This window comes from Scleropages formosus, chromosome 22 (assembly GCF_900964775.1).
Source record: "Scleropages formosus chromosome 22, fSclFor1.1, whole genome shotgun sequence".
NCBI lineage: Eukaryota > Metazoa > Chordata > Actinopteri > Osteoglossiformes > Osteoglossidae > Scleropages > Scleropages formosus.
In genome coordinates, this window is record NC_041827.1 from 1587121 (window position 1) to 1644780 (window position 57660).

The following is a 57660-nucleotide window of genomic DNA, read 5'->3' on the forward strand; positions in this document are numbered from 1 at the left end:
ACCATACCCTTGCATTCCACGTACTGGAGTGAACGTTCCCCAGTGAACACATTTACACCATCCGGACCCTGTTTACCACATCACACTAACACAGACCAGAGTAAGAGTTTGAACTCTGTCATTTTGTAGTATCTGGAGTGGACACGACTTGGGGAGGGCAGGAGAAAGGCCTGGAGATGGATGGTGTCCCTTAGTGCAAGTGTGAAGGTGAGCAGGTGAGAAGAGATGACAGAAGCTCAGAAGCTTGGCAGATGATCCCACAAGCCTGGTGGTGTCTCTCTGGTGGAGATCTTACAAAGAACACAGTGACTCCCGCTGGCACAGGTAAAGGTGTGTAGTGTTACAGGGAGGCGGGGGTGTCCAGCATCCAGTCATTTTTTTCCGCACAGAGAACAGAGGGTCGAGTGCAAGGAGAGATTCCAAATTCCGTCCATAGTTCTGAACATGACGCTACGTGTGTATTTGCTGTAGACGTTCCATCCCACAGCTCTGTTTCAGCAAAATTGCTCTTCACGTTGGTATGATTCACAGCTACAGCTCGTCCGGGACAGAGGTTCGGGGGATGGGGGGCCAAGTGCAAGAAAGAGAGGGAGGAGAGAGCACACCCCATGGAGAAGGGATTCGGGTGCAACCCGAGGATGGGATTTCGCAAGTGTGTTCAGCACTGACAGGCCGCTCTCATTCTTCTTTAAAAAAAAAAAAAAAACGAGAAAAAAGACGTTTGCTGATATGTGGGCGGTTTCTTATTAGCGCTGCCGGGGAGACATTCCTCGTCACTCTCTGTCCGGCTTCCCACCCCCCCCTCCCCGCTTCACTCCTCCGCCTCTTTTCCTGTCTTTTCCACACAATGTTCTGCTCGACCAGGACCAAAGGGACCAGGAACCCACAGCTACTTTCGGACAGACTGTGAAGACCCACAGCCACGGTGGGACGGACTCTGCTTACAACACGTAGGACCGAGTGGTCAGCGTTGTCCAGTCACGGCCATGTCGGCCCCCTTCTCAGACCACGACCCCAGGGCTGTGTGCCCCAGCGTGCTGCACTCAAAGTCCCAGCGCTGGGATTCACCTGGAGCCGTGACTGCAGACAAAGTGAGGATAACAGGAGACCTGAGGCTCTCCAGAAACCTCTCCAGGTCAGACTCCGACTTGCTGGCCTCACCAGCAATTGGGGAAGAGGTGGGTTTTGGTGGACACGATAAGTCAGTGTATAGCTGCAGCACTGAAGAGAAGCAACTGGAGAGGACCCCTTCGTATGCCTCTGAATGGGACGAGGTAAGAGCGTTGCTCCTTGGAACCCGGGATAAGGCAATGGGACACAGAGAGGAATGGGGGCACAGTGTGGGGTGATCATATGCAGTCATACTTCCACATGTGTTCAGTGCTGCAGAGAGACAGACAGGCAGACAGACAGAGAGAGACAGAAAGACAGACATAGAGAGTCACAATGAGGTACATTAGACAAGAGAGGCAGAGCAGAAAGAAAACAGGGAAACGGTGAAAAAGAACCAGGAGCGGAAAACAGAGTGGAAGTGAAAACTATGTAAGAGGAAATATGACATTCCAAAGGACAGAATTCCGTGGGGGGGCCAGGTGGTGCAGTAGGTTAGACCGGGTCCTGCTCTCCGGTGGGTCTGGAGCTTGAGTCCCTCTTGGGGTGCCTTGTGACGGACTGGCGTCCCGTCCTGGGTGTGTCCCCTCCCCCTCCAGCCTTACGCCCTGTGTTGCCGGGTTAGGCTCCGGTTCCCCGCGACCCCGTATGGGACAAGCGGTTCAGACAGTGTGTGTGTGTGTGTGTGTGTGTGTGTGTGTGTGTGTGTGTGTGTGAGAATTCCATAGGTTCTCGGTTTTGTATCTGATGTGGTTGAATGACCTCCCCTTCCCCCTCAGAACTGCTAAGTCCCCTTCAGAATTCAAGAATGGTCTCAAAACACATCCGCTTCCCTTGTAATGTGCAAGCTGCTGCACAAACAGACACTGCATCATGTGTCAGGATCGCCTCTGTGTTCCCTGTGAGTTCTGTATGCAGCTACTCGTATAATATGCGTTGCAAAAGCAGTGCCACTGGACAGACTGCCTGTGCTACGACAGCTGTGTGTGCATTTGTGACTTTCCTGTTGTGTGTAAGGCACTTTTGTTTGCTCTGTGTTGTGCGTCACTTTCTGGAAAAGCATAAGCTAAACATATAAATTTAAACGTAGGAGAAGACTTTCTGTAGGGGATGTGGTGGCATGATGGCGTGGTGGTGTAGTGGCGTGGTTGGTTCAGCAGGTGCCTGCTCTGTGGTGGGTCTGGGATTCGAGCCCTGTTTGGGGTGCCTGTGATGGACTGGCGTCCCATCCTGTGTGTGCCCCCCCCTTTGGTCTGGTGCCCTGTGTTGCTGGGTGAGGCTCCAGCTTGCCACAACCCTGCTCGGGACAAGCAGTTGTTGACAATGGATGGAGCAGAGTTTTTCAAGGAAGAGGATTTATGTTGATCAAAATAAAAATAGTGCTCAGAATGGGAGAACAGTTACCGATCTTCTGCAGTCACTTAGTCCAGGCTGATCTTCTCCTCTGGTGCACAGTGCAGCTCTGTATGAAATCCGAAGTTGCCAATATTGACACATGCTGGTATCTGGTCTTTGACTGTGGAACCTGATGTGGTCATGGACCCAACAGTTGTCTCGTCTATCTCCAGTCCCTGTGGATCACCTGTTGTTGATGAATCCAGTTATTAACATGGGGTCCAAATGCAGAACCTCTTCTAGCTGCTATGTTCCCATGGATTTTTTTTTCAGAAGATTTTTTTGTTTTAAGAGTCCTTACTGAAGCTTGATTAACTGTGCTTTGCAAAAGTCCAAAATCTGAAGCAATCAGCTCAGACTTTTTTTATTCATTCAATTATGGGTTGGTGAGTCTCCCCAAGTTCTCCAGAAGCTGGTAACTGGTAGCGCAGGGGTTTGTGCTGCTTCCATTTGGAACCGGTCACAGATTTAAATCCCACCTCCAGCTATAGTACCCTTGAACAAGGTAGTTATACTAAATCAGTGGTTCTCAACCTTTTGGAACTAAATCCCCCCCCCCCCAAAACCTCTCCTATTATGTGGCACGCCCTCCCCCCATGACTAGATAGATAGATAGATAGATAGATAATTTTTTTTAGATTTTTTGCTTTTTGTACTTTTTTTTAACTTTTTTAACTTTTCTGTTTTTTTTTTTTCTTTTAAAACTATAAAAAGGACAATAGTGGAACACGCCCTTAATTTATCAAAAATGTTTTTGAACAATATAGAACTAATTTGTAACATTACGTGTAATGTAATGTGATATGCAAACTGGGACGTAGGGTGCCTTTCGCTAGCCATGCCATTATAAATTAGTGGGAAACCTGCGCTTGCTTCTTTTTACAAAGAAGCACAATGCATGGTTCAATGTTGGACAGCGCAAGCCTGATGTCATCCTCCACCTGCAGGCGATTTCGGTATTTTGTTTTCAACGCAGTCAATTTTGAAAACCTGGCCTCGCACAAATAAGTTGAGGCGAATGGAAGCAGCAATTTAACGGCAGCGTCAGACAACTGAGGATATTCAGTCATCACAGTCAACCAAAACGAAGGCAGAGAGCAAGAGCTATAGACTTTTTAGCTGGAGGTGCTGACGACAGACCGTCGCCACAACTCCTTTGAGCACGTGTGATGAACTTATCCAACTTATCACCATGGATTAGTTCGACTGGTATCCCTGACGTTCTGACTCGTGTCTACACTGCCAGGTATACACAAAAGGCAAGCTTAAGCTCCGCCTCTCCAACTCAGAAAGAAAATGCAGAGGGAGAAGGAATGCGTTTTTAAAATATTTTTAATTAGAATTATTTTTAAATATTTTTTAAATTATATTTTTTAAATAATGAAGAGATTTTTACATAGATTTTTATAGGTTTTTCATTTTTATGCACTTTAGAATTGAAAAGCAGTAAAATACACTGAGTACCCAAATGATGAACTGTCTCTGTGCTTTTTTCTTGGAAACAATTTGCGCCCCCCCTCCGATCTCTCGGGCGCGCCCCCCCCGTTGAGAACCAATGTCCTAAATCACTCCAGGAAAAATTAACCAGCTGTTTAAATGGGAAAATAATAGTAACTTAAGATCGTAAGTCACTTTGCAGAAAAGTGTGAGATAAATGTAAATGAAGGGTACATTGAAAGTAGATCTAGAGATGTAAGGTAGAACACACACACACTTTCCAGAACATAGCATTGGTTCTCTCAGTGATACCGTTACAGTTTTGGGAAGGAAATTCCCACCGCCCACCTTCCTCTCTCTATGATTATTTGGGTGTGTTGCTTTCTTATCTTCTTCTGCAGAAGCGACTGCTGTCAGTCCTGAGGAACTTGACATGGAGCAACGTGGTGACCTTGTAGCCGCCGTTCCTCACTCAGAACTTCCTGGGAAGAGTGGCTTTCTTGCCCTGTATTCCATAATCAATGGCAGATGGGGGTATGAGTGTGTATCTTTGTGGTTGTGTGCAGAGGAAACTGTTGAATCAACTCTTCATTCGTCATCTTTCATCCTGAGGGTCATCACCTCATGTTCTGGAACACAAGTGGGTGGGGCAGTACTGTCATGCCTGTTTCTGGCAGAGTTCATCATTTTGAGGGCTTTTGCAGTTTTGAGCGTTGACAGAGAGTACAATCAATTTAACTGTAACTTTCTTTTACTCTGGATGAGGCATCTGGGAGAAGGGATTCAGAGCTGTAGGCAGAAATCCAGACTCTGAAACTGGGATCCATATTTGCCTCCTTGCTCCAGGTGTAGTGTCTAACGGTCACTGCTGACAATTTCGACTGTAACAAGTCAGATGTGCCCCTGTTAAACTTTACATTATGAAAAATTGCACAATCAAAATAACAGGGCTTGAGAAATAGAATTGGGACAGAGCACTGAAAATCTCACATTTTTGGAGATGAAACTGTATGAGCCAAAGGGAGTCTGGCACCACTCTGACACCTTTCCCCTATTTAGCCGTCGCATACTAGTCAATTCACATTTTGAAACTCATGCAGAAACAGAAATGAATGTATTGTTCTTCAGCCTTTCAGTAAATATTTAACACAATTAAAGACTTTAAAGGGGAAAAAAACTTCCCAAAACTGTAACGGTATCACTGAGAGAACCAGTGCTATGTTCTGGAAAGTGTGTGTGTGTTCTACCTTACATCTCTAGATCTACTTTCAATGTACCCTTCATTTACATTTATCTCACACTTTTCTCCAAAGTGACTTACGATCTTAAGTTACTATTATTTTCCCTATTATTTTTTTCTTCTTTTTTTTCTTCTTTTCTCCAATCTGACCAGTTGTTTTGTGAGTCAGTTCCCACAAAAAGGCAAAGAACAGAGAGAACATACAGTATTGTACCAAGGCCAGTATTTTACACTATTGTACACCATTGGGACCCTGATACTGTACATGAACAAGGTTTTTTTGATCTTTTAATGTATTTGTGAGGAACTGTTGCTGGGGGGTTATACTAGCTACGCGAAGCAGTGATAGAGCTCTCTGTCCCCTCCACACCCCCTCCCCCAGAGCTCGTTTAACTGGGGGGGCAATGTTTACTGCCGCAGTGCTGGGTGGGGTGTCCTGTTCTCAAGGGCATCCTGTTTTCCAGCAGACCACGTCTCTGTTTTGCAGCCAGATTTTGAGGGATTTCTAAAGCATCCTCTGTCCCTGTCTGCATTCTAATACTAAGCCCCTGCCCCCAAGCTCACACCCCCTGCACTATGTCCTCTGCTGTCCACATGTCCAACTGTGGCCTGTTGTCCTGCATCAGCAGACTGCAATGTGTTGAAAGAGCACATCTGAACCGGGAACCAAGCTCTACACCTCTAGGGTCATGAGCATGTAGGTGTTTCTGTCCACAACCTTCATTGTTCATTTTTCAGGTTGTCTAAATTGCCTTTGATGTCAGTTTAGCATTTTTCATTTTTATACCAAACATGAAGACCTGAAATACTGTACCACCCATTCATATATGTATATATACTATGTGGGCAATTAACTACTTGAGCTGGGCCAGTGGATCATGTTAAAAAAAAATCATATCAGTCTGAAAATCAGGGTTGAGGGATGAGTGAAAATGAATCTTTGGTTCTTAAAGCTTCAGTCAAACCTGTTCAAGTGACTGAGGAGGCATGTTTACATCTTTACCCTATTTAAAGTCATTCTGCATTGTACTCTTTGTCCTGTATTATACTGTACAGTATTATACTATTTGTACTGTATTGTCCTCTTTTCAAGTGCCACTCGCTTACTTCTTTCACTATGATAATTTATAGAATTTCACAGAACTGTGATGCAGCTAAACTTTTATTTTTAGGCAAATTTTGGTCTTTTACTTTTTTGCTGGACAGGGAGTACAGAACACTTTGTATTTAATGTTTAATACAAATATATGAAGGATATCAGTCACTTCATGCCTCGGAGGTGTCGAAAACTGCAGCAGTTTTTTCTTGTTCCCTTTCACATTAGGGCCAACAAATTACATTTGCTGTTATATTTAATTTTTTTTTTTGGCTACTTGGAAATACAAAGCAGCATATTACATGTGGAATACAGTTACGTCACATGTGTAACACTCTGGTCATTTGAAATGACTGTCATTCCAGGAAGGCTAAAGGAGGATTTCCTACTCCTATTAGATGAAATAATGAACTGTGTATCTATTAAGATCCCAAAAAGAAAGAGCAATTTAAAGTTGACTTGAACTTGAAGAGTAATTCTGTATATTTGTTTTTTTTTTCTCTCTTAAGACTTACATTTACTAAGGTTAAACTGAGTTTCCAGGAATTTCAACACGGTGCTGTAATTAATTTCAAGAAAGTTGATAACATTTTAAGGCTTTTATCACTAATTCTAAATTCAGTGAATGGTCTTTTATGACAGGAGCTATCCAGCGGTGGGGAAAAATCGTACATTTCTTTCCTTTTCTAGTGTGGTATTGACACAGTAACCAGATAACTCTTAAAGATATTACAAGTCAGAACGATCTTGCTCATAAATAATTCAGCTCATGTGTCCATTCTTTTACGATGGAATTAAAATAGCTGCAGCTCTAGGCAAGGTGGCTGCTGATGGAGCAGATTATCGTGGAAACTTCTGGGTGAGTGAACAGCAGGACCTTGACAGTGATCTGCTGCACTCATTTAATGACGATGATGGTGGAAATTTGTTCATGCTTCACCTCTTAATGTTCAACAACTCTCAAGCACTGGCCTTTTTTCTTTTCCCCTTGTCAGGTGGATGGGGACGGAGAGCGGAATGCATTTATAAAGAACAAGACCCCGTTTTACAGAACGCAGTGTTCATGGAGAGCAGAAGGTTTTCATCCAGAGAGGAGCAGATTTATCAAGAGTAGAGCCCATCCATTCATCAAGTGCAGAAAGTGTTCATCGAGTGTGTAGTGCATTTATCAAACACAGAAGCATTTTTCAAAGGTGGAATACTAGTATTGCGAACAAAGCGCAGCAGTGGAGAAATGTGATTAAATGCTTTAGAGGTTTCCTGTGGCAGGAATGGGGTGCAAATGTGAAGTGTGACGTACACATAGAGATGGTTTCCTTTTCTCCTTCTGCATCTTCTGCCATGATGTTATTTCAGCTAAACTTTAACCCTTTTTGGATGAGTTACAATAATCGAGGCCTGTTTGGCACTATGGTTTTTTTCCCACCTTCAGAATTAACAGCATGTAACTCAGCATTTGTGATTGGATAGGAAAGTAATGTTGATGTTTCCCTTGGAAAAAGACCACGTTGCTCTAATGTGCAGGCTCAGTAGCACTTTGGAATTAATATCTTTGCTGCACACTGATGCCATTCTCTTCCATTCATTCAGTTTTGTTCTGTCTCTCAATCGTAGTATTGGCGTATTACTCCCTCAGTCTATTAATCTTGATTATGAGACTGTAGTCTTGTCATTGGTGGCATATCGCATGGCGCTCACAGCTCTGCACCACTATGAATTATGAAAGGTTGGCGTGATGACCAGCTCTCTGTGTTCAGCTTCAGAGCGCCTTTGCAGGCACTTGAACACGCATACAAAGTAAGAGGGGAAAGACAGTTATGCACCACTATGTCCCCCCTGCCTGGGCTGCCTGGCTGGTGCGCAGACCCAGGAAAATGCACAACTGGTATGTTGACAGGGCCCAGACTGCTCATTTCGCAAACACAGTGGCAATATAATAACACGAATGCCAAACGATAGGTGTAGACCAACAGGTGGCTGATTGGTTAAATAAAAGGTTGTACCATTTTAAAGGAGTCTAGGGAAGCTGTGTTTTCTTTGTTTGTTGCTCTTTTGAGACAATCCATATATGTCCAGTTCAGGGTTTGCAATGAATTATACTAAGGAATTGTTGTCCTAGATTTCCCAAGTTTCCCTTAGTCCTTACATCTTAAATCAATGCCAGTTTGAAAACCTCACCCCCCCGGATGGATTTGGGCAGAGCGTTATTACTCAGCTTACTGTGTTTTTGCCTTCCGCAAATTTGTAAAGTTCAGCAAACAAATCTGGTGGTTTAAAATCCATTGTTTTCTTGCAACAGGGAGAGGAAGGGATGGAGATGTCATAAAAAGGTGTCGTGAAAGGGAAATGAACTGCCTGGTGCCCTGGGGGGGTTTGTCTAGAGAAACTCCCCACTGCCTCTTGTAATGGCTGCCTGAAATCATACCATCAGCAGATCTGGAGGGAGGCTGTTTCTTTGCTTCTCTCCAAGGCCGCTTTGCCCCCCTTTATTGGTCACAGCTGGACGCCCAGGTTTCTCTGCAGATAGCTGGTGCACAGGAGGTCCGAAGGGGCCAGAGGCCGCTGTCTTTAGATATCTAGACTTGCTGCATCCTTGGCTTGTGCTACAACCCCCTTCCCTCTCTCTTTTTCTCTCTCACACACACAGAGCTACGTCCACATGCACGTACACATACTCATGGGGTACTTTGCAGTATGTGGCTGTGGAGAACAAAGACGGTTCGTGACTTGCGAATGCAAATGCAGCTGCCTCCCTCGCCTGCAGCTGAGGCTGGACATGACGATAAATGGACTGCTTTGTGGGGGTCGCCGGGGTTGGCCGTGCAAGTGTTCGTGCCTGTGTGTGAGAAAGGACATAGCTAAAGGAGAATAGAATACAGCAATGTCAATGTGTCTTGCAGGACACAGCGAAACTGACTACTTTCAGCTGCAGAGGGAAGTCTGTCATACTTCATGTGTTACTTCAGAAATCACCATGTTACATGCTGTCCTTTCCTTCAAACTCCAGTTTTCATCCTTTTGTCCCATTGTTCTGAAACTTTGTTTGGAGAATGAGTAAAACATAGTGTAAATTGTGAATGAAGAGCTAACCAAAGAGGTGTGTTCATCCTAACCGCACATGCCGGCCACCTCATTCATATCTTCCTGCTCCAAGCTGACAAATTTAGTTTTTAAGTCACTTGTGCAGGACTGCGAGTGAAGAAGTGCCATTAGATCTCATACTTGAGAAGCAGCCCATTCCAGGGGCTGTGGAGAATGGCTCCACAGCGGGAAGTTAAGTGGAACAGGTTCTCTGTTCATCCCCTGCTGATGTGGAGAGTTTTGGGCAGAGATGATCACAGGGATACAGTGTTGGAGCTCTCCAGCTGGCTGCTGGCTGTCCTTGTCCTCTTGTTTTAGGGTTCAGTTCATGCCAGAAGCCAGTGAGGCAGGAAGCCAAGGGATGTGTACAGAATGGGTTCAATGTTTAAAAACATAAAAAGATAGTTAGGTTATGATTTAAAATTCCTTCAGCTCTGAATCAGACAAATTCTTGAGATCCTGCAGAAGTTTTGTTACTCCAACAAATATCATTTCACATTTATTCATTTAGCTGATGCTTTTCTCTAAAGCAACTTATAATGTTAAGGTTGCAATTGTTTGTTACAGTCAGGGGTGGGGATCGAACCTGTGCCCTTTAGATCCAAAAGCAGCTGTTTGAACCACTGCGCTGAAGACAAACATTAAAAAAACCAGATTCCAATCGAATTTTAGGGATTTAATTTTCACGTCTCATTAACAGTTTATCGGAAGTTATGGGCTTCCAGAATTGAATCAAGGGAGACACATATTGTGAGAGAGGAAGATGACTGTCGGGTCCTGTGCAGGAACCTTTGTTCACAATAACTCACTGTCACTGAGCTGGTTGTCGTGAGATGTTGAAAAGATCCATTTATTGCAGCACATAATTTAACAGCAGTGACCCTCCAGTTCTGAATGGAACATGTGAGGTCCTATGTTGCAAGAGGAGTCTTCCCTTAGTCATAATGAAGGGTCCAGACCTGGATGTGATCACCATATTTCTCACCACATGATCAGCAAATTTATTCCCTTCTTTTGGAGAAAGAATGTGGAGAAAACATGTAGGATTTAGTCCTAAGGAAGCTCTGATGTTGAGAGAAGTTCTGATTCTCAGCGAAAACCGGGCAAAGAGCTCTCAGAGAAAATGTGATCCTCCTCAAACATGACATGTAAACGTGTAAAGCCACAAAATGAGAATTTGGGAAGAACAATGAAGCCAATGTAGCAGGTGAAGCTGTTGTACGAGAACATAAGGAGTGTGAGGAGTGAAGGACCACACAAGCAATCTGGTCATCACAGTGACACAGATTTTTAAAGTTACTAAAGATGTTTTGATACTGAAGCTGCTCACTGCAAAGCATCAAAATTCAGCTCTATACAGTCATGCAGTAAAACCACAGAATGAAATGGATTGCTCCCGGTCTTAGAAATGATGCAGAGGCTCACTCTGGCCACAGAGCCAACGGCGTTCGATCAGCTGAACACATTCATTGCTGATTCTGCTCATTAGTATTCCACCCCATGCTTCCCCAGCCAACACAGCAAGCGGCATGTATACCAAGCACCTGGGTGGAAGCCTTCTTTGCATCTCTGCAGAACCCTAAATAACATCTTAAAATCCCTGAGAATAATGTACCTGTGTGTGTGTGTGTGTGTGTGTGTGTGGTAACTGATGGACAGCTGTATGTCCACTTGATTTAAGATGCATCAGATGAAAATGTAGAGCAAACTCAGTGGTTGAAAAATCTGATTAGAAACTGTTCAGTTAAGGGCTCCCGGGCCCCAGCATCTGTTTGTGTTCAGGACCAAAATTAGCAGTGAGTCAATTTTGGGTTCCCAACTGATCTGGGTTATTGGTCAGATGGTACAGCAAGGAGGAGGAAGGTTCCAGTAACTGACACCCACTTTGAGATGTGCCCCTCCGTGAACACAGTTGTTGGATTTAGACACTCTGACCCAGAGATGGACTTTCTGACTTTGAGGGAAACTGTAACTTCACATTCTGCCCTCAAGGCTTTGTCTGTAATTCAGTGAAAGGAGACACTGACTAGTGATGGACAGCTGGGTCTAGATTCCCTTTGGACTTCTTGACTTTAATCACTATTCTTGTGTCCATGTGGATTCACGGGACTGTAAAATAAATAAATAAGAAGCAGTTGGTAGTGCAGTAGTTAGATCTTCTGCTTTTAGAACCACAGGTTTGAATTCCACTTCTGGCTAAACCTAAATTTTGTTTTTACCCTAAATTGCTCCAGTAAAATTGCCCACCTTTATAAAAAGGTAAATAATATTAAGTTGCTTTGGAGAAACGTGTCAAATAAATGTAAATCGTTGTCCAGCTGTCCAACCCCACACTGTGACACATGTTGTTGCTGAGATATTAATCGATGTACATGAGGAATCAGTATAAACCAATTAAAGCCTATCCTCACGTACAAATGAGCTTGGGGGGGGGGGGGGGGGGGGGGGATATGTTGTGTTTTCCTAGACAAGAACATTATCTTGTGTTCCAGCTTGTGCACTTTCGTCTCTATCAATGAACACCAGTGAGTTTTTCTTACGTTAATATTAAAACACATTTCTGCTATATCATGCCACCTGCTATGGGAGCCAGTTGAGTTGCTGCTAATTTGGTCACAAAACAAAGTTGAACCAGATTTAAATGAAGTGTTGAAAATAACGGACCACAGTCCTGTCTCTTGTCCATATTCAGGTTTAAATCACACCAATACATGTACTTTACTGTTCCCCTAAAGGGGGGCACAGTGGTGCAGTGGTGTGGTGGCACAGTGGGTTGGGCTGGGTCCTACTCTTGGGTGGATCTGCGGTTTGAGTCCCACTTAGAGTGCCCTGCAATGGACTAGTGTCCTGTCCTGGGTGTGTCTCCTCCCCCTCCAGCCTTTCGCCCTGTGTTGCTGGGTTAGGCTCCGGTTCCCCATGACCCTATATGGGACAAGTGGTTTCAGGTGGTGTGTTCCCCTAAATAACTTCCATTGTTCTTTGATGGCTTTTTCACCTCAACAATTTACTTCTTGTTTAACAATTCTACAACATTGAACACAGAAGAACAGGACAGAGTAATTCCAGTTCAGTCCAATTTAGTATAAAATGCCTTCTGTTGATGTAATGCACTCACTGTGCTTTTCTCTGAGATTTGCATAGCTTTGGAGAAAAGTGTCCGCTAAATAAAATGTATAAATAAATGATGGAAAATAAATGTAATTTACCATATTAGCCACTGGCAAGTTTGTGACCGACCATAGGCTAGTAGAGTTATGACGGACTTTTCTTTTTTTTTTTTGTGGGGGTGCGGTGGCGCAGTGGGTTAGACCTTGGTCCTGCTGTCCGGTGGGTCTGGGGTTCGAGTCCCGCTTGGGGTGCCTTGCGACGGACTGGCGTCCCGTCCTGGGTGTGTCCCCTCCCCCTCCGGCCTTACGCCCTGTGTTACCGGGTAGGCTCCGGTTCCCCGTGACCCCGTATGGGACAAGCGGTTCTGAAAATGTGTGTGTGTGTGTGTGTTTTCTTTTTTGTGTATCACTTCAGAGTATGAATATTAGCGGACGTTTTGTCTATCTTGGAGCAAATGAGTCCTGTGTCACTAATTCTCTGCATTCCTCTTCTTCTCAGATAGACAAAATCATGGATCTGATTGGAGCCGGGATTGAATTCTCCAGAGACGAGTCTCTCAGGGCCACAGGTATGTCTCAGCAGCACTACAGGCGCTGGGTGGCATTACATCTTCCCAGTACTTTTATATACTGTCAGCATATAGTACACACACACACACACACACACACACACACACACACACACACACACACACTGCAGAGTGAGATTGACATGTCCTACATGGTGTCATATGCAAAGTAGTATCATCCTCACAGTCAAACAACCAAGGTTCAAATCTCAGGTCCTGCTGTGGTACCCTTGAGAAAGTTCTTGCCCTTAATAGCTCTGGTAAAATGGTTCTGCTATGAAAAGGGGTGGTACAGCAAGTAGTGTTTCTGTCTCACAGCATCTGGGTGGTGTGAGAGGACATGGGTTCCATCCCCGCTCAGTCTGTGTAGAGTTTGTATGTTCTCCCTGTGTTTGCGTGGGTTTCCTCACACAGTCCAAAGACATGCTGTTCAGGTGGATTGATGACTCACCCATAGTGTGAGAGTGACAGCGAGGGTGTGTGTGTTCCACTGATGTATGGATGAGTGTCCCATTGTAAGTAGTGTATCTGGCAGTGTAAGTCACCTTGGTAAATAAGGTGTCTGGGCTGATAACACTATACAGAGTTCACTGAAAATTGCTTTGGAGAAAGTTTCTGATTAATAAATTAATGTAAAAGTGGGTTAAGCATTACAGTACTAATGATAATGCTGATGACATATTTATAATAGGCGAACAAAGTCTGAAAGTCACAAAAAAGGAAGGAAAACTTCTGAAGCAATGTACTGTGAAAAGTACTAATGTACTGTATATCAGCTGATCTATCATGTTTGTTGACACATGTTGTTTGCTTTTTTTAATCATGGCACTGGGAGAACAAGAACAAGTACTAGCAGTGTAAGTCACCTTGGTGAATAAGGTGTGTGGGCTGATAACACTACATACAGTTCACTGAAAGTTGCTTTGGAGAATAGTAAACACACACACACATTTTCAGAACCGCTTGTCCCATACGGGGTCGCAGGGAACCAGAGCCTACCCGGCAACACAGGGAGTAAGGCCGGAGGGGGAGGGGACACACCCAGGACGGGGCGCCAGTCCGTCGCAAGGCACCCCAAGCGAGACTTGAACCCCAGACCCACTGGAAAGCAGGACCTGGTCCAACCCACTGCGCCACCGCACCCCCTCGTGGAGAATAGTAGTGTCTGCAAAATAAATGTAAATGTAAGAAGCAGACTAAGTAAAACTAAGTTGTATATTTATTTTTACATAAAAAATAATACATAAAAGAATTAAATATACAACATAGTCTTGCTGAGTCTGCTTCTTGTTCTACCAGTTCTTCCAATTTCCATCTTCTTGGACCAGTTCGTTTTCTTTAATTTGCAATAAGTGCTGCACAACGATTAACTGATTGTATTGTACATAAATCACATCTCTGCAAAATCACACATTAATACACACCAATGATGTTCAATTCATATTACTCTAAAATATAAAGTGTAACTGTCTCACTTCATAACCTTCAGTTAACTTCATCTTCTCTGAATTTATTTCAATGTGCTGCTATCCACAGAGTTCTGTCTGACTTCCTTTCAGTTCGTGCTGTGTTCATTTAGCACTGTTTCTTGTGTACATTGTCACTGTTTCTTGTGTTTGTCACTGGTTTTAGCGAGTAACTAACTGTTTTCGCTCAGTGATACATGTCTGTAACTGTATGTAGAAAGTGTGCATTCACATACCGTAGTACACTCATTTCACATGGGGTTTTATGACTTCACAGTTTTAATGCAGGAATATTCAGTGTTCTTTATCACAGTTTTTGGTTCTTTTGCTGTTTTGGTGTCTGTACGCTGTGTGTACACTCTGCTCTGTTACACATACAGTCAAGGTACTGAAGCACAAGGCTACAGGCATTCCTTCCAACACCAGTATACACAGTCAGCTGTACGTATGATGTATAGGAGCACAGACACAGCATTCACAGTCATCAATTTGGTTGATCCAGTGAACTTCTTACTGGTAACACCATACACACCACAGGGAAGAGCCTGCAGACAGACCACATCAGCTGTGATACATTAACCCTAAAACATATCCGCCTTCAGTGAAGGAATATTTCATTCTGCAGGAAACTTTTTGTGAAATGTAAACGACTACTTGGCACAGAATTTACTTCATTCAGTTAATTTCTCTATGTAGCCAAGATGTGGGTATGGAGTAAGAAATCATTCTGTTTTTTTTCAGCACCATGCCTTCCCTATTCCTTGATTTTGTGCTCTGCTTCTTAAAGTTGATCATCCCTGACTGTGGAGAAAGGAGGCCACAGGGAAGGACTGACTTCAGCTCAGCTCCGCTTCGATGTATCAGCCTATCCTGTCCAATTTGATTCCATCGTTCTCACTTCTGTCTCATTCGCTCATGTCCCGGTTCGCGTTGCATCAGCCGCCAAGCGCAAGTGACCTGTTGGGTTTCATTGGTGCATCAATTAGCCTAGTGGAATTTCAGTGGCACTTCATTGTCATACAGAACAAAGGAGGACTGATGGAGGAGTTCAGAGTGTGTTTACACCACACACTCCATCATTTACAATGAGCAGTGGTATCAAGCACACAAAAAACTCCAGTTTGACAGCTGTTTGGGAGGTTCAGCACGTTTCCTCCCTGAATAACTGCCTAAAAAACATTTGAGTGGGTGAACATGGTAATACTTAGTAATAATGAATGAACTGTTGGGTACTTTTGGATGTATTTTCCTGTAAATGCCCGTAATGCTCAATGTTTCATTTGATCACTAAAAACATTATGCCAGTTTACTTTATTTAAATTATGTGGCTCATGAGCAGACAAGATCTGTTAAAAAAAAACACGAAAAACCTGAGGTGACAACACTCACAATGTATTATTAATATATTTTAGTGTATTATGATACATATACGGGGGTGCGGTGGCGCAGCAGGTTTGGCGGGGGCCTCTTCTCTGGTGGGTCTGGGGTTTGAGTCCTGCTTGGGGTGCCTTGCAACAGACTGACATGCCATCCTGGGAGTGTCCCCTCCAGCATTGTACCCCATATTGCCAGATTAGGCTCTGGTTTTCTGCAACCTGCTCGGGACAAGCAGCTTCAGCCAGTATGTGTGAGATACTATATGTTGCACACATTTCATAAAATGTATTAAGTAGCCATTTATGACTTAACCCAAAATTTTCTGAAGTGCCATGGACATTTCAGTCTTCTTTATTTATTTGTATTACGAAACTGATAATTCAATAACTTCTTAGTTTTTCTTTGGCTTTTTGCTGAAAAAACATAAACTTACAATGTAAGCTATTAAGATTAGTTGCTGGTTTTGTCTTGTTACTGGACCTTGATATTCCAAGTTTTGAAGTAACATTTGTTTTGCTTTTTCTGATGAAACCTTTGGTACATGGATTAGGATCACTAGAGCACTTTTTCTGCCTTTTGTCAAAGTGCTGCAGAGATCCCAGAACTAATATAAAAACTGCAATGGCCACAGAACATCAGAAAATTTTTTGTTGCTCAAGCAGTGGGTAGCATAGTGGTTAGAGCAGCTATCTTTTGACCTGAAGGTCACAGGTTTGATTTTTACCCCGTGCTCTAGTACCCTTGAGCAAGGTACTTTCCCCAAAATTCTCCAGTAAAAAATTACTCAGCTGTATAAATGGGTAGATAGTTGTAAGTTACTTTGTAGAAAAGTGTCAGCTAAATGAATAAATGTAAATTATTAAATGTTAAAAGATGGTAAGACTCAGAGGACAGACCAGGTCTATTCTGAAATGACAGTGTTGGTTTACCTAGTTACCCCTGTGATCAAGTCAGGAATCAAGCTGATAACCACCAAAAACTGTTACTCCCATTGTAGTAGCTCCTGTTCCTTTGCTCTGCATTTTTGTGCTTTCACTCTCAGTCTTCTACTTTGTTGAACAGAATTAAATGAAATTAGGTTTAATGTAATTTCATAACTAGAGTAACAAGGAAAAATTGAAGGCCTTGTCTGAATGACCCACAAATGTCCATCCCTCTATGTCTGGAGGCATGTACCCCACTGGTGTCTGAGTCCTGCCTTCAACTGCCAATGGGCTACAGAGTGATGTAGTTCCATACCGCAGTAACCAGTTCTGCGCCAGGTGCTCAGGAGGACACTGCTCCACTGTTCTCTTGTTGTTCACCTTCAGGTGGTTGCAGTCAGATGTGTGAAAACACAAACACAATAATCTCTGTTTGGACCCCATCGGTGATGTTTGACAGGTTACGCTTAGACAGTGGTGACTGGCTGTTTAAAGACAACTTATTTATAATGGAGTTGCCCTTTTGCATAATGTATAATTTGGAGTTGAAAATTGTGGCAGTCTTGTCAGGAGAAACAGACTTTATGTATTCTACTTGACAGGAACACAATTTGTTATATCAGCATAATAATCTAAAGCTTTTTTGCCCTCTTTCCAATGACCATGTGATGAGGAAGAGAAAGAGTTGCTTTCCGTTGTGTTCAGCGCTGCCGGGAAGCTGGAGATTATAAAGAGATTATAAGGACTGTTCCTCCGTGTGTGTTGACAACTCTGACTCATTTTGTTCATGAAGCTGACAGCAGCACCCGTTGCTTCCGGAGGATAAGGAGACGATCACCCCTGAGTGTTGCAGTGCAGTGCATGATGCTGCTTGGGCTTCAGCACCCCCTATCCCCCAGACACACCCACAGCTCATGGCCAACAGCATCAACCCTTGGTGCCATGGTATTACAGACCTTTCCTGTCATTGATAGACTTTAAGAAGCCTCCTTAATCCCCCAGAGCTCCAAGAAGCTGTGGCAAAGCCCTTCCCACCCGTTTGATTGCAGGGATGAACGCTTCTGTGGCCTCCCATCCCCCACTCCATATCTTTTTTTTAATGCATGAAGTTCAGCTGTTAAGGCTCGCCCGAAGCTGAGCTCCACTCGCTAACCTAGAGTTATCAAAGCAGAGCTCTGCTTCTGCCGTATCCTGCACTCAACGGTCTGCAACCCATGTAACACACCCCATGTAAACAACCTTGGTACAATTCTTAAAGGGACAGTTCAGCTCTTGAGTCCAGCTTTGACTTTAATTTCTGTGGAATCAGCAGATCGGACTTACACGGGGGTTGGATAATGAGCTTATGATGAATTACAGAGTAATCATATGCGAGAAACTGAAACACTTCGGTCTGAACACTTTGAACCAGGAATACATGTCAGAGAGATTCAGTGAATTAATGAGCTGAGTTTCCAGCTCTTTTGTAAGTGTTTCGATGCTGCCGTATGTTGGGTAATATGGCTTATTGAAATCCGGAACCAGCGTCAAAGCTTCTGGCCTGAAAACTGGGCTTGTCTGAGTCCGCTCCGGTCGTGGCAGTCTGCAGGGTCCTGTTTGGACCTGGTTCTGCCCAGCAGCTGTCCACCAGCACCGACCAGGCACCTTGACCCAGTTAAACAGCTGCCAAACTGGGCCAGTCCCACCCCCATCCACACCCAGGAGCACAGAGCCCTCTCACACAGTAATTAGGTGCTGATTTCCTGTGTGATACCGGCGTCCCAGTTGGATGGGAGGGCTGTGTCTATCTGGTACTTAGATATTGACGCAGCAGTAAGGAAGTGTCACATCTCAAAGCCCCACCCATACCTTCTCCATCTTTGCCTTTTCTGTCTTTTCCAGTCCTTTTCTCTTTCGCTCCGACATTTTCCCCTATGTGTACAATATTTCACAGCCACTCAACTATTATATAAAAACATAAATAGTAGTGCAGATGAGTGAAGTCATGGAGTTAAGAAGCGGTGCTGTCAGCTCAGCACAATTGTCACAACAAAAGGTCATTTCAAGTCCCAGGGCCTGAGGAGTCATTGGAGTCATTGGACAGTCTAATAATGGCCGTTTCTACGAATGAATTCAGGTGGCACTCCTTCCAACAGCACAGCTGGACCAATCTTTTACTACAGGTGCTCCTCTGGTTAAACAGGGTAATCTTCAGAGGGTGTTCCATGATGTCTAATAGTTTGTTCAGAGCCCCTGTCTTTACCACAACCCTCAGTGAATACAGAATAGCTTCCAGCATGGAGCCCACCCTCCTGATTCATTTATTTAATCTGTCAGCATCACATGTGGCAAAGCCGCTGGCCCAGCCTACACCTGCATCCAAAATACACCAGCTGCAATAGGCTGGTATAATATTTGCAGAAGTGACCTAGTCCTCCAAAGGGTCTGAGGCTCCTCAAAAACTCAAGGCGACTCCAGCCTTTCCTGTGTGCAGCCTCAGTGGTCCATTTCAACCTGCTGTCCAGACGAACTCCCAGCACCACAGATCCATCTCAGTATAAAGTAATTTGTACGACAAAGATAAATCCATCATCAGAATATTCCAGTTTCAGAGACAGGAGGATATCAATGTAAAAAATGTTCGCCATTGATTTTAGATTAAATGAAAAATTGAGTTATTTTAAAGGAGGGGGGTATTATTCATTCATTTTTAAACTGATGTCAAGTTGAATATTCAACGTCATTGCATTATTCATCTAGTAGTACATTTTTACAGATCATATTTTTATCCCAAAGAGCCCACACTTATTACTTCATACCTTTGGAAACTTATTTGAGCAGTGTGTGTTCAGTGCCTTTCTCAAAAGCTGTTCTCATCCAAGTGTTTTAATGAAGTTCATTTCCTTAATTGTGCTCCTGCTGTTGGTGACACTGAAAGACAAAATACGTCTATTTCTGCCTGCAAACACCTGGACTTCGGTAAACTGCACCTGGTACCTCTTGCAAGGAACAAGATCCTTGTCTAACACAGTGACTAGCAAGTTTCCAGAATGTTAGGCTTTTATATGAGGAAGAGCTAAGCTGAGTGTCTGGTATTATGGTTGACAGCTGACAATGTCCTGTTTTTTTGAAGTACTTCGGCTTTTTGTTTTCGAAATGATGTGATTGGGTGTTATGAGCTGAAAAATACAGTAACTTGGCTCAGTTCAAGCTGTGGACTCTGGGACTGCCTGTCAGTCTGCACTCGTTGCACAGCACAGCTCTCAAAGCTTCCCTCCATAGGGCTGTGATCAGGTCTGAAGCCCTGGATGTCCTTGCTGGACACCACCTTCTACTGTTAGAAGGACAAAGAACAAAAACTATGAAATTGTAGTTTATTCACAATGTGACTGTAAAGTCTTCCGTAGGTTTCCGTTCATTCACTCCCATTTCATTTCAGGGTTCCTGGGATACTTTTCAAAGTCCAGCTGGCATTTGGTGTGCTGCTGCAGGCTCTGGTTTCTTGGCCTCCAGCTCCTCACTGTGGTGTCCTTCTCGCTAGTTCTTATCATTGCAGAGGGTAGTGGAGCGACTGGGTGAGCGAGCCAGAGAGAGAACGTGAGAGAGGGAGAAGGAGGCGGGGGGGAAGGGAGGGATAGGGGTCTGTTGCATGGAGCAGGAGCCTTCGCTCCTTCAGACAATGAACAGTAGCCCTGCAGTGAGAGGGAGAGAGAGACCAGGGGGGAGGGAGAGAGTGAATGAGAGGGAGAAGGGGGAGGCTGAATTCAGCAGTAGCACAACGGTCCGTGCAGGACAACGGAAGGACAATGCCTTTGGTTCTGTGATTTTGTGAAATGCACCACAAGCAGGACCACGTGAGCAGCAGCAACGGAGGTGTGAGCCAGGGAGACGTACGGAGTACAGTGACTTGTGCCTGAGGAAAAGGGGGGCAAGAGGGAGCACCAGCGCTGGTTCAGGAGGTTTCGGGGGGTGTGTGGGTGACGTAGCCTCTCATTTCCAGGAGACCGCAGGGGCACTCTACCAGGGTGACGAGGTCCTCTCGGGACACACACATCCCATATCGGAAGAAACTCTGCATACCTCTGGACTAGCTGCATGGGATCCTCAGATGTGTCGGGAGTCTCATCACTTTGCATCTGGTGGGATAAAGCAAGAAAAGGAACTGGCTCATTTTTGCATGGAATTGGAAGAAATCGCTCTTCAATGTCACTTCTGCTCAGTTTCCTAACCCTGTGCAATGACTCTGTAGCTGTTCCATGTCTGCTGATGCAGACTGACCTCGGATCTCAATAACAAAAGGGCGGGACAGCGTTCTCACAAATGGGACAGGGCAGATTATGTATCTTCACAAAGGAAACAAAAGTATTTTGCCTTTGATTTTATTGAAAGGGTGCACCAGCTATCTAATTGTTCCAACAGAGAAAACTGATTTAAGAAAAGCGGCAGATTCTCAGGTTCTCGGGGAATTAAATATATTTACATCACTCACTATGCAGGTAGAATATTAATCTAATTATGTCAGCTATGAATGCCTTATACTTTGACTTGCTTTGTTATACTTCCAACTTTGCTTGAAGAACGGCCCATCATATTTGTTTGTGTTCTGTTGGCATTGGAGACAGCTGATGAGCTGAAGATCAAGAAGGATCGTATAGTCAAGCAGGTTGGATATTCATTAGAGATTGTTGACAGTGGCTCATGACATTGTGCTTGCCAATGATGTTGAAATACCTGCTCCATTGCCCAGCTGGGTGAGTCTCAGCTGCATGCAAGTGAAGGATCAAGCATAAGAAGGATAAGCCACGCGGGCCTTCTTTTCCTCCCTAATTAGTCAGCCGCTTCTTCTGGATGTTCTTCATCATCCAAGAATCCAATTCTCCTAGGTAGACGTGTGTGAAGAGTGCTGCTCAAATCTCCTCCTGAAAATTCTCTTGAAGAAAAGCATGACCTTAGCTACACTTCCTCTCATTCTGAAGAAAGGAAGTGAATTGTAGCTCAATCAATCTCCTCTATCTAGACTGCGTCCCATCTCAAAGTTGGAGAATTTGTGGGATTAGGCAGTGACTACTTTGAAAGCAGACAGAACTGGTGTATGAATACCTTTCCTTGAGAAAAGCAGAGAAGGACTCAGTTGCTGCAGTTGTATGCGTGAAGGATGTTGCACTGTTTCATTCTGCTGGGGGCAGTGGCAAACCAGTCAAACCACTACAAATCTCAACCTCTCCCCCCAGCTCACTGACTTGGCTTCTTGTACTGACTGGAAGTGAGCATTTTGTTCCCAACCTCTTTCCTTCCATTCCACCCTTGTGGATTACCTCGAATAAGGTGTAGGTAGTTGGGACCCCCCCAAACCACGGGAGGCTCCAACCCTCGGCTTCCGCCAGGAACACTGTCGCCTCTGACCTGCTGCCCCTGTGCCCGGCTCCGCTGGCCGAGGATGATGTGGCAGTGCCATGTCTCGTCCTCGGAATGTCGCTGCTACCGGCTGGATGGCTTCTCCCTGCTGAAGCGCCTCCCTCTCTCGGCAGGTGGTGCCGGTGCACGCGCCCTGGACCAGCCGGTGGGTGACTGGCTGGAGCATGTGGGGCTGCCACAGTATGAGAGTAAGCTGCTGCTCAACGGCTTTGATGACCTACGCTTCATGGTGAGTTGCCTCCCTGTCACTTTCATGTCCAGCTTGATGCAGAACCATTTTTTGGCTTTACTGTTGAGTGCTGCATGTAAATGGCCTCAAACTGCACTGCGTTCCTATTCCCTTTAAGTGATGCTCATTTAGAGGTCTTGGGAACGTCATGGGAAACTAAATTCACCTTCTGCACCATTTTTTAGGATATATTTTGACTTAAAATGGATGGAAGCTATCAATGGTACCTTCTTTATTCTTTGGGAAGCTTTTCTTAGTTGCAGTCTTGCCTGACGCCCCCTTGTTCGTAACATTGAGCTAATTAGCACAAGAGGCTTTAACTGGCACTAGATTCAGCAAGTTTAATTTGGCATTTTATAAGGCAGCAGCCAGATTGTATTAAAACTTCTCAGAGACCGTCTCATTATCAGAATCAGAATCAGCTTTATTGGCCAAGTATACCTGAGCATACAAGATATTTGTTTCCGGTTTAGAGCAAACCTAGTGCACATTCACACATACTGGCTACATACACACATACTGGACTAGACATAGACTAATACAAACATGATTACAGATAGCACATGACAGTTAGTAGTGCAGCAGACAAGAACACAGTACAATGCAGACAGAACACAACAAATGACAGAAACACAAGACCATGCAAACGTAACACGACTAAATGACCAAGCATAGAAAACAGTACGCATTGGCCTGTAACATAAAGTAACATTATAGTGCAGTGATTGTCAGTTGGTTGTCAAAATGTTTCAAGAGCATAACATGGACAAAAGGCAACTTAAACCGTCAAATTATCCCAGCTGTTTAGTGAGGTTCTCCTGCTTTCCATAGATGTAAGAAGAAAAGAGCAGGGACATGTCCCCCATTGTTCAGACAAGACAATACGCCTCCCCACTGTTTTTGTGCATAACTTCATTAAGTAGTACTGCCAATATTTTTGGTCTCCCAATACTGATGAGTTGTCCTGATCTGTCCTGTCTCATCCTAGTGTTTGACATGGTCCGGCCATGCCATTAAGTTTAAGGATGTGATAATATAGTAATGTTGACTTTATATACTTTGATTTAAAATTATTCAGTTATAACTTAACAGTCGATATATCCGTTTCCCTTTTCATGACAACATACGTAGTCTGATAAGATATACTATAAATTTTGTGTAGCTTCTATATTTTTTTTTTACTGGTTTTCTAGCTGTTGATGGAAAGTGTGTGACATTTACAGAGGTTTATGTGATGTTAATGTTTATGACAGTTTTTGAGTTGAATTTATAATTAGTAAAGCAGTCATTGCTACGATATCTTCTCAATACCTCCATCTTTTTAAGGTCAGTTTGATTGGTTCTTTTGTATGCTGTGAAATAGATGTCCTAAACTCTAAACCAGTGATTGCTTTGGGTCAATGTGTCTGTATTCCTCAGTCAGCTTCTGAATAAATTATCTGTATCCGTATATAACTGCTGAAAGTCAGCTGCCAAGTAAAGGTCGCAGTGCTCAGCATGGCAGTCCGCAGTGTTCGCTAAGCAAGGGTACATAGCAGCAAGGGACTGAAGGAATTGTGGGTTGTCCTATGCATTGTTCGATAGGGGCTCTTAAGGCTACATAAGTACACACACACACACACACACACACACACACATTGTCTGAAACCTCTTGTCCCAAGCGGGGTCGAGGCAAGCCGGAGTCTAACCTGACAGCACAGGGCGTAAGGCTGGAGGGGGAGGGGACACACCCAGGACAGGACGCCAATCCGTCACAAGGCACCACAAGCGGGACTCAAACCCCAGACCCACCAGAGAGCAGGTCCTGGCCAAACCCGCTGCACCACTGCACACCCCTGCTACATAAGTAGAGTTTTTTTTTATTTCTAATAAACAACATTATATAACACGGTAGATTTTAATATAAGCACCAGGCAAATTGATTAGTTTGACTGTAGCTGTGTGTACTTAGGGTTAAAACCTTTCCCATGACTTCAAAATTAGCCAGTGGTGCCCAACAGTTCAGAAACAAACAAAATTGCCCAAATTAGTCTTGGACCATTCTCAATGTACAAACAAAAGTGCTTGTTTAGTCTCTCACTGCCTGGAAACAATGAAGCTCTAGCAAAGAACCAGGCTCCGATCTTACCTAGTTGAATGCCTTTGTTGCAACTTTTTCATCTGTTCTGTGCTAATTTACAATGACAAGAATTCCTTCAACTTTTTCACGGGGCAAATACCCCTTCATAAAGGTGGATAATTTACTCGAGCAAAGCAGGGTTGGGACCTTGCTTTAAAATATTACAACAGTGGCAAGAATGGGAGTGAAACCAAAAATCTGCTCACCAAAAAAGCAAACCAAAAAGTCCATGCTCTTCGATGCAACAGTAGCCAAAACGCTACTTAGTATATCCTGTCAAAGTTGGCGCCAAAGTTTCATTTCTTAATATAAAATCTCAAAATCTGCTCCAGACAACAACTTTTTGCTTAATCCAATCAAGACAGTAAAATCGTTATTGCTTGTGATATAAAGTGCATTATGAAAAGATGCAGCACGTATCACAGTGGTTAAGGACACAAACTGTAAAAGTTGACGGTTGAAGGCCCATTCCATACTGCTGCTATTGGAGGATGTGTTAACCTTAAATTACATAACACATATTTTGTGTTATGTATTTTTGCTAGGGCTGAAGGAATGGTGCATCCTGCTGTCATTTCAGCAGTGAAGGAATATGTAGTTTCTCTCTTTTTTCCCCATCAGCCTTTCTCAGGCAATCGCACCCTGACAGCACTCAGTGCAGTGGATTAGTAATGGCTCAGCTTTTAGTGTTCTTGAACTTTCTCACTTAGCCTTTATCTTGTCACAGCTGTTAGTGTACTACAAATTATTTGAATATTGTATCATGGCCATATTGTGTAAGAAGGCTCTTACTGCTGGACAGCGGTTGTTTTTGATTCGATTGTGATACATCTGTGTATAAAACTGCCCCACGTGCAGGATTAATAATGGATAATTATTATAGTGAAAGATATCATCTTTACACACAACAGTTCTCTCTTCTAGAGCTGCTCATTTTTTTACCTGTAAGGTTATCTCCATCCCCTGACTGCCCCATTGCTGATTTATTGCTATTCCAACAGGGCAAGAACTTGAGTTTGAGATCATTTGCATCTTAATGAACAAAAGAAGTGGTAGGCAGGAGGTTGCTGAGCACCTGGCTGCCCTCCTCAACAGGCTCTAGGGTAAATCCAAATGTTCTTTTTCCATATAAGTTTGAACCTGTGAGGTCTTTGGTCGTGTTTCCATGCAAAAAGGAAAGAGATGTTTTCATCCCTCCAAAGCACAACTTAGCCATCTCCTTTGCTGCAGATATAAGGGCCACTGAGCAATTCCCTCTCAACTGAATCACTGTCCTCTTGCAATCTGCCTGCACTAACTAACCAACCAGTTTCAATAACCGTTTGTCCCAAGCAGGGTCGCGGGGATTTGGAACCTATCCTGGAAACATTGGACACAAGGCTGAAGGGGCAGTTTGGGAGGGAACACCCTGGATGGGACAATCCATCGCAGGGTTGCAACTGGTTACCCAGACGCACAGCCGGGTGGATGTACTAGAGCAATTGCAGGGCAAGCACCTTGCTCAAGAGTACCACAGTCGGAGGCGGGGATCAAACTGGCAGTCTTCAGAGACAAAGGCAGCTGCTCCAACCATGACACCACCAGCCACCCTTCCTGCATTAAATGCATCTTAAAACTGGTTGTGATGTCACCCCTGTAGGTACACACCAGGCTTTTAAAAGTAGGTTTCTTCTTAAAGATGTCCGTTTATCTTGACTCACCAGCTAAAATCTTTTCCCTTGTAGGACAACACTTTAAATAGTGTGCCAGTGGAGGATATACGCGTTTATCTCCCTTTTTATCACCTTCAACCCACTTGGATGGTGGTAATTGTCTGGATTTGTTCATTATCCAAGCACTAAAAGTGAGCCATTGACAGCAGTGCCTGCAATGGAAGATTGTACTTTGGGCTTTTCAGTATTTCACCAGTCACAGGTCTTGCCGGAATCCCGGTTTGTGTGTGTTCTTTCCATTCTCCATCTACTTCTATTTCCTTCCTTACAGCTGTGGACAGCACAAAAAAAAAAAAAAAACACACACACTCTCTCTTTCTCTCCCAAACGCACAGAACATGCCTTGTAATGGACTGCAAGGTCAGGCGAATATTGTAGAATGTGAATTCTGCATTGATTAACTTTAGGATCCACATTCTTAAAGAACTATTTTTGTTGCCTAGCTGACATCGGTACCCAGGGGAAATGGCACAGATTCAGCCATCCTCATTTAAACAGCTGACTATCTGGTGAAGTTGGAGATACATTTCTCTATGAGATCTTTCTTGAGGTGTAGCAGAAGCATAGACCGACACCCTAGTAGTGTGAACACTGCAGCGTACCAAGCAAAGGCGTGTATCAGCAATCACAGGGTTTGGAATTGCCACCTTCCCTCTGGAGGTTGCAGTACGCCTTTAACGAGATCAGTGAAATGTCAGAGCTGAATAGAGATAGAGACCTGCACACTGCGGTGCTTGTCTGGCTCTAACCTTATTCACCCACTTCAGAATTTCAGATGATGGCATAGGAACTGGGTGATTTTCCACACTCCTTTTCCCCAGAATAGACTTCAGGGAGAAACTTAGAGTGTTTTTCGTTTTTTTTTTCTTGGGGACCCTGGAGCCACAGCATACGTTAATGAATTAGCAATGCACATGCTGGCTTGCTTACTGTGCAGTGTTGGGACTTCCTAGGTGGAGCATGGCACAGGTTTTCCACAAGAAATTTTACACCCTGCAGCTTATTCCATCCCACCAGCAAGTGTCAGAATCACAGAATACCACCCACCCAAGAGCCAACAAAGAGCTGCCCTATGAGAACACCCTAGTCATGTGACCCATGTCCTCCCCCCTCACCCAGCACTTTGTGTCGCTCCCTCATGCTCCCTCCATTCAGTCAACACCATCTGGATCTCAATTAAAAATGAATGACACCGATGAGTTTTGCGACTGCACCGATTTCCAGTTCAGCTGGCATATGAGATATGAGAGTTCCTGTCTTCAGCAAGAAAACCATATTGTTAGTTTGTCACCAGTCACATAGTCTGAATATGTGTGCAGTGTGTGTTCTTCTTCATATACAGTTGGTGGAGTTTGGGTATTGACATTGGTCCGTGTACATTGCTTTGATTCGTTTTTAATTCAAAATTGAGAAACGAAATGCGAATTACGATGCCTTCATTCATTTTTTAATTTTAAAAATGAAGAACAAATTACGAATTAACTATGTTTAAAAAACATTTTTTGCTCAAAATGTAAAATATTTAAAATATGCCTCATCCATAGTTTCTTGAAGAACTGTCTTATTTTTTGACTTTGAGTTATTTCGTTTTGTGGTATTCTTGAACAACCCGGATGTAAACTAATTGAAACCACATATAATCCATCAGTGGCTTCATCGAACATGCTGGCTTCACTCTGAATTATTCATAACTTAATATGGATTACTAGATGTTTTCAAAAGCAGCAAAAGAGTGGCAGTAAGGGAGGGTGACATGTCCACTGAGAAAATCGACAGGATTTTTCAGGTGCTACTTCTGAAGAATCTTACTACTAATTAAGTGCTGTTGTTAAAAGCACCGTGAAGTTTTAGGTTCTAGTTCTAGGTTAGGCTACTTGTTAGATTGAGAATACTGTGCACTTTAGGGCATTCATCATGTTTGATATTGTGAGATTTTGATTTCTACGCTTTGTATGATTAAAACAAAAAAGAGAAAATTAATAAACAAGTCCTTTTCTTTTTTGTGTGTGCTCAGAAACAATAAAAAGCAGTTTTTTTCATTTTTCTGCTTTCAATATTAAATCAAAAAACAAAAAAAAACGAATGAAGGCATCGTAATTCACGTTTTGTTTTTCAATTTCGAATCAAAAAACAAATGAACGCAATGTACACGGACCACCACTGATATTACATTTTTACCCTTAATTACCAGTCCCTTTTTCACTTGATATGCTACATGTAGATTTCTAAATAGTAGTTATAATTACCCCTTATTTACCTGATCCCTTTGTCTAAAGCAACATGAACTGCAGGCTTGTTCACTGAGCTACTTACAATGAATCCATCCACAAGAGTCTTTGCATCCGTTCACATGTACATCTATCCCCTCCTACACACACAGAAGACAGTGTAGATTCCCTGTCTGACCTGAAATACATCTTTGGACATGTTTGGAGTTGGAGAAATTGGAGAGCCCAGGGGAAACCTGGGGAGAGCATACAATCTCCACACATAGAGGATTGGATTCAAACCCAGAGTCCAGGAGCTATTAAGTGAAATTATGAAAAAATGTATTTCACCTGAGCACAGTGCCAGTTTCTGAACATTAGTTTTGGTGTGTTTTCAGAAAACATAAATAAAGAATGAATTGACAACAAAGAAATTACTGTTCAGCAAAATCTCCTGAACATCAGAAGGGAACTGGAGCAACTCAGCAAAATCCTCAGCAGGTCATCCATAACAATAGAGCTCCTGCAGTTGTCATCAGCAGCACTCCGCTTAACAGATAATAACGTGATTCATCACACGACTTCCAACATGCAAATATTACATGCCTTTATGGGAGACAGTTATTTATGTGGCGGGAAGTCCCTGACACATATTCCTTCTTTCCCACAAACACTGGAAACAGCAAACTAAACAATCCCTTTGCTGCTATGCCTGTATTTCATTGTGAAATATTCATAATAGCTGCCACAAGTGCACCATGAACCTGTCTGTGTCTATTAGCGTGCCTGGCAGCCTGTGGTCTATGCAGAAGACAGGGACAACTGTGCAGCATACCTGTAGTGTCTTTTTTCTCTGAGGCTGCATCCATAGCCTGAGGGACTATCAGTACAGAGGGGTCATCTGACACGGCGGATGAGGATACGGCACACATGGGATCTGCAGTACAATGGATTGTCCCTTGATGTTTGGATGATTTGGAGTTTCTGCAGTGCTGTTGTGCAGGAACAATGGGTGCATGGTGCATTGTGATCATGTTCTCCCAAACAGCAGTAACTTCTTTATACTTCACCGCTTTTACTTACATGATTTATTCAGTTATCTTGGGCAATCTTGGGCAATAACCTGTTATTGTAATGCTGGGCATTAACTAGCACAATTATGTATTTTACAAAAGCTGATGAAGGAACAGTATCAGAAATGCTTCAAAATGGGCCTTTCAAGTGGGTAAAGGAGTAATAACAGTCATTTGCGTGAGCTCGGAGCAAGAGATATATCCCTCTTCCAGTCAGTTCCAAGTTTTGACTTCCACACATCACTCAGTGACCTGCAGTAATATCCCCCGTGATTTAAAAGGTCAGCTGTCATTTTTCACAGCTGTTATAATTGCATAGTGGGGAATTAAACAAAAATAAATAGTGAAAAGGTAAAAAATCTGAAGGATACAATTACAGTTTTAAGATAGTTCTTCCCCTTTTGAATGGATGGCACTCATGAGCATAATGTTGGTTACCTGCTCTTCTAGTACAATATCTGCTTTTCACCTATCAGGCTGGTGACACATGATATACTAACAACAGGAAGACAAAATGTCATTTCACACTAAATGAGAGAGCTGTTGTGTCTTCAAATCCTCCCCTTGAAGAGCTGCCACATAAGGTCTGATGGTAACAGAGACCCACCCGCAGAACTTCTGCACTTTACCAGCTCATCATGTATATGATAATAAATGGACCTACAGTTCAGGGAGAGATTTTGCTAGCTTAGGCTGCAATGGTGTTTTGACCTTCTATTCTGTCAAATTCTGCTCACTTCCTGCCTACAGACACCGCACTGCTTATACACTCCAGGTCACAAACAGAACAAAGGAGTTTCTTTTGCTCAAAATGAGCTTTTGGTGGTTTGACAAGATGTTGGGGTGTTACTCCTGGGTTAACATGGACACAGATCCATCTTAAACTGTGATTCAGATGCATTGCTTTTCTGTATCACTGCCGTTTATGCTGTTCAAAATGCAAATTAAGAATGTCTGTCATTATTGCTGCATAAATAAGATACAGGAATTACAAATTAATTGGACTGCAAAAAGACCAGATTGCACATTTTAAGTATTTAAAACCAAGCAAAAATTGGTCAGCAAATGAAAACTGAAAAAATGGTCCATTGTATTCTGATAATGATAATGCTTCAAGCAGAGCCTGTGTTACTCTATCCCTCTTCCCATGTCCTTCTGTCTTCATTTACTTGAAAATGCTTAATGGTCAAATAGCAGGAGAGGAAAGAATCATACTGTCTCTGGTTTGAGGATGAGTTATAGGCTGATATCCTGTCTCATACCAGGTGTGTTCAGTTCTGGTGTTGTTGGAGCCAAGTTTGTGTTTGGACAGCTGGGTTGTCCTCTTGGGAAGCCAGGAGACTACAAGAGTCACACTCATCAGTTTTTTTTTTTTTTTTTTTTGCAGGGGAAGGGTTTGACATATATGCACAAACACCCACAGAAATAAAGAGAAACACAATACCACGGCTTCACCCACTCTCAGAGACATACCCCACGCAGAACTTAGCCTTGCTCGATATTTTCTTGTAAAGCTTGCAAGATTCTGAAAAATCTGATCAGTACCTCCTTGTGCTGCTGAATTCCAGCCGTTGTAGAAGGTACTTAACAGTTAAACACAGTTTTCAGCCACTGCATTTTACATGTTGTTAATTTCGCTAACAATGTCAGTAGTACCCTGAACAGCTGTCTTAACAGCAAAACAAGAGCACAAACCCTGCATCAGAATAACTCCATGAGCCCATCAGTGTTGGAGGCACCATATACAAAAAGGCAAGCAGTACAGACTGAACAGATCATATGAAAAGTAAAAATGGTCCAGCATCATGAGAGATTTGTGTCTCCTCCAGCTCCTTCCTCCCTTCTCCCTCGCAGTGTCTGGTTATTCATACACACTCACTTGCCTTCTCCACTACTCAGCCTTTTTTGGACTGGACCATCAATCGATTGTTTAGAAATTGACTGGCGCTGTCTAGAAGTGACTTCGTTAATGGCATTGGCAATGGCCCCAGCAACCACACACACACACACAGACACACACACAAACAATAGCACCTATATTTGCTCCAGAAACTATTTATCTCCATGCTGCTCCCTCCAGGAAGTCCTAAATAGACTTGCGAGTAATATAGCCTCAGAATGTGTCCCTTAAGGGGTGCAATGGACTGCTGTGGCCATTGGATGACCACACTACTTTTGGAAAGTGTATTTGCAGCAAATTGCTTTTCAGCCTTACTTTGTCACCACTATGGCCTTATGATCATGTCTGTGTATTTTGTGAGTGAAGAGAACAGTGACACATTGTGCGAAGCAGGGGGAATCACATTTTGAGACTGAATAACAGAGGATGACTGATTATAGTGTTCACTACATGTGTACTAGTCTTTTTGGCTGGCAGAAACAAGCTCATGTCAAACAAATAGCTGACGCTGATCATTTTGTGTTTGTATGTTCTGTGTGGATGCATGAGCAGGGAAGTAACGTGATGGAAGACCAAGATCTCAGGGATATAGGAATCACTGATCCAGGCCACAGGAGGAAGATCTTGCAGGCTGCACGTTCACTGCCCAAGGTACCAGCACTTCTCTGGCAGGCAAACTCCTTCTAATTGGCTCAAATGACATGAACCCCAAGGAAAAACGCTTCTTATGTCATACTTTCCTATGTGTTTCTGTGTCGCTTGCTGGGCTCATGTGGACTTGGGTATATCTGTGTCTATATATGTCTGATTTTGTGTTTCTCTAATTGTCACAACTTTCAGGTGAAAGCCTTGGGTTGTGACGGTAGCACCTCCCTTATTATCTGGCTAGAAAATCTAGGCCTGCAGGAGTACCTACCCAACTTCTTGTCCAGCGGTTACCACACCCTTGACTGTGTGAAGAACTTATGGGAGCTGGAGATTGTAAACGTAAGAGCAGCACATTGTTCAGTCATGCGAAAGCCCTTCCTCACAAGGGTAAAAAGAGGAGAATCCAAACCAAGTACAATCGACAGCATCTATATACATGACTGAAGAACCGTGTTCATTCATGTGATCTTGACTTTCAGTTCCTTTGTACTGCGTTTACGTGTTTTTACCACACAGACTTTACAGAGTGTCAACTGGAGACAAATGCCGGCTATGTGAAACAAATAAATTTCAATGTGTGCTTTCTCCTGGCCCAGGTGCTGAAGATAACTCTGCTTGGCCACAGGAAGCGGATCATCGCCTCTCTGGCAGAGTTACCCTACGAGGAGCCCCCCGCGAAGCCCAGTCGTTTGTCCCAGATGAGAGTCAGTGACCACATGGTTTCTCGAGCACTAGAAAATACATTGTATATTGTTACAGTCTGCCGTGCGTTGCAAGACACCTGTGTACAATGTACGACTGGTTGCATCGTGCTATGTCTTAACATCACACTAGTTGCATCCGGAGTGTCACGTGCACAACTCTAAAGTATGTGTGCAGCATATTGCTAATACCATGTATGTAATATGTATTAAATTTATGATTAATGTTACTTACCACGGAGGTTTAACATGCCCAATGCATTACTTCTGTGAAGGCTGGTGATATAACATATTCAACACCATCATAATTTGCACAATATATGTACTAGATTGTAAAGGTCAGTGATAGTAGCAGAGTAATAGAGGGTTGCTTATATCAAATATTTAACAATCACATCAATGCCACAACTTGTATGGCTTGATTAAGGAGAAATTTGCACAAGGGTTCTTTGTGTTAACATTGAACTGTCTCAGTGGATCTAAAAAGAACAGGTCCAACTTCATTCTAGGATTCACAATAAATAGAAAGAAAATCAATTAACTGTGACCACAATAATAAACTAATAATAATAAACACACAATTTAATTAATACGTAATTAATACAATGTCACATATATTGCCTGTAGCTTCCAACTGGCAAAGCGCTGCTAGACCTGAATGAGTCTGATATGATCAGAGAGGCACCGACAGTAACTGAGCAGCAAGCGTGGATCGTTTTTGCAGTCGAAGGAAGAGCTGATACCATTATGTATTTCTGACCACCATCACCACTTCAAGAATTCCAGTTTCCTAGTGCTGCTTTTGGGAAAAGTAGACTTTTGTCTGCCTTCTGCCATCATGGTTTCAATTTCAGCAGCTGTTCTGTTTTGTGCGTCTTTGGACTTCACATCTATATCTCTGATTGGAGCATTGTTATTATTTATGATAATGAGAAATGCTGTTATGTTATGTTGATTTTCTAAGTAACAACTGACTGATATAAACTATGCATCCATTTTGGGGGCAGTGTCAGGACCTCCTGTCACAGCCCTCCTCCCCCCTTAGCTACATGGACTCCTACGCCAGCCGTTCTATGGACCAACTCCTGCCTCTGGGGGACTCAGCCAGGAGGAGAAGATCTAACCGAGACCACAGCTTGTCCCATCGCTCTCACAGCGAACGGCCCCGGTCCCACGTGAGTCCCACAATAATTAATAACGGTACTGATTAGTTCTTGCTATTAGTAAACACATGATCTCAATTTAAAACTATTATTATTATTATTATTATTATTAACTCAGAAAGGGTTGTACATGCTATTATAAACACATTTGCCATGTATATGTATGTCTCTTTCAGGACAGGCAACTTGACAGGCAGCTCGAGCGACACAGAGAGCCCAGCTTAACCCTCCGACCCCCGAGTCAATCTGCTACCTATGCTGCAGTGTCCAGCTGGCACCACCAGCCTGAGAAACTCATCTTTGAGGCCTGCGGTTATGAAGCGAGTGTAGGGATTCCCACCAGTTCTCACGGTCTTACCTGTCATGACAGATAGTGGAGCTCCACTGTGCTGCAGCTGCAGCTACCTTTTCCAATCTGTTTTCATACATTGTCCCATAATTTACACTGTAGCTGTAAGCATACTTGTGCTGTAGAGCAGTTGTCTTTGCTTTTTTAAACAACCGTATGCACTGTAAAGTGATCTATGTTATTTAAGCAACAGGTCAATTAAACTCTAATATGAATTGCAGTGCTGCAATCTTATTTGTGGCAGATTCACTGTCGCCCTACTGCAATAGCAGAAGTGGTCCTGCTGAAAGTGCCTTTACTTTATGTTAATGATTTCATTTGCAAGATTGAGGATTTGTTAAACCAGAATCATCTTTTGGTCTGGAAGGCTTCTCTTTATCTGTAGACTTATTTTTCCCTGCAACTGGCCTAACTGATAATAAACCTGCTTGTGTTTTATGTCTTGTTTACTGATTTTTGTTTATCTATTTTTCAGTTCATGTCTATTGTTTTTTTCAGTACCTGGGGTCAATGGTCATCAAAGATCTACGAGGTATTGAGTCCACCCAGGAAGCCTGTGCCAAAATGAGGGTATGAATCAGATTCAAGGGATATTTACCCTGATAAGACTGCTATGTACCTTTGTCTACATTTACTTTTCATATGCTGAACTGACATCACCTTAGTACAGATGGACCAGAAGCACAATTGTACGTATTTCTGATTTAAATATAACCTTTTCTATAATAAAAGTAAAAAGTTTAATGTCTTCAGTGGAAATATCTTTTTTTCCATATCATAGTTATTTCACAGAAGTAACAAACACAATCAATGGCATTTAACTAGATGTGAAATGATGAGATGTTAAAAACTGTTAAATTACAGCTATAGAGTTTTACTACCTAAAACTTAAAAATGTCCCACAGCAAGGGAAAGTGATAAGGAGTGAGAAGCGTAATGCTGAAGAATAATGGGATCACAATAAAAGCAAAGTAAAAAGGGATGGGGAAGACATTTTGTCTATGAACTGCAAAATGCTTAACAAAATTTAAGGGGCCTAAAACAACATCCAGACATTTGACCTTCTATACCTATTTCTGGCAATTAAGCTTCATAGATTGGACCCAATGCGATTGTTTGGAATTAAGGGCATGTGAAAGTCCTGATCTGTGTCAGCAATGGTCTGGTGACAATGTTTTATGTTCCACCTCATTCACTTCTCCCAGGCTCGAATAAGTGCCTTGGCCTGATTTCTATTTATCTCCTGTGTTTTCCCTCAGAGGTCAACAGAGCAGAGGAGGAAGGCCCCTACCATCATCCTTTCCATCACTTACAAAGGCGTCAGATTCATTGATTCATCCACTAAGGTACAAATGGAGTCCTAGCAACTAATATTTCAGATGCATAGGACCCAGTTGAATGGCTACAGAGATACTCCAAGGCTATTTACTAGTGTTTTAACCTACTGCTCCATGAAATATGACATTATATTTAACATTCAGCAACCTTCAGGAAGAATATGTGACACTGGGCTCTACTGTCACAGTGAAGCAATCACACAATACATGTATCACAGGTGAAAATTGCTGTTAGGTTTGAGGACTAGTTGGTCATTTAGCAGAAACCACTGAGCTGATTTTTAAAGGGTTAATGCAAATATTGATGTAACATTGACAGTCTTGAGATGCATGGCAGTCTTTGTGTCACAAAAACATGATTGCATCAGCTACAAGATGAGGAATGAGAGACAGGTTCAGTTGGCCATGAGCTCCAGACACCTTCCACATTACATGACTGCAATCAAACAGCAGGGAATTTAATTAGACCAGATCACCAATCTCTCCACAATAAAAAATTTCACCTGTACATTAAAGGGATACATTTGTTCACAGTTGGTGAAACTGGTTAAGCAATAACTTATTTAATAGCATTATATCTTTACTTAAGGGGGCGCGGTGGTGCAGTGGGTTGGACCACAGTCCTGCTCTCCGGTGGGTCTGGGGTTCGAGTCCTGCTTGGGGTGCCTTGCGACGGACTGGCGTCCTGTCCTGGGTGTGTCCCCCTCCCCCTTCGGCCTTACGCCCTGTGTTACCGGGTAGGCTCTGGTTCCCTGTGACCCCGTATGGGACAAGTGGTTCTGAAAATGTGTGTGTGTGTGTGTGTGTGTGTGTGTGTGTGTGTGTGTGTGTATATCTTTACTTTTTTGCAAAAGTTACACATGACAAGTCATCGGAGGAATTTTTCCCTGACTTAGCCAACTTTTGTAAAAAGGGTCATAACATCCAGGCAGAAAACACCAACCTCAGTTACTGATCACAGTGAAATAAACATTATCTCTTGGCATGGCTTCGCAAATGAAGATTAGGAAGGATAGGGTCCACGTCTGATGCAGGTACACTGGTGGCTGATGAGGCCAACGCGAGACAGGCAGAGTCTGCCACGGCGGCTACATGGGAGGGACTGGTTTATGGTTGGTGCTGAGGGAATAGGGTTCTACCGCTTCTTCTCTTCTCCTCCATGCTGGCCCTGTGGTTTATCTCAAACTGTGCAGTGGCCTGCTGGACTGTCAGCTGCCACAAGTCTCTGTCGGTGGCCTGGTATGTCCACTGACAGTGATCTATACCGCAGACCGTAAGAGACTTTTTCAGAGTGTCCTTGTATTGCTTCCGTGTTGCCCCTTGGTTGCGATAACCTGTGGACAATTTGCTATAGAGTAGAATCTTGGGCAGGTAATGGTCATCCATCCTGGAGACATGCCCTGTCCAATGCAGCTATATCCTGAGGAGCATGGCCTCTGTGTTAGTGCAGTCTGCTCTTTGAAGGACTTGGATGTTGGTAACATGACAATGGATGTTGAGAATGGCGTGGAGACAGCGTTGGTGAAAGCACTCAAGAAGTCGTAGGTGGCGACAGTAGGTGACCCAAGACTCAGCACCGTACAACAGGGTGGTCAGGACGATGGCTTTGTACACCCTGAATTTCATGTCTGCTTTGAGGTTTGTTCCAGACCTGTCTGAAGAGTCTGCCAAAAGCACTATTGGCTTTGGCCAACCTGTTATCCACTTCTTTGTCGATTTTGACATCGGAGGATATCAGAAACCCCAGGTAGCAGAACTGTTGGGCTGATTTTAGCTCTGTCTGCCTGATGAAGATGCTGGGGGGTTTATACTCTTCTTTGGGTGCGGGTTGATGGAAGACTTCTGTCTTTTTGAGGCTGACCTCCAGTCCAAAGAGCTGAGCAGCCTCTGCAAAGCAGGATGATATTCACTGCAGGGTGGATTCAGTGTGAGCAACAAGGGCAGCATCATCAACAAACAGAAGCTCCCAAATCAGCTGTTCCCTGGTGTTGAGTGTGGGCTTGCAGTCGCCTCAGATTGAATAGGCTAACATCAGTGCAGAAGCGGATGTAAATGTCATCATCGTCTTTAAGGTCTTGGACGGCCTGCTGGAGCATCATACCGAAGAATAGGATGAACAGAGTGGGGGCAAGGACGCAACCTTGTTTTACACCATTTGCAATTGGGAAAGACTATGAGAAGTCATTTCTATGTCTCACCTGGCCGAGCTGGCCCTTGTGGAGCTGCTTGATCATGCCCAGGAACTTCAGTGGGCAACCTAGTTTTTCCAGGATTGACCAGAGCCCTTTCCTGCTCACGGTGTCAAACGCTTTGGTCAGGTCGACAAAGGTAATGTACAATTCTTTGTTTTGCTCCTGGCACTTCTCTTGGATCTGTCTCAGCACAAACACCATGTCGGTTGTGCTGCAGATGGATCTGAAGCCACATTGGATAGAAATAAACATCATATTTATTCACTTACTCCATTGTGTGTCATTTTTGCAGATGTCCGTTGTGCCTTATTTTATCCTTGCAAAACTCTGAAAAATGTATCATGGTCTAACCAGTTTGTACTTGAAAGCACTATCCTAATGAAAACAGTACTCATGGAGTCAAACTTTCTCCACCCCAACCCTCTGTAGAACCTTATTGCAGAACATGAGATCCGGAACATCTCCTGCGCTGCCCAGGACCCAGATGACCTCTGCACATTTGCTTACATCACCAAGGACCTGCAGACTGGACACCACTTTTGCCATGTCTTCAGCACAGTGGACGTGGTGAGAGCCGCTGGACAATCCGTGTCACCATCACCGATATGTTCTCATTTATTTACTTGTTTTTGTATGAATTCATGACATATTCTCTTTTTACTTTTCCTGATGTTGATCACTGAAATGTCATTTTTGTAAAACTCTGCAGATTTTTTGGACATAGCTGATTACAGGATGCAATTCACTCTTCATCTAGTTCTAATTCAGAAAGTGGCAAACTTTACTGCTGTAACAGTGGTTATTTCCATACGTCTCATTTCTTTGCATTATTTTCAGCAATGAATTTTACCCTTCTGAGTGTTGAGATGAGCTACACATGATATGAAATTAACTAAAGCTCTTTCAACACAGAACCAGACCTATGAAATCATCCTGACATTGGGGCAGGCATTTGAAGTGGCATATCAGTTGGCTCTGAAGGCCCAGAGGACCCATCAGCATGGCTATCCAACAAGTCTTGGGTCGGATTTCATTGAGACCAGGTCCAGCCGGCCAATACCCAAGCCCAGGGGCAGCACAAGGAAGGCAGCAGTGAGTATCAGTTCACTCATATCAACAGAAACATGCATATGTACAGTATAACCACACAACAGATTGAAGAACCCTTGGCGATGGTAATGTCTGGGCTCAATCTCACTTGTGTCTCTGTCAAACTACCTGCCATGGCAACATAATTTCTTTTCCACTGTAAAATAGCAAGCGTGTTTTCCTCATGGTGTGTGGGGAACAGCATCATACATCTATCAGAAAAGTTATTTCTACCAGGACTGTAAAAAGGGTGCTGGCCTTGCTCCTGTAGTTATGGTGCTTTTTAAAGTACTGTTCAGACGTATTGAGTATATGGTCTGTTTATGCTTCTGGAAGTTCATAAAATTTTTATATATATTTGAATTTTTACCTTATTTAAAAGGCTGTAATTTGATTGGAGTGCAATATTTTATTGTCTGTAAGATTTTACATTGTTACATTATTTTTAAGTGAACACCTTTTTTTTCTGGTGTTTAATAAATAATCATTAAAAAGAGCAATATTATCTGCACAATCGGCCCGATTCATGGTCACGTGGTTTAAATTCAGCTCAGTCTGTGTTCTCCCCATGTCTATGGGTTTCCTCTGAATGCTCCAGTTTCCACCCACAGTCTAAAGACGTGTTTCCGGTGACCTGGAAAATCTAAATTCCCCGTATTGTTTATGTTTCTGTGTGTGTTTGCTGCTATCCTAAGACAGACTGGCATCCCTTCCTGGGTTTACTGTACCTAACCTAGCACCTGGTGATTTTAGGATAGACTCCAGACCACTGCAACCCTGACAAGTGCAAGTGGTTAACAAAAACGAGAGAGTGACAATGAGGGGGCCTTATTCATTTAGATTTCTGAGAATAAAAAAAAAAAATTTGGTAGCTCCACTTACACACACATTTTCTGAACCGCTTGTCCCATACGGGGTCGCGGGGAACCGGAGCCTACCCGGCAACAAAGGGAGTAAGGCCGGAGGGGGAGGGGACACACCCAGGACGAGGCGCCAGTCCGTCGCAAGGCACCCCAAGCGGGACTTGAACCCCAGACCCACTGGAGAGCAGGGCCCGGTCCAACGCACTGCGCTTCACTTACATATGTTCATTAATATTTAAAGTGGCAAAAGTTCAAATAAGTTCCTTTGTTGGCAAACAGTTCCATTTAATCATTTGACATTATAGACTGTGAGTAAAATCACAAACCTCAGAGCCTCCAAAGCACAGCAGGTGGAATCATCATGTGCAGTAAGACACCTCTGACACGGAACTGAAACACTTCTTTGAAGCTCTTTTAAAGCTTTGAGCTTCCCTGGTGGAATGTGCTAATACTGAAAAACCTCACAAGTGTTGTTAATCTGGTCATCAACTGAAGTAATGTTCATATATAGTCACATAAAATGCTGAAAAATATGCATACTCTTCCTTGAGGATTATACTCTGAGGATCAGTACCTTGACCTTGACTAAATAAACTTCTACAGAACATAGGTGGATGGATGGAGTGTAAAAAACACACACAAACACACACACACACACACACACACACACATACTTTCTGAACCGCTTGTCCCATACGGGGTCGCGGGCAACCGGAGCCTACCCGGCAACACAGGGCGTAAGGCCAGAGGGGGAGGGGACACACCCAGGACAGGATGCCAGTCTGTCGCAAGGCACCCCAAGTGGGACTCAAACCCCAGACCTACCAGAGAGCAGGACCCGGTCCAACCCACTGCGCCACCACGCCCCCCTCTGTAAAAAACAGAAGTATGAATAAAACGTTTGTGAACACTGAAATCATCACACTACAAAAAACCTGTGTGATTCTCTCTCCTAATAACTTAACTTTATCCTCCCATATTTCCTAGGATTCTCTGCCTCTTGAAAGCCACTGCTGTCACTGTCACACCTGTACTACTCACCGTCCTTCTCACCTCCCGCTGCGCTCTATCAGCCCTGGAGTCCAGGTCTTACTCCTTTCTTGTTCTTTTAGTGTCTCACTGTCACTCCTCAGCTCAGTCTTCATCCTCTGCTTCTCTTTCCTACTTACTTCTGTTTGACTCTTTACATCACCAAGGCATTTTTTTTTGTATATGATCCCCTTTAGTTAATTGCACTCCACTGCAATGAATATAAAACTATAATTAACATTATCATTTACTCATCTTCTTTTTTTCTCATCATTTACATTGGCCTTATTTCGGTTTTTGATTTTTAGGGGTATATCCTGGCCCCATGTAAAGGTGGCGTCTCACCTATTGCTTTGGTCTGTGGTGTTTGTGCTTGTATCCAGTGGTCTTCTGGATGCTGCTGTGTGTCTGTGCTTAGGGCCCTGTAGTGTGTTTGGTCTCCAGTCCTGTCTGCTATGGCACTGAAGTGTTGCTGCTGGGATTTTCTTTCTGAGTGGCAGTGTTGCCCTGAGCCCCTGTCTGCTGCCTTTCTACACCTCCTCTGTCTCTTGTGTGTCGTTCTTTCCTTTCACATTGTGATGTGCTCGCCTGCGCGCTCTTCAGGCACTTCAGTCTCCTTCAGTTCACTCATGGTCACTGGAAGTTAGTGACCAAGCAAGAGCACCTTGCCACTACGGTAAAAGTGCTGTTGCTCAGTCGAGAGCAAGATCACATGTATATGCAGCAGTACCGCTGTGTGGATTGGAAAAATATTAAAAAAAATATATATATAAATCTGAGTTTATGAAATTCAGTAAGAAGAAAACTTGAAGCTATGACTTGTCAAGAAGCCCTAACTGGGCTAGCGGCTAACTAAAACGCTGACTGTGCATTTCTCAATAATGTAACAAATGTCCCCTTTGTTAGAAAAGTCTGGTCATATTCCGGGCTCTAAAACCATCAACTTTTCGGTAATTAACTGAAGCACTATAAAGATATGAAGATGCATTGAAGACCCAGTTGCCACTATTAACCAGCAAGAAAGTTTTGCCCTTGGTTGTAAATGGCCCTTTCTGTTAAGGGGAGGAAGGTCGATTTACAGAAGATGGGATCTGCACAACACAGATAGCCACACTGTTCAGAAACCGTCTTGAATCGGACTGTGCTAATGTGATTTCTTGAGCAGGAAGTGGGTTCTTGCTCTGAGTCTGAAGATCATTCGATCAGTCCACTCCAGTTAGAGGACCAACTCTACTATACCCATCTGTGTGGTTCTGTGTTGCGTGCCTTAATCACACGCACATGTAATAGCCCCCAGTTTTTATCCCCGAGTCTCATGTGCTGCTTTCGTCCCCTCCCCCTCCCCCCGGCAGATGGACCGCGTGGAGATGGAGGCGGAAACACAGTCCTTGGGCAGTGCCGCGTGGCTGGCGGAGCAGCAGGACTCCAGCAAGCGCACCATCAGCACCAAGTATGAGACCACAATTTTCTGAAGCTGGACTTATTTGCCCATGCCCCGCCCTCTCACTGTGACTCCGCCTCCCAAAGGAGCGGCCCCTGCCCTACTTGGTGCTCCTGCAAAATGAGCCACGGCCTCCTCCTCTTTGCTATCTATTCCATTTGAGGCTACTGCTGTAGCCGCTACTGTAGAATCCCATGTCAAGGGCTATTTAAGTGGGCTTTGCAGATGCAGCCCTGTCCCCATAAAACTGCATCGCTTTTGTACAGTTTCATTCCCAAAAATGATTCTGAATGTTGCAATTGTCTACTTTTATGCGACTGGCCACTGATCTCCTGGCATCGGCACACAGCAGCAAAAATCTCATTGTTTTTTCAAACGCAGACGCCATCTTTATTGGGTTCAGTATATTAACCGGTGTAGTGTCTCACATTGGTCAAAGGTCAAAAACTTGAACTAGATTTGTGTATCATTTAGTTATAAAAGTAAATCTCTATACTTGTACTGTGAATGTTTTGATACCAAAGCAGTCATGTTCCCAGTCATCTTACCCCTTGAATGCAAACAGGCGTCTCGTTCCTGCACAAGTGAAGGGCTGGAGGAGGACTTTCTCACATCGCTTCTAGTATTGGAAGCCCGCAGATGTCATCCCGTCAAAGAGTATCAGTGCTCTCCTTTTTGCGCTTTGCTTGTCTCTCCCTTATCTCCTCCCACTCTCCTTCGTGTCTGAAGCCGTTTGTTTCCCCATCTGTTGCGTTTCTGCCTTGTCAGCCAAGTGCCTCTCTGAGGAGCTCTGAAGGAAACCTTTCTTTTCAAGTTGAGCATGACTATGGTCAGTAAAACAACATAGTGAGAGCAAACCGTAGCAAAAAGACTTCCTCTCGAAGTCATGTTCACATTTATTTATCATTGAACACATTGGAAAAATGGGAGTGTGAACCATTTTCATGGGTTTGGTTGATGCCTACTGTGTGGTGGGTTTGGTGTTCGAGCCCTTCTTGGGGTGCCCTGCGACGGATTGGCATCCTGTCCTGGGTGTGTCCCCTCCCACTTCGGCCTTGTGCCCTGTGTTGTCGCGGTAAGGTTCTGGCTCACTGCAACCCCATATGGGACAAGTGGTTGTTGTCAATGGATGGATAGATGGAACCATTTTCACATTTTTGTAGAACTGTGCACCTGACACATCTGGTGGAACTTCATCCTTACTTTCTGCAACCAAGGCGGGAGCACAATCTTGATGGTCCTCCTCATGTCACAAGCATACCGGACCTCCTTCAGCTAGAAAGGGCAACAATTGTGCCAGAATTATCTCATTTCACTCAAGTACATTTCCGTCATTTTTCGAAACAGTAATTGTAGCTAGGGGTAATGTAGAAGTGGTATCTTACTCCAAAATTACATTTCATTTAAAGAGAGTATTAAAGAAGAAGCACATGGAAGGGCAGCTAGTTAAAACTCAGAAGGAAGCATAAGTCAAACCTATTTTGGACTCAAGAGAAATAAGTTCTTAGTGTTAGCAGCGTTGTTTTGGAGACACTGTGCATGCTTTTGGACACTAAAGTTTTGCCTCTTTTTTCTTTTCTTATCTTGCGTTACATTATGGGTTTTACCTTTCACGTTATATGTTGCATCTGCTCATACCTACCTGTAATTCAGAAACATTCTATGAAAGATTCACTACAAGTGTTTCTACATTTTTCTGTAAGGGGATTTTCACTGGGTGGTCATTGGATTGTAGGTTTGCTTGTGATCACTAGAAACTCTGAGGAGTTGTCTTTAATCCTATAGCAAGTCGTATATCCAGTTCTATAGCTAGTCTTACAGCGAGTCCTATAGCCAGTTGTACAACTAAGTCGATAGCCAGTCATACGATCAGTCCTATAGCCAGTCCTACAGCTGGTCCTACAGTCAGTCCAATATCCAATCCTATGTCCTGTCCTACAGCCAGTTGTACAGCCAGTTCTATAGCCACTCCTATAGCCAGTTCAAAAACCAATCCTATAGCTAGTTGTACAATCAATCCTACAGCCAGTCCTATAGCCAGTTCTACAGCTAATCCTATAGCCAATTCTACAACAAATCCTTTAGCCAGTCCTACATCCAGTCCTATAGCCAGTCTTATAGCCAGTTCTATTGCCAGTCCTACAGCCAATCCTATAGCCAGTCCTATAGTCAGTCATTTAGCCAGTTCTACAACAAATCCTACAGCCAGTCCTAGAGCCAGTCCTATAGCAAACCCTACAACCAATCCTATAGCTAGTCCTACAGTCAATCCTATAGCTAGTCCTACAGCCAGTCCTATAGTCAGTCATATAGCTACTTCTCCAACAAATTCTATAGCCAGTTCTACAACCAATCCTATATCCAATTCTACAGCCAGTCCTATTGCCAGCCCTACAGCCAGTCCTATCGGCAGTCCTATGGCCAGTTCTACTGTATATCGAGTCAAATATCCAGTCCCAGGGGGGTGCGGTGGCGCGGTGACGCAGTGGGTCCTGCTCTCTGATGGGTCTGGGGTTCGAGTCCCGCTTGGGGTGCCCTGCGACGGACTGGTGTCCCGTCCTGGGCGTGTCCCCTCCCCCTCCAGCCTTACGCCCTGAGTTGCTGGGTTAGGCTCTGGTTCCCTGCAACCCTGCATGGGACAAGTGGTTCATAAAGTGTGTGTGTGTGTGTGTGTGTGTGTGTATCCAGTCCCACAGCCAGTCCTGTATCCAGTCTTATTGCATTACTTTTCCTCACTTTGAAAACAGTGCTGTTGCCATAGCGACAGAAAATTCAGCAAATTTAGTTGTTTTGCTCTCTTGGAAGTATAGTGGCCAAGGGAATAAAGTTGCCCATTGTGTGAAGATTTAGGCTAAACTAGGTGAGAATAAAGCTTGCCTTTTGCTTTAGTGCTCTTCTACTTTTATTTTTCACAGAACTTTTTTTGTCTTGCCGTTCAGCTTTTCATTTTCTTCATTGCATACATCAGTGCATTATGCTATCATGTCATAAAAAAGGGTATTTCTTGCAGCAAAGTGTTTTTCATTTTCTTTAAAGTTCAGGCAGTGTACTTGTTTGAAAAGGTAGCTGAACACTGTGTGTTTCCCTTGTTTTAATCCTCATGTTTTCCCCTGTGTAGCTGACTCCTGTGTTCAAGTTTCCAGACACCAGGCTCTGAGGGATTATTGGGTAAATGGGGGTATGGGGGTTGCAGGAAGGTGGAGTTGATGGGGGAGTCTAAGTGTGGAGGCCTCCTCTCCATACCCCTCATGATAAGCTTCAGCATGGGGAAACCAAGCCAAGAAGAACCAACCACTTACCCAAATTGGAGGTAACCATTCCATAAAGGAAAGCCCAGGTCAGATACCATCAGTAGCTGAAGCAAAACCAAAACTGTGCTCCCTCATTCTCACCAAGCTGTGGTTTAGTTGTAGCTCCACTTGTTGTCACGTCTACTTTCTCTACAGAACACGGTGAAACATGTCTGATGGTATGTAGCATGAGTGGATTTTTTATGAACTAAAGACTAGACATGGGGTCACGCTTGTAAACCCCTTGTCCTTTCTGTCAGTTTTATTATTTTTGTTTTTTAGCATTGCCCTTTTATACAACTTGGTGCAAATTAAGTCAATAAAGAGGAAGAAGCTTTGTCTAGCAGCACCACTAAAGCCATTAATGTGTTCAAAATAAGTCACGCCCTGGTCTTCCCTAAGCTGCTGTTATTATGTGTTCTGTGTTGTGATTTTCCCCAGCTTGATCAGTCTGTGAGAAAAATTTATTTCCCACAAACTTGAAGCCACTCTGGATTTCAGTAATGAGAATATTTAAAGTTATGCCAATCAATGGGTGACAGATTATTGGTCTTTCAGGATGTTTACGATACATTCCTTGTTAACCTCAAAATGGAATTAGCTCAATAACTGCAAATGAGTCAAAGGACATCTCACAAAAGGGATTTCTCTAAGTAATCCCATAAAGTAAGATCTCTATTTAGGGGGCATAATTCTTACACCCTTAGAATTAAATCTGTACAATGCAGAAGTGCAGCTAAATATTGGTATGGCAAGAATTTATCCTTAAAATTGTGTACAGTGAGCCTAAATAGCAGTTAAAACTTATTATTATTATTATTATGCTAGTCAATGTGCAAGTCTTTGATTAAATTTCTTTTCATTGATATAAAAGTGAAGACCGTCAAAGAAAAGAAAAAACAACTTTGTCCTAAAATGATAAAAATGTTACGTAAATTTCAGAAAACACAATAACTTTGTTTTACCTTAGCTGCTGATTTTGACTAATCACCTTTGCAAATCTATATATTTAATGCTTGTTTAATTCCTACATGGCTACTTTATTTTTAAAGCAAAATTTGAATGCACTGGTCTGAAAAGAAGTGTTTGAACACCTGAATAACAACAGGTTGAAGTATGTGAAAAGCAACTTATTTTGAGATTATGCTATTGAAACTTGATATTGAAGCATTAAACTGTGATGCCTTAACCGGCAGTGAAAGCAGATACTATAGACACCCTCTGTGACAATAATGACCTTGTAAACACTGGCATTTCACACTCTATTCGGAAATCCCATGTTTATGGTACTCTGCTCTCATTCAATAAACTCAAGCACCTTGGGCCATCATCTTCATTGTTATTGTGTTTGCACTTCCAGTGATTACAATGTGTAATAAAGGAATCATCTGCAGTAATAACAAAGGATCATACAGTAATCTGTAGTAGTGCACACTTCATACTTGATGATTTTGCTTTCTTAAATATGTATGTATGTATTTATGTATTTTCATATATGTCACCGTTAAAAAAAATAACAAATTGTTTTTTGTTATGCTTTTAAAATGAAGCAGCTGGTACCTTTCTCTGCTCTCTGTTGAAGAATGAGGTCAAACTGAGAGAAAGAACTCAGGAGAACCTTACTACACTACAAAGACTGTACATATTCTTTAGCCTTCCAATCGTTTTTTATTTTTCAAAAATGTTGAAACTAATTAATTGAAAAGATAACCAACACATCGCTCTTGTTTTATTAATAAAAACTTTGCTTAATCAATATATTTTCTTATTTCATATTGTTGTAAACCAAACTAAACAAAATATACCGGGTCTGTATATGGGTACCTAAACCTTGGTTTAAATTGTATTACAAGGACTTATTGCAAATTCAGCCATCAATAATTCAATAGGTATTTAGACTTGACAAAAGCTATTGTGAAGGTTAACACTAGAAGTATGAGGATAAAATTAAATTTATAGGGAAACACTAGTGGAAAAAAAAAATGTTTTTTACATGTACATAATGTATATGTACATTTAAAATGTATATGTAAGAATATTCATAACAGAAACCATTCCAAGGCAAAAACACTGAAGTCAGCCTCAGGCTGCAAGCTGTGATTTATGTAATATTTGTACAACTGTTACTTTTTTGTAATTTTTCCATTTCAGAACTGAGTGACCTCATTTTAAGAACCTTTTCGTGTCAAAGGCTTCTGACATCATACACAAGTTGTCCTGAGCACGCTTTGCTTTTGGGGTATTTTTGCAGTTTATTTTTATACTGAACGGTTTGTGGGACCAGGCTATTTCTCTTAAGGAAACATTTAAACACAAGACCCTTAAATGAACATCTACAGCAAGTAGGTTTTAAAAATACAAGTTTATTTTTTCCGTAATTTTAAACTTTAAATTTGTAAGCTTTTAAAAAGTGCTTTATATATAGAATTACTTCTCATGATTTTAAAGCGTGCATACAGCTGAAAGAATCACCTTTAAAGAAACAAACTTAAAGTTAAAAGTTAATGCATTTTAGAGGTTCCAGTAAACAGCCATTAGTTATATCTGAAAACAGAATAAATTTTATAGAAACAGTTTTAACTGCTGCCCTCATAATATAATGGTATAGCATTAAAAATGTGAATACACCCATTTCTAGGTATAAGCACTTTCTTTTACATGCAAGGAAAACTGATTACCTTAAGTGCTTTGTTAGGTTGTTACAATAAGAAATTATAATAAGTGAACTGATATTTGTATGATCACATGATCATTTACAGTATTGAGCTGAAAACTTTATTTTTATATTATATTTTTATCCTTTAAAACTATGGCAATTAAAGTCCCACTCTACAAGAAGTACTGTACAGGTAGGTTTTCAGGAAAATATTTCTGTCCTAAATCAAGAAGGCAGTAGATGAGATTTTTTTTGTCCCCTCACACAAATGTTATGGCAGATAAAGCCTTCACAGTATCTGACTGTATTGTTGACTCTGCTAGCTTATGATGATTCCTGACATGGTGCGAGAGTCTAGCGAGAGTCCATGCCAATGTCTGGTTCCCCCGGCGGGATAAGCTTTTTCAGGATGGCAGAGTAATAAGGACCAAACACCTGACGATTGAAGTTCACAATACGCACAAAGGCAGTGCCTAACTCAGCCAGCTCATTCTCCATCAATGCCAAAGCTGGGGGCACCGGGGTGGCTCTCTGGGCCACTGACTGCCCTAACAAGGCCTGCAGGTAACTCCGGACCCGGGCTCCTGTGCAAAGAGTCGAAGAAGAAAAAAATCTCAGGGGCTTATCACATTGCCGGCAATTTCCCACCGATTACATTTATTTAACAAGCTTTTCTCCAAAGGAAAAAAAAAAAAAACACAAGAATAATTCTAAGTAAACAAACATGCATTTTGTAACAAAGACCTTTAGATGCTCACACTCATTACGCAGGTAGCTGCCCATAGAATGAAGGATTAAGTTACACCCTTTCGTTTATAAAATTAATCTATACTTCAGTCTTCAGGTTGTGATGAAGTTTGATTTTAATTAATTTATCTACCTACATTTCAAGGTTTCTTAATGGAAAACTGTCTCTCCTGATTTACTTGCACTTCTAGCAAACTCAAATTTCGAATAATCCCAGTTTGTACCGTCTATTGATACGGGATAATTGTGCACTAATAAATCACATTTAAACATGTAAGGCAAGCAATCAATAACATTAATCATTTATTGATGTTTATCTCTTCCTGAAGCAGGAACATGAGGTTATTTATTTATTTTTTTCATTGATTAAATAAATAAATAATCAATTAGTAATTAAATTTAATTTAGGGGGGGCGTGGTAGCATGGCAGGTTCAGCCGGCACCCGCTGTGTGGAGGGTCTGGGGTTCGAGCCCTGCTTGGGGTGCCTTGCGACGGACTGGTGTCCCATCCTGGGTGTGTCCCCTCCTCCTTTGGCCTTGGGCCCTGTGTTGCTGGGTAAGGCTCTGGCTCGCCACAACCCCACTCAGGAGAAGCGGTAGTTAACAATGGAATGGAATGGCATTTAATTTAATTTCATTCGATTTTAATGGCGGTTTGCTCACCTACAAGAGCACGGACAGGGTTGTGCTCTTCAGCCAGGGCAGCAACTTGTCCTTTGAGCAAGCTCTCTTGCTCCGGAGGCAGAGCACCCCCTCCCTGGGCAATCAAAGTGCTGTTCACAATCTTCTGCACCTGTTCCCCGAGACCCAGCAGTGCTCCCTTAAGGTCAAATGCACTGGGCGCAGCAGAAAAAACAATCAATTAGCACTAACAGAGGAGCTCTTTACACAGAACAACCTTGCTGGGGGAGGTTCCACTGCTTATTTCTTCCACATTACTAACTAATGTGGTGCAAACGAAGGAGGGGTCAGTCCGTCCCTTCAAACATTTACTTTCTTTCAACTAACGCTATTCTCCAAAGTGAATTACAATGATTTAACCATCCATACAGCTGAGTATTTTTTACTGGAGCCACTTAATTAAGTCCCAAAAACCAGAGTTGGCGCCCGAGGTTTGGGTCGGCCGGGCACTCGGCCCCGACCACCGCCCAAATCACAATGCACCGGCCCCTTACGGTTTCTCCGGCAGGTGGTGAGCCTTGCTCAAGGGTACTATAGTAGGATGTGTGATTCAAATCTGGGTCCTTCGAGTCCATTCAATCCAGAGGCAGTGGCTCTAATCCACCATGCTACCTGCCGCTACTTCAGCAGTGCCCCCTGCAGGTCAAAACCACTGCGTGCTTGGAAGTGAGCCCCATTCTTGAGATGCTGCTCGTGTCACGTCCCACTTGGTACCGTGTTTACATTACCTGTGGCTGAAGGCTACGCCAGGCAGTGCTCAACACCTCTCCTTACCTCTCGTGACATCCCTTCAGCAAGGTAGCGACAGTCTGCTTCAGTGTATCTACAAACCCCACAGCTGAAAAGAGAGCCCCCCCACACTGAGTGCTCGTCACCAGCAGCACCGCAGCCTCCAGCACCAGGCACTTCAGTGTCTGTCCCAGCAGTTCTATGCGGAGCCGATCCATCTGGACTGTCTGGGGGACAATATGGAACATGGAGGACGGTTTTATGAAAAGGTCAAGAAAACGGCAGAATGCAGATAAGTCATGCGTCGCTGCCTGCTGTGCTACCTCGGGATAGCATTCACCACTGGGCTCCCAGCTCAGCAGGTGCAAATAGGCCAAATTCAGCGCTGCACAGGGGCTGACTGGGGCGATCTTGTGGGGGCAACTTCCTCCAGGTGGGGGTACAGCCTGTCCTGAGTTCTGAGTGTTAGCGTCGCTCTGGACACGTAGAGCAGAAAGCTCCTGCACTGCCCCCTGCAGCCAGGTGCTGGTATAGTCCAAGGAAGCTGTCAAACGGTACATGGTTGAGTTGCCCCAGTGAAGCTGACAATAATGGGTCTAATCCCTTCCCAGTAGTACAGGTGTATGGTGGAAGAAAGGGGAGAAAGGAGTTGAAGTAGAAGGTGTGTGTTCGATCTTATTTAGCAGACATTTTTCTCCAAAGCAACTTTCAGTGAACTCTATGTAGTGTTATCAGCCAGCACAGCTTATTCACCAAGGTGACTTACACTGTGAGATACACTACTTACAATGGGTCACTCATCCATAGATCACTAAAACACTCTCTCTGTGTCACTCACACACTATGGAGGAACCTGAACAATATGTCTTTGGACTGTGGGAGGAAACCCACACAGACAGGGGGAGAACATGCAAATTCCATGCAAACAAACGTGTTTGGAAACAAAAGATGTTTATAACTAAATAAAGACAGTTTCTGTTTCTTTTAATATGAGGCTTGTTGAGGGCATATAAATGACTGCAGGACCCGATGGTGAGGCGGCAGGACTTACTTGGCAGCTTTTCGAGGATGGCTTGAAATTTGGCGCGTTCATACTGGATAGCTTGTTGGAGGAGGTGTGGCCTCAGGCTCTGCACTGTGAAGTTGACCATGTCCATCTTCATTAGGCCCAAGACACGGAGGATCTCCCTTGCCCATGACAGGTAGGACATAGTACATGAGCTTAGACAAATGAGGTACTTTGCTATTTTTTGCTTTTTCTCAAACTTGCAGGTGTAATTTGTACATATTATATATACACTGCTCAAAAAAATTAAAGGACACTTTTTAATCAGAGTATAGCATCAAGTCAATTAAACTCTTGGGCTATTGATCTGGTCAGTTAAGTACCAGAGGTGGTTGTTAATCAGTTTTAGCTGCTTTGGTGTTAAGGAAATTAACAACAGGTGCACTAGAGGGGCAACAATGAGACGACCCCCAAAACAGGAACGGTTTTACAGGTGGAGGCCACTGACATTTTTTCCCTCCTCATCTTTTCTGACTGTTTTTCACTAGTTTTGCATTTGGCTAGGGTCAGTGTCACTACTGGTAGCATGAGGCGATACCTGGACCCTACAGAGGTTGCACAGGCAGTCCAACTCCTCCAGGATGGCACATCAATACGTGCCATTGCCAGAAGGTTTGCTGTGTCTCCCAGCACAGTCTCAAGAGCATGGAGGAGGTTCCAGGAGACAGGCAGTTGCTCTAGGAGAGCTGGACAGGGCCGTAGAAGGTCCTTAACCCATCAGCAGGACCGGTATCCACTCCTTTGTGCAAGGAGGAACAGGATGAGCACTGCCAGAGCCCTACAAAATGACCTCCAGCAGGCCACTGGTGTGAATGTCTCTGACCAAACAATCAGAAACAGACTTCATGAGGGTGGCCTGAGGGCCCGACGTCCTCTAGTGGGCCCTGTGCTCATTGCCTGGCACCGTGGAGCTCGATTGGCATTTGCCATAGAACACCAGAATTGGCAGGTCCGCCACTGGCGCCCTGTGCTTTTCACAGATGAGAGCAGTTCACCCTGAGCACATGTGACAGACGTGAAAGGGTCTGGAGAAGCCGTGGAGAACGTTATGCTGCCTGTAACATCGTTCAGCATGACCGGTTTGGTGGTGGGTCAGTGATGGTCTGGGGAGGCATATCCATGGAGGGACACGCAGACCTCTACAGGCTAGACAATGGCACCCTGACTGCCATTAGGTATCGGGATGAAATCCTTGGACCCATTGTCAGACCCTACACTGGTGCAGTGGGTCCTGGGTTCCTCCTGGTGCACGACAATGCCGGGCCTCATGTGGCGAGAGTATGCAGGCAGTTCCTGGAGCATGAAGGAATTGATACCATTGAATGGCCCCCACGCTCGCCTGACCTAAATCCAATAGAACACCTCTGGGACATTATGTTTCGGTCCATCCGACGCCACCAGGTTGCACCTCAGACTGTCCAGGAGCTCAGTGATGCCCTGGTCCAGATGTGGGAGGGAATACCCCAGGACACCATCCGTCGTCTCATTAGGAGCGTGCCCCGACGTTGTCAGACATGCATACAAGCACGTGGGGGCCATACAAACTACTGAGTACCATTTTGAGTTGCTGCAATGAAATTTCAGCAAAATGGACTAGCCTGCCGCATCATTTTTTCGCTTTGATTTTCGGGGTGTCCTTGAATTCAGCTCTCTGTAGGTTGATAATTTTCATTTCCATCAAACGATGTGGCATCCTTTCGTTCCTAACACATTACCCAGTCCATATTAGTAGAGATATCCAGCACGATTTTTTTTCCCCATCGAGATCTGATGTGTTTTCAAAGTGTTCCTTTAATTTTTTTGGGCAGTGTATATACATGTACACATTGTGAATTAATAAGAGACCTACTGCTGTGTCTTTTACAGTGTTAGAGCATTTAGACAACATACAGTACATTTCTAACCATATAGTACAGAAGCACACATTGAATCCCATAACTCAGACTGCAGTTTTGTGGTCGGGGCACCGGGTGGCGTAGTGGTTAGAGCTGTCACCTTCCACTTGGAAGGACCCAGGTCTGAATCCTACCTCTTTCTGTAGTACCCTTGAGAAAGTTACTTACACTGAACTACTCCAGTAAAATAACCCAGCCGTATAAATGGGTAAATTATTGTAAGCATCTTAACCCTGGAAGCTGCTTTGGATAAGAGTTGGCCAAACTAATTTAAGTAAAATTAAACATGTGTAAACACAATGAAATATGCCTTGGGAAAAGCATTTGGCAAATGTACAGGTTTCCTTTTTCCATTAGTTTACCAGGGTGTTTAGGCCCACCGTCCTTCACATCCCTCACCTGAGCAGGTCCACTGGGTCAGAAAGGTTCCGGAGTTTGTGGATCTCAGGATCACGTGCTGGGGCACAGAGGGAGGCCATGGTGCTGACCACATAGCTGCCCAGGCGGTGCAGGTCCAGGGCGCTGTGCTCTGCCTGCTGGCGAATCAGCGCCATATCTAGCGCTTCCTCAAGCTCTGCCCGGAGCCGTGTGTGGGCCGGCAGGAGCAAGGAGAGCATGTTCTGATAGGATGGAAAAGAGGAAAAAAAATCCCAATATGAAACCCCGGAGCACTCAGTAGGCAATGCCACTTCAATTCTGGTGTAATGTGCTGCCCCTAGTGGTAGTTTTTGTTACTCACATCTTTCACTTCCTGCAGCAAACTGATGGCATGGGTGTAATCCGGAGGATTGAGGGAGAGCTGAGCCCGCAGAGTGTCCCAGAACGCCCGATGAGCAACCTCCTTCACTCTACCTTCCAAGCTTTTTATAGAAACACATCACTAATGTTGGTACCATTTTAAACTGCACATGGTTGTTTCAGTTGATACATCAACACTAACATCTGGTCAAAACGGCCTGGTTTGATCCCACAGAGCATTTTGGTTGCTGTCCAGTACTACTGGAAAGTATGCGAACCCAGTAGGAACAGTCATTATTCTCTTATATTTTAAACCTATTAACATCTAATTGTTACGCTTACAAAATGAATAAATGATTATAATTGACACACCTGATTCTACTTACCTACCTGCTGTAACTAGTGCAACTTGGGCTTCACTTTTTTTTACACTGGCACTACTTATGTGTTTCTACCACACATACGATTTCCTTTAAAGCAATATATGAAATTTGTCATTACACACCTATTGTGTCACATGAGAAACACTGATTCTCATTAAATAACCATTTCATGGTAAAAGTAAGGGACACAGGGGTTTACATACTTTCGAGCAGCACTGTACATGTAAAAGTGCATTTTCCTTCTGTCATAAGTAGCATAACATTCAGTCCATAGTTTAGAGAAATGCTGAGAATTGGATTTTGTGTTCACGTGCCTGTCCTGAGCGGGGTTGTTTTGTTTGAGACGGAAGTCCTTGTTCACCACTATCTCGTGTGCCAGAGTGAGGTTAGTCATGCAGCGCTCTGCTTCCAGCATGTCCAGCAGGGTGGGCTGTGGGGAGACATTACCTAAGGACATAAACGCACAAAAAAACACAGTTCACTATTCACACATTTTTTATGAAGGACCTTTATTAAGAGTATAAAAAGAAGTGGTTCCCCCAGGACTTGAACTGCAGCCTGTTGATCCTAAGTCCAATTACTGGATTTTATGAGCAATCTTCCTACTAACACTTTTACATTTACTCAAATATCTGATGTTTTTTCCCCAGATCAACATATAATGCTAAGCTACTTACAATTATTTACCAATTTGTAGAGCTGGATAATTTTACTGGAGCAATTTAAGGTAAGTACCTTGCTCAAGGGTACTACAGCTGGAGGTGGGATTTGAACCTCCAACCTTTAAGTTCAAAACAGCAGCTCTAACTGCTGCACATCAGCCAGTCCTTTCCAATATGCCATACGCCGATGTGTGACCCTGTGTTTGTGCATTGGTGTGGGGACAGGTCACCTGCATGAGAGTCAGGCGCTTGGAGGCTCGGCATGTCCACCGTGTCACCGTCTTCCCCCTCCACCTTGTTAAGGTTGGGCATTTCTTACTGCAATGATGACAAAAGCCACCAGTGGAAACTGCTGATACACATATACACTGGCAACTGGTGTTCTGAAAATTTGAGCACAAAATTAATTTTCTCCACTGATCTACCTTCTGCAACTGCGGCCCACAACGGAGCGAGCACTACCTGCACTTCCAAAGCCAGCCAAAAGGGGTCAGTAAAGGACACTTGGACAGAATAGGAGTTTTCACGGACCGACAACTACATTCACTTCCACAGTGTCTACAGCTCATTTCTGGGCTTGGAGCGAACATGTTGATGCCTTCAGACAGTGAATCAGTCAGCAATCAGCACTGCAATGGATTTTGCAGACACTTTGTTTTTATTTCCATTCAAATTAATTTTTATAACTGTAGCCTAGGCTGTAGCTTCAAGTTTAAAATATTAGTCTTGCATACTATTATTTTTAAAAATGTATTATAGTTGATATACATTAAATTTTACAGAACCTAGTTCGCGAATAAATCGAAGCATTTCTGCGTTAGGTTATTATTGGTTGTGAAATAGCCTACAGGTGACTGGAATAGGATAAAAGTGAATCAAGAACAGACGGACGGAATCAGTTGTGTTTGTAAGTCGTGAAATCGGTGCGTGCCCGTTGGAACAACAACAATTAAACAATATAATCAGCTTTTTCTGCGTGCACGATTGACCTTAAGTTACAGATTTTATATCACGGGGAACAAAAACACGTGAACACACCTCACACCTTCGTCACGACTGTCTTACCTGCTGAGCTCGGGGAGCTGGGAGCTTGCTGAAAACTGTCAATAAATACAGAAAGCAGACAATACAACAGTATTTGAGTGTGTGACACACTGACCGGCCCGTGCTCAGATCCTAGATGTATTTCAAACTGTCAAGTAGGTGAGACTATTACATAAAGGGTGGGACTGCTATCTTTATATTTAAGTGTGTCCAAATTGCAAAATAAGTAATCATTTATAGAACTCAGATAAGTAAGTTTATGTTTATTAAATTCTCCATGGACAATTTTGACGTTTTGCTCTCTTTTGTCGATTTTAGATGTAGCTTACTGATTGTGGGACCCCCGCTGAAATGTGCATATGGTTTGGTCCACACTTGAACCAAAACAAAAGTTGTTTTCGTACGATCTCCATGACAATGGAGGAGTCACGTGACGTAATACGTCAAAAGCGCGTGCCTTCTAAAAGTCTTTCAGAGAAAACGCTAAGCAGAAAGTCAAGAAGAATTTAGTGGAAGTACCCGGATAATATGCATCCTGAGCTAAAATAAAGGGAAAAAATCACAACGCAAAGAAACTCACACACACACACACATTTTCAGAACCGCTCATGATTCCTAAATGGGTATTAAAAAAAATCCAAGTTTGACAATGAGAAAAAACAAACCCTTTAAAAGTTGTCAAAATGCAAATTAGTGCAGTATCAAAAACCAGCAACTGTACACCTGAAAAGTGACCGACTAAAACGCGAAGAAAACATTTCATAGACTTTTGCCACGAACGGGGCTGCAGTTCCCGGGTCTGACCACTAGAGGGCCGCTGGAGACCAGTTTCTCCGCTTTTCACCTCTCGCACGTGTCAGGTGTGCGCGCTCCTGCACAATCCACCTATTTTCCATCGCCTTGGAGTTAAAGATAACACACACACACAGTTACGTTGAAATACAATACCTTGCTCAGTTGAAAGGGATTACCTTTTAAAAACCGCATACAAAAGAACTTGGTTTCGTTGCTCTTTTTAGTCCCTCGGCATTTATTCCCATCACAGCAGCATCTCATCGCTACATTTTCAGTGAAATATATATTTACAAACACATAACGCTGTAATACAGGACTCGCCTAATCCGGCTAAAGTGGCACTCCTGCTGCAGTATACTGTGATCGGATACAATAGAGCCCCTGTTGTACACCATTGAACACTTGGCGGCGCTGGACAAAAGTGCCTTTTAAATGAAAGGGTTATAATAAAATAATAAAGTCCCTGGTCAGAAAAGGAGGAAGATCGGACCGCCTGTAACAGATGAATGTCCGAGGCTTTAATGGGAGAATCGAACCATTTTAAAACAGGCTCCACAAAGGGGCGCAGTGCGCTGCCCGTGAATGTTATTTCCCTGAGCACAAAACTGGAAAGAATAAAAAGCAAATAGTTTTTTTTCTTCCATTAACTCGGGTTTCATATCCAAAAATATATTTCATCAAAATGAATGATATTTCGAGCAGAATCAAGGTTTTGAAGGGCTGGGGG

The 57660-nt window shown here is 43.3% G+C and overlaps 2 protein-coding genes across 4 annotated transcripts; one reads left to right on the forward strand and one right to left on the reverse strand.

The window, feature by feature from the left end:
* The first annotated feature begins 595 nt into the window (after positions 1-595).
* On the forward strand, positions 596-46867 carry anks1ab (ankyrin repeat and sterile alpha motif domain containing 1Ab). Of its 3 annotated transcripts, none has more exons than XM_018725664.2 (13): positions 596-1274; positions 12966-13035; positions 22309-22424; positions 31988-32086; positions 32276-32422; positions 32680-32787; positions 33792-33959; positions 34124-34273; positions 34795-34866; positions 35556-35642; positions 38255-38392; positions 38738-38917; positions 45366-46867. In XM_018725664.2, exons 1-13 carry the CDS (start codon positions 987-989, stop codon positions 45402-45404), a joined length of 1662 nt encoding a protein of 553 aa, XP_018581180.2. In that variant the 5' UTR covers positions 596-986; the 3' UTR covers positions 45405-46867. The 3 variants fall into 3 exon arrangements, with proteins under 3 accessions (XP_018581180.2, XP_018581179.2, XP_018581181.2); XM_018725663.2 differs by lacking the exon at positions 45366-46867 and adding an exon at positions 42159-43291; XM_018725665.2 differs by lacking the exon at positions 45366-46867 and adding an exon at positions 42159-43290 and having other exon boundaries at positions 1076-1135; positions 12970-13035.
* A 1431-nt stretch (positions 46868-48298) lies between these two features.
* Positions 48299-56236, reverse strand: LOC108918219 (T-complex protein 11-like protein 1). Its single transcript, XM_018725324.2, has 10 exons — positions 56160-56236; positions 55325-55412; positions 54747-54879; positions 54051-54171; positions 53711-53931; positions 51402-51538; positions 50674-50894; positions 50396-50577; positions 49604-49776; positions 48299-48777 (listed from the first exon to the last, which is right to left on the reverse strand). The coding sequence occupies exons 2-10, from the start codon at positions 55404-55406 to the stop codon at positions 48548-48550; spliced, it is 1500 nt and encodes a 499-aa protein (XP_018580840.2). The 5' UTR covers positions 55407-55412; positions 56160-56236; the 3' UTR covers positions 48299-48547.
* Between the last annotated feature and the right edge of the window lie 1424 nt (positions 56237-57660).

Excerpts from the sequence above, each read along its gene's own strand:
- anks1ab (XM_018725663.2), top strand. The coding sequence starts at position 987 with ATGTCGGCCCCCTTCTCAGACCACGACCCCAGGGCTGTGTGCCCCAGC. Across the intron at positions 1,275-12,965 it reads ATGCCTCTGAATGGGACGAG|ATAGACAAAATCATGGATCT; the intron begins GTAAGAGCGTTG and ends TCTTCTTCTCAG. Across the intron at positions 32,087-32,275 it reads CTGCACGTTCACTGCCCAAG|GTGAAAGCCTTGGGTTGTGA; the intron begins GTACCAGCACTT and ends CACAACTTTCAG.
- LOC108918219 (XM_018725324.2), bottom strand. The coding sequence starts at position 55,406 with ATGCCCAACCTTAACAAGGTGGAGGGGGAAGACGGTGACACGGTGGAC. Across the intron at positions 50,578-50,673 it reads GTGGTGAATGCTATCCCGAG|ACAGTCCAGATGGATCGGCT; the intron begins GTAGCACAGCAG and ends ATTGTCCCCCAG. Across the intron at positions 48,778-49,603 it reads CCCTGTCCGTGCTCTTGTAG|GAGCCCGGGTCCGGAGTTAC; the intron begins GTGAGCAAACCG and ends CTCTTTGCACAG.